Below are 72,089 nucleotides of genomic sequence, written 5' to 3'. Positions count from 1 at the left end.
TAACTCACTACTTCGAAAGTAGAGATGGCAGCACTTTGGGGATCAGTTGGAGTTGGCTATTGTATTGACTTGGGTTTGCAATCCCAGAATCAGCCTTTTTTTCAAAGTAAAGGTTGCATATAAATCCTGACTGTATACCAGATATAGGAGAGGACAACCATGGCTCCTATTGGGTCCTGTAAGGCCACCTACAGGGGTGGAAGAACTACAACAGCAGGAAGATGAAGGTGAACTCCAGACCCCTGGAGGATAAAGGAGGAGTTAAAGGTGACCACCCAAAAGGAATTCCTTCAGTCAACTCAAATGATCTGTAGGACAGAGGTCCCCAGCAAATGACTCTAAAGAATCCACAAGAGAGAGTCATCAGGCACACAGAGCAGCGCACATTCAGCTTATACTGCATGCAACCAATTCAAGTAAGATCTTCCCTACCTTAACTTCTTATCATGCTTCATACCCTCCCCACCACACTTCTCATGTCCACCCCAGGTCTCAATCAGAAATGTATTAAAAAAAAAAAAAGACTGTTAGAGAAGACACCAAACTTGTCTTTTGTTTTTTTTTTCCTTTTTATTTTTTCTTATTTTTTGGTAAACATTCAGGTGAAAACAGGTTCAAGAGAGGGAAAAAAGACATAAAAAGATTTGTTTTGACTACATCATGTGCCTGACATCCACATGTCTTAGTCAAGATTGTGTTTGTCAGTTAAAGGGACTGAAGCATCTTGTATTAACTAAGAGTAGGCATACAAACCATGGGCCAAACACCCAAATGGAGCGATGGCAATACAATCATCTTCAAAATCAGAGCCCTCAGCCTGCATCCTCTAAGAGCGCATTGTCTGTTTCATAAAACTGCCATAAAAATTAAATATATGAATACTTGTAAGGAGCTTGGAAATAAGCTTGGCACACAATACATACTCAAAAAATGTTAGTTGTTTTTATTTCACAATAAACTGCTGATTTAATTTCATTTAGACCAAATATTTCTTCCGGTAGAAATGATCAAGTAGTAATTTTCATACGTCAAAATTGGCTTATCTGCAAATATTTATAAATAATGGCTTCTTGTATAATAGTCCATGAAACGTGAAAACAACAGATTATTTAACATACACATTTTAAAAAATAGGTAATGCCTCAGAAATAGATTCAATTATTGCCTCAATAATAATACCTCAGATATCAATCCCAGAAAGCTTTAATTTAATTTTCATTTAAACTACAATATAGTGGGTGGTTTTATCTCTGTTCTTTAATATATATTCCTATGTCTTTTGTCTGAGAATAATATAGTCTTTTCTTTAACTTTGAATATTATTATAATTGGTATCTTTGTTTTCCCTTATCTAATTTTTTTACATTGTATAAAAATGCCTTTAGTATTTTTTGTTATTCTTTAAACAATGAGATGCAAGTCAATGGATATGAAAATGCATTTTTTTAGATTTGCCTAAAACTGTATTTTTCTTGGTTGTCATACAATGACATATTTTAAACTCTTCTAATTTCTGTCATTATACCATAATCTTCAGGCCGTAGAGACTTAATATCATCAGGTCCTTGAATATTGAATATATATATATATATATATATATATATATATATATATATATTTGGTACTGAAGGTGAATATTTTAGACTTCATTACTCTATTAGTTTAAGTACTCCCCCCACCCAATTAGCACAAAGCCTCTTAACTTCCTGAATTGGAAATAAGGAACACCATTTGCACTTGATTTTAGAATGTATGCCAAAAATAATTAGCTTCTGTAACAGAGAATGACTCTGAATTTAAATGTAAGCCATGGCTATAGAATAAAAAAGTACTGCCAAAGCAAAAGGAATTCTAATGTTTCAAGGGCACTAAGTTTTGATTCAGTTCTCAGAGATGAAGTCAGGATATGCTTCATATCATACCAGAATCTGGAGATTTAATATGGTGTTAGACATTCCATAGTAGGGAAGTCAAACAGAAAATTCAACCAGCAATGCCATTACTTTTCAGATGTTGGAGCAGCTATGTGTACTGAAATCTTAATGAGATGTAAGACAGGTTTTATTTTTTTTTATTTTTACTTTTGTAATTCTTAATTTTATTAGTCATGATAAATGGTTTTCTTTTTCTGAGGCACTTGATCTCTGGTCATCTCTACTCTTCACCATCTCTATCTTACTTTTCAATGATGGTCATACTTCTCTACTTTTAAATAAGGTCCTTAACCAACTTTGAAACTTGGAAGCTCTCCATCATCCTATATTACATTTGCATTCATTGCCTATTTCTGAAATTTACTTACTTTATTTTTTACATATGTTCATATTTGCTTCTAAATTACTTCAAGTTCCTTTGAGAAAACTTATTTTTTTCATATGTGCATTTGTCCCAAGAAACTCAGAATCTCTCACAATATGGTAGGCATGTACCTGGGGGAAAGTATTTTCAGACATGTTTGTTTTCATATTGAGAAGTAGGTTCATTGAGGGACTGGATTCATTATTGGAGATCTTACTAGGAAATTCAAGGTTGTTCTGTCATCACCCAGGACATCTGGTGTCCTCAGGTAGTAGCCACTCAGAACCTGAGTTGGTTGACCATTTGTATAAATTCTTTAGATCCAGATCTAAGTATCAGTGACAGCAGTTTTTTATAACTTGTGAAATTGCAATACCTACTGAAGTATTGATTTTTTCGCCCTTCATATCATATTTATTTTTTAATGTATTTATCAATGAATTTAGAATCAGGGAAACTTCACATTTATTCAGTACATTTAATAAACCTGAGAAATATTCACCCACCCATGCACAATACTTAGTAAACTGTACTATCTGTTGATATTCATGCCTAAGCCTGTTAAGAAATCATCTCAGCAACATTTTTGATGTTAAGCTAAGGTCTTTGTCTTGTACTAAAGTGTACATGATAGGGAAAGTATATAGGAGGCAGAAATGCTAGACAGAATGTGAGAAATTCTGGTTTAGGGGTCCAAAATGTTCTCATGATAGTAAGAGACAGGGTGCTATCATTTGTTTCAGGATATCAGGAAAAACAGCAATGTTGTATCGTGCGTGCAGGCTTTGCTAGATGGTACTATAGAAGTGGAATTGTACAAATGGCTTTTATCTCTAAGGAAGTGTCTGAGTAATCACGTGGAGATAAAAACATGAAGATGTGTAAAGGAGACACAAACAATCCTACTATACTGGAGGACAGAATTTGTGTATGGTACAAAATATTAGAGTTCATCTTATGTGTAGAAGTGTTCTAGGAGGTCACTTATATTTCCTTTTTGGCCTATACCTGACATAATATGACCTGTACCCTTTAAATATTAGGTCAGTAGCATATAAGGCCATACTTATTTTTATTTGCCTGAAATCACAGTAAGAGATATACTTTACCACCACCTGCCCCATATATACATATGCATGTCATAAAAAAAGATACCATAAAATTACTTATACACACTTATAAGGGATTTTTTTTACTTGTGTTGTATTTTATTTTTATTCTCTCCAATATTTTCTGTTCTGTTCTCTTTCAAAAATACTGTTTATGGCCCACTAGCCTCATTGTAAGGCCCTAACCTGGGTTATAACCAGGAATTTGAAAACCACTGGCTTGGGGCACATAAATATTAGAACAACTGAGTTTTTAGACAGGAGGGATAGATGGAGAAAAACTATATTAGTTCCCAAAACCAAACTTATCTATGCATGACTGGTAAAATCAAAGAATGCATCCATGGGAGAGATTTGGGAAGGGGTATCTATGAGTCTTGCACATGAAGGAGATTTGTGAAAATAAGGAAAATGAAGATAGAATAATCCCAAAATTGTAAAGATAGGTGATTAGCAAGTTTAGGGAGAATAGCTGATTGAGTGAGAGAAAAATGTTGCTTACTTCACAGTCTATAGTAGTATTCTGGTCAGGCTGGTATCTTGAGAAAGCAATTTAGGGACTAATGCTTTAACTTGTGGCTCCTTCATCTTTAACATATGGTTTTATTGTCCTGGAGGTGTTCTTCATTCTAGCCAACCAGAATTAAAAAAATAACAGAGATTGCCTGTGGACATTTTTATGGACCAGGCCTGAAAAAGATGTAGATTGCTTTCACTCATATTTCCACTGACCAGAAGAGTCATTTAATTATGAGGGGGGCTGGAAACATCATCTAGATGTGCACCCAAAAGGAAGAAGAAACAGAATTTGATGACGATCTGCTAGTGATTGAGATATTCTATTAGTTTGCTAGAACTGCTTTGATGACATAACACAAATTAAGTGTCTTAAACAACAGAAATTTACTGTCACATAGGTCTGGAGGCTAGATGTCCAAGATCAAAGTTTCAGTAGGACTAGTCCTTTCTAAGGGCTGTAAGAATCTGTCCCATGCCTCTTGCCTAACTTCCAGTGGTTTCCTGGCAATCTCTGGAATTCCTCGCCTTATACAATCATCACCTTAATCTCTGAATTCACCTTCACATCGTGTTCTCACCATATATATGTTCAAATTTCTCCTTTTTATAATGACAGCACTCATATTGAATTCATAGCCCACACTTCTTTAGCATAACCTCATCTTAACTAATTATATCTGTAACCATCCTATTCTCAAGTAAGGTCATAGTCTGAGGCATGAGGGACTAGGACTTCAACAACTGAATTTTGGGGAAGACATCATTCAATCCACAACACATATAAAGAGCAATTTGCAGTACTAACACAGATTTCACCTGAATGGAAATGATAGATCAATTTCATCAAAGGAGACTTTGGGGTAGAGAAAAAAAGAGTCCTGTGGCTAGGGCTTCTGAAGTTTATGGTAGGAGGGTAAGCAGGAATACAATTTAGGGCAGAACAGATTTCTTCAGGAGTGCCAGGGGTGAGGGTCAGATGAGGATAATCCAAATGAGAATGATACAGAGTCACAAAATCAAAGAAGGAGAGTGTTGTGTCTGAGGACATTGTTTCCTAAAGGAAGAAGTCACCAATGCCAATATTTGCAGCTGTAATGCAGCTCTCAGTCAGGTGTGTGTTCATTCTCTTTGCATAATGAGGTTGTTCTCATATGGAGAACAATAGCTTGCCCAACGTCTTTTAATGAGTTACTGTCAGGATTGGGGTTGGCAATGAGAGCTCGCAAGTCAGAAATAAGCCAAGTTCCTGGCTCTGTAATCTATAGATACCACCTGTCTGTTTTCACTGGAAGAAACAGTGAGAGAACACACATTTGTCTCCATAGGATTTTAACTTGTGAAATGTTTTGGATTGCTTATTCAATCTTTCTGTTATATTTTAGAGCCAAAAAGTTTTCTGGAGCTATTTCATGGCAAATCAGGATCTACATATTAATGCAGTATGATCCTGTTATGATACTAGTGTCTAGGGAAGTAGCATGGCATGTGGAAAGACTGCCAGCCTGGACATTATTATGCATCTCAGGTTCTAATTCTCACTCCAAGTGTATGAACTTGAAGAGTCTCAAGCCCTCTGAATTTCTGTCTTTTCATGTTTTAAGTCCATGTTAAACTACAAAAACACTTAAGATCTAGGACCACCCTCACTGTAAGTACCCTTCCTTATAGTTCATGGCTGGATTACATAAGCATGGACTGAAAGGATACCTGGCAGAAAAGACACTATTCTAGACATGCTCACATACATTAATTATTTAATAATCTGTTTAATTTGAGCGCTGTAAGAGTGACAGATTACCCTCTACAACTATATTCATGGAATATAATTTAAAATTGATAGACTGGTGTGAACTTTAACCACAATATGTTTCTGAGTCATCCCACCTCTGTCATAAAAGCAGAGTGCACAACAAACACAGAGAAGCAAACCTTAGTAAGCCAGTATTCATGGATAGGTAAGAACTGCATAACTTCTCTCTACTCTTGGCACTAGAAATCTTCAGATATTATTCACCTGGTTTAGGTTTCCTTATATATCAATATCTACGAGTCATTACCTGTGAACTTGAAGCAAATGTCCAAATAATCTGTGAAGGGTAATTGTAACTATATTCTCAAATGAGAAATATATATATATATATATATATATATATATATATATATTTACTATATATTAAGATATGTGTATATATATGCATTCATATTATTATGTGTAATTTTGTGCATATTTTTCATATCTATCTACCTATATATGTGTAAATATAAATAATATCCAGAAACGCTGTGAAAGGGGTTTTTATGTAAACATTTGTGACAGGACAATAGGTTGATCAAATATTTAATTTTTACTTTGGATAGTCAAAGTTATTCTCAGAAAAAAATATAACTGGCAAGAATAATCTGTATTGCAACTTTAGTATTCAGTCACATTAAATAACTTCTAATATACCATTTTATTTACTCATAAGTAGCATAATCCAATTTGTATTTGCTCCTGCTCTAAAAGCAGAGAATTTTGGTGTCACAGAGTGGAAAGGGAATGGATGAAGGTTTTGGGAAGCAAGAGATAGAGACACAATTCCTAGAGCCTAGGAAGGGGACAGAATTTCTGTATGCCCTGCTCCATGGCTGTATCCCCGGGGAAGTAGCCAACCTCAAGGAAATGAATGTTGGGCATGCTGGGTAGTGAGTACTGGGTGTGTCCCCATGACAAGTATTTTCACATGCTAAATATGGGACAAAAGCAACAGATCTCTAGATTAAAGGGACCATGAAGATCCTCAAATTGGGTATGATGGGTGTAGCTAGTGAACACTGAGCGCCAATGGTTGAAAGGTCCTCTCCAGGGCCTGGGTATTAAGTCATATTTCTGGACTTTGTATAACTCTTGGGCAAAGTCTCAAGAATAAACATGCACAGTAGATTAGGGTTTTGGATTATGTTGATAGTGGAAAACATATATATGTGTGTGTGTGTGTGTGTGTGTGTATACGCACACACACACACACACACACACACACACACATAAACAATTTATTAGTTCTTGAATTGGAAGAAATCACTTAGCCAGGGACTAAGGGAATAATATACATTCTTTTCTGGTTTAAATTCTCCTCTTACAGCTCATACTAATCCTCTTCTGTTTATCTTATGGCATTATTGTTTAATTATGTCTGTGTAAGAATCATTTACTGTCTTTATGTTCCTTACTGCTATTTTCAAAAAGTTACTATTTACATCCACAAATGCTCATATTTCACTTTAAATACTGAGCTGTTGTCAATTGATTTTCAGAGCAGCTTGATTCCTCCAATACTCCCTGTGAAGGGAGGGTGCCTGGATTGGCTTATAACAGGAGGGTGACTTTCATGAGTTTGGTTGGCTCTGCCATAACTTCCTATAACTTGAGTAAAGGGGTCACAACTCATTTACACTCCAATCTAACGTGTAAAGAAAACACTGATTTTTAATTCACTGTAACTGATTTAATTCTCCTCCCACCTTCAACCCACTCATCTAGTTCACCTAGGGGAAAACAAACCCTACACTTGTCAGGTTGTGGTATTATATTATTGCCCCTTTCAGTAAGGTCTTTCAATTCCTTTCTTGTCTTTGGTCTTTTGTCTTGGTCTTTCGATTCCTTTCCTGTCTTAGGTCTTTTGGCTTGGTCTTTCAATTATTTTCTTGTCTGCCAAATTAAGCTTCTCTCAAAGCAGGTTACCTAGGTAAAAGAACTGTCAAAGAGAAATTGCACTGGATGCTTGTTGAAAATGGCTAGGAAGAATTTGTTCAAGACTATTGCAATGCGGGAAAGAAATTAAACTCAACTCTGCTTAAATAAAAGTCAGAAGGAATTTCAAACGCTGGGGAAAATTCCGCATGGAAAAGTATTGGAGAACATTAGGGGAAGGTTAGTCAATGTGATTAGGTCATTTGATAAAATTTTAATAAAATGATATGTAGGTATTTATAGAACAAACAGCAACATAAAAATAAAATTATAATTTTGTCTTTTTTTATATTATGGAGAGAATGATCTTATATTAACCATATTTATAAAATATTTTTCTTATCTTTTTATATCTGTTTTTTAGAACAGATTAGACCCATTGCATTTGAATACATGTAATTCTGAAACACCAGATTTTTGTAGATGCCAATTCTTCATCTGGGTTTTTTTTTTTTTTTTTTGAGAATTACATATGTAGGAGTTGAAAACAGGTGCATATATAAAACAAAGGAAAAAAATTCATTGGAATTGCAAAACACTTTACAAATTTTGGCATGAATTTCTATGTAACACTTGGAAAGAATCAGAAAGAAAAAAATTAAGAGATTTTTTTGAATATTATAAAGTATCTTCTTAATAAGAATTAATCATAATTTTCAGTTATTTTAAAACAGACATTATTTTAACATTATTTCAGTAATCCCACTTTCTATTGGGAAAAATATCAGTAAAAATTTAAGAGACACTTTTTGAGAATTGTGTACTGCTTTCATTAAAAGAATGTAGTAGTCAACATTTAAATTATTTACAAGCAAAAATATTTTAACATTTTTTTAATATTTCATTTTTCCTCTTTTATTTCTTTATGCACATGTTTCAGAATAAAATGCCTACTATATGGCAAGCATTTTTCTAGGTAATAGTACATAAAGGAGACAAAGTTCCTGATTTTTTGAGACCAAAAAAAAAAATTACAAAATATATACAGACTAAAATATGCAATAGAATAAGAGTGAAGTCAGGGTGCCTGGGTGTCTCAACTAGTTAAGCATCAGACTCAATTCCAGCTTGAGTCATGATCTCACCATTTGTGAGATCGAGCCCTGAGTCAGGTTTGAAACCTGCTTAGGATTTTCTCTCTGCCTCCCCCCAACTCTTTCTCTCTCTCAAAAATAAATAAATAAATTTTAGGAGAAAAAAAAAGAGTGAAGGGTATTTTAGAATGAGTGTCTCAAAAGGCTAAGGACATACCATGCAAGCTAAGACTACAGAATGTTAAGCAGTCAAAGGATGATGTGTGGGAGGTATGCTTCAATAAGATAAACTGATATGAATGGATTTAGGAGAAAAGGACTTGGAGTGTTAGATTAACAGAATGGAGGCTGAGTAAGGGAAGTGAGACAGGGAATTCTAGGAGCTAAGTGTAACCTGGTTGATGTATTATTACTGTTCACTGTGATGTTGAGAATGTATTTAAATTACTCCATAATATTGCTCTCTTGGCATCCATATTGTGTGGTCATGTGGCTTGCCTTGAACTGACACTAGCCCCTCCCTCCAGCCCTAGGTAACAGCCTTCAAAGTCACAAGTAAAAGTAAATGTAAATTCCTGATATGACTCCCCCCAAAATCCTGTGATAAGCAGTCTCCCCAGTGCCTTCCCCTAATGCAACCCTTAGATAAGCCTCCTCCCCTCTTGAAGCTTACCAGAACTCCTCTTGGTTTGAATTGACCAGTCCATCCTTAGCTTGGGAACTCCAAAGCACTCCACTTTTGGATGTTAATAAAAGCTTGTGCCCCAGGTCCTCCCATGCTCTATCTGTACCCTGCTTTGACTTCCTCACGTGGCTCCTCTAGGTGGGCTGTGTACCTATTCCAGGATCTGTGAGTCAAAAACTCTATTTCACTTGCCCTTGTGGTCTTTTGTTGAACTGTGGCTCACCATATGCACCCTGGGGGTCTACTTAACAAATGTTAATTTAACAAAGTTCCAGTATATAGGATGTTGGGGAGAGTCCAAGGGATGTCCCTGGGTCTGCGGGAGATCTAGTAAATGAGGTTATTTCAGTCTTGAAAGCACAGAGTTATGAGCTGTTACCAGCCTTCAAAAAGAGCAGATCTCTCTGTCCCTCCCCTGCTTGTACTCTCTCTGTCTCTCTCTGTCTCTCTCTCTCTCTCTCGCTCTCTCTCTCAAAAATAAATAAACATTAAGAAAAAAAAAAAAAAACTATGAGCGGACTTCACAGGGTAAACAGATGAGAGATAAGGCCAGGGACATAATGCTACACATATTTTCCCTTCCCCTCCTGAATGTTGAGTTTGGAATGTTAAATATTGAAACCCAAATCCCAAAGTAATGGTATTTGGAAGTGCCATCATTGGGAGAGCGAAGGCCTCATGAATGGAATTAGTGCCCTTACTATAAGAGGCCAGAGATCTAGCTGGCTTTCTTTCTACCATGTGAGGATACAGAAAGAAGTCAGGCCTCTATAAACCAGAAAAAGGCTCTCACCAGAACCTGACTACGCAAACACCGTCATCTTGGACATCCAAGTTCTAAAACTACGAGAAATAAATATTGTTGTTTGAGCTGCCTAACCTGTGGCCATTTGTTATAGCAGCCTGAACTAAGACAAGGGCTGTTTTTTTTCCTATTTTTTATGTGTTGATCAAAATTATTTTATTGTGAGGCTGACAAGTTTTCTTGCAATAAAAATCTACTCAGATTCATTCACAGAGACTAACGTTCATTTTCTTCATAGTTGTGCAATATTCCTGAAGTGCTACAGGTCCTACGAAGGGAATGTTGACAGCAGTACCGCTCCTCAGCCCTCTTGCGCTTAAAGGAATACGTTAATCAATAAGTAGTCATGAGACATCCACTTTATATAAGACATTCTATAAGAAGCAAAATAGGAAGACAGTCTCTATTCTGCAGGAAAATTTTTTTTCTACTTGGGGAGTACCGATGCAGGCCAATAGGAAATATAATTAATGAGTTAACACAACATCATTATGATATTCATCCAGTTCGTTTTAATAGCAAAACAAAATTTACTGAGCATTTACAATGCCTGGAAGTATTTGTTTCTAAGCACAGATCCCATCATCCAATCTTTATATTAATTCTATGAGGTATGTTGCTGACATTATACCCATTTTGCCAATGAGGAGACAGGGAGACAGAAAGACCAAGGAAATTGGAGGACCCACAACAATAAGTGTAATAGAAATTCAGAGAGAAGACAGAGTGCTGTAAGCTTAGGGAGAGGTGGAAGAAGTTGATGTGAGGCTTGAGGTACAAGTGAATTTCTGAAGAAGGGTGGAATGGGGAAGGGAAAGGAGAAGAGAAGGGGAGGGGTGCATTCTAGGCTGCAGGAGTAGGTTGGGGAAAACTTAGTGGTGATTTCAAGGTGATTACAGGGTTATTGAATATACCTGAATAGCTATAGAGAAAGGATCATGGAGGACAGTATGTTGAGAGATACTGAGTGTTCATCTTTGTAATTTACGTCATGGGGCCATGTTGGTGAGTTAAAGAGTTAGGAAATTATTGCAGTGGCTCAGAGGTGGAATGATAAGGACAGAATTAGTGCAGAGCCACTGGGTCTGGAAATGAGGCAGCAGATGTGAGGGGATCTTTGCAGGGAGTAATCAATAGGCTTTCAAAACTAATTAGATGTGAGAGCTGTGCAGTGTCTGGTTTTGAAGGATTGAAGTGCTTGAAGAGTGGCCACAGGATGGAGCTCTCCATTAACCAGCAGGAAATGACAGCATTGGTCTTTAGTGACAGGGATTAGAGATAAAACACAGGAGAGAATTCCACAGAGGCCTATGGAAATAAGGGCCTTTAACAGCAATAAATAAGAAATGATAATAATAAGATGTTAACAAACACAAATTTCTGCATTTCTACCTCCATAGCACATCTCCTAAAACAAATCAAGAACTAGTACGTGCGTAGAAATTTATTTGTACTTGGACATTAAACATCATAAATATAAAAAATTGTCTAGTCAAGGTTATATAAATAATAAAGTAAATGTATCACAAATAAAATAAAACTTCAGTGATAGCCATGACTGTGTGTGTGCACATATATTTGATATGTTTTTATAGTATTATCTTAATATTAAAACAAAATACAAAAACGATGCCTAAGTTGCCAAGAGAGAAAATTGTTTGACTTAATGATACAAAAAGATATAATTAAAATCATGTTTTCAAGGATATTTAATGTGATACACCATATCTATGAGGTATTATTCAATTGAAAAAATAATGTATTTAGAAATATATACAGTATGATGTATGTCTAAAATGTTTATTTTACATTTTAAAGATGCATATACATTTATACATGTATATACCCATACATATTTATTTGTCAATAAGATTTGAAGTCTGTCTATAAACCACATTTTTGAATATATTATCTCTGGATTTCTAGATTTCTGGTTTATAGGCAAGCTTTTAGTTTTAGTTTGTTATAAATTTTGTGCCATAGGAAATCTCTAAAATGAAGCATGCTTAAAAAGTAAACTGCATTTTGTATCAATGGTAAAGTAATTCTATACTGCAGTTTAAAATTTTGCTTACAAATGGTAAATTTTAACTGCAGGTACAACCACTGTTTGGCTCTCCTGAGCTTCCGGGGATGACGGGAAGATAGCTGTCTAGCTGTACCATCGCAAGTGAGCCTTGACTTGAAATGCTAACACTGGACGGTGTACTCGACATTATCCAAATAGGAGTCTTTCCTGCCATTTGTGGTAGTAAAACAAGAATGTTCTAAACAACTGCTACATACTAAGTTCAGTGATAAAATTAGCTCAAAACTGTTTTGTTTTGTTTTGTTTTGTTTTGTTCTGTTTTGTAAAGGAAGTTGGGGACCTAGGAGGTTAGGAAGCAGAAAATTATCTAATTATGTTTTTATGTCTGTCAATTTCAGATTTGATGTGATGATAGAAATAGAGTGATGATAAATAATTCCCATTGATCTACTATTAAATTTCAAGTTTACCTTAGACGTAAGGATTATAGCCTTCCTGATACTATATCTGGCTTTAGTCCCAAATAGCTGCCGTTTTTTGCATATTCACTGTGCCAAGTATATATGCGTATATAGTCAATTTTTTATTTATTCCATTTTTATTCTGGGCAAATGCAGTCACCTCATTTTTGCAAAAGAATGATAGCTCAGAATTGGTAAACAACTTGCTCAAAATCACACTACAACTAGGTGAAAAGAGGAGCTCTGATTGTGTTCATGCTTGTCTGTCTGCAAAGCCTCTTCCCTCACAGTCAGGCTTCTTTCTAAATCCTCTGGACAGTCTTCCCCAAGACTTCTTCATTAGTCCTCCTTTCTCCTCCCCAATTGTAAGCATTTCTGGACAGTATTTCTTCTTTTTCTATGCTCCTTATTGAGCCAAGCTGGTGAAGTTACTTTGATAATCATTCAGGAGGGTAACTCCTTGCAAGTTACAATGTTGCTGTCCTTCTACACTTAACTCTACACTTAATCAGTTACATCTTTTTAAGTCAAACATTATGGTGAACAGTTGCTCTCTTGGCCTCCTGCTATTTACACATTTGTGTAATCTCCTCTTTAGTGCCCATTCGACCTTGTGACACATAGCCTTGGCAATGAAAACTGTGCATAACTTTATATTAGAAAACTATTCCAGCAGCTATATCTGGGATTTTATTTCTAGGTGCTGTGATTTCACAAAAGCTCATACGTTTTATTTTCTACTACGTAAAGTATTTATGCTGAAGTTTCTGGGTGGTGCAGACGAAGGTTTTAAAGGATTTCTATAACCTCTCTCTTGGCTTTCTACTGTAAGGGAGAGCCTCGCTGTGGGTAGCCTGAGCACGCCCCCCTTGTCATAACAGCTGCAGAGTGGAGGCCTCTGCATGGACCATCCCTCAGCCTCTTCTCTCTTTGTATCTTTTGAGCCTATTTCAGCCAACATTACCTACATAAAACTTAGGTGTCACTGTCAATATTTTTCTAATATTTTAAAAACTATTTTTCTAATCTTGTCTCTTGCAGGAACAATTAAACAATAGAGGAGAGTATAAGACTTTTTATTTCCCTTTTGGGGAGCTTGCCATGTGAGAAGTGCCATGGTTGAATGTTGGATAATCTTTTCCCAGCCAAATGAGAAACGCGATCATGAACATCTCTAGGTAAAAAAGGCTGGTGAAAATCTATAACCTCGAAAAGACTTCAGAGTAGCCTGTTAGCAAGACATGGGTGATTTCCTCACAGAGCAGGATGAGTCAAAAAGCAAGAATAATGCAGAGGCCTCAGGGCCCCCAGAATGCTGACATCCTATCCCTTAGGTTTCTAGGCTTGGAAGACAGCTAGACATTGTAAGATTCTCATCTCACCATCACAGATTGCGTTTAATTTTTCATTACTGATAATTAAACTGACTTCCTCATGTTGAGGTTAAAATTGCTTATGCATGCAAGGATCTAGTCCACATATTGCCCTAAATCACTTAGAGTCTCTTGGACTACAGAAAGGCTAGGCCTATCTGACTACAAATCTGTTTCTTTTTATTAAATAAGGTAACACAGTAATTTCTCTCAAGGTGAATTTGAATTCCAGGAGAAAAAAAAATATTTTCCACAATATACTTTGAATAAGAAATTGTAAACCATAACAAAAAAGCAAAGCAAAACAAACTAATCACATAAACAAATTAACATAATGAAATTGAGAAAGACAAACAAAGGGAGTTAATGATGAGTCTAGAGGAAGACAATGGATCTTGCAGGTAGGACCATAGACAGAGTGATATTTTTATTGTGATTTGAACATGGGCAAGATTTGGACATAAGGTTTAGAGAAGAGGCATGGCAGTGAAGACGCTGGGAGAACATTCTACAAGTAGAGATATTTTATTAGAAGGAACAGATAAGAGAAGTATAAATAATATTCAGGGAAAAGGAGATGCCCTGGGGAATAGGGTAGATGAACAAAAACAAATAAGGAATAAGATTGGAATGTGGGCTTTATTTTCTAGGCATGAGAGAGATTTTGCAGGCTTCTTAAAATCAGAATGACATATCAAAGAAGAAAATTGGGTGATTGGGCTGCAAAAATAAGGGTGAATGTAGATGGGAAGATCTGTTGTAAGAGTAAAATACTCTCAAAGTTAATAAGGAGGCATCTCATTTTAGTTTTGATTTGTGTTTCCCTGATGATGAGTGATATTGAGCATCTTTTCATGTGTCTGTTAGCCATCTGGATGTATTCTTTGGAAAAATGTCTATTCATGTCATCTGCCTATTTTTTAACTGGATTATGTGAAATTTGGATGTTGAGTTTGATGAGTTCTTTATAGATTTTGGATACTAACCCCCTATCATATATGCAATTTGCAAATATCTTCTCTCATTCCAAAGGTTGTCTTTTTATTTCATTGATTGTTTCCTACACTGTGCAGAAGCTTCTTGAAGAAGTCCTAATAGTTCATTTTTACTTTGCTTCCCTGGCCTCTGGAGACATGTCTAGTAAGAACTTGGTCCAGCCAATGTCAAAGAGGTTGCTGCCTCTGTTCTCCTCTAGAATTTAGATGGTTTCCTGTCTTACATTTAGGTCTTTCATCCATTTTGAATTTATTTTTGTGCATGGTGTAAGAAATGTGGTCCATTTTCATTCTTCTGCACGCTGCTGTCCAGTTTTCCCCACACCATTTGTTGAAGAGACTGTCTTTGTTTCCCATTGGATACTCTTTCCTGCTTTGTTGAGATTGGCTGACCATATAGTTATGGGTCCATTTCTGGGTTTTCTATTATGTTCCATTGATCTATGTGTCTGTTTTTGTGCCAGGACCATGTTATCCTGAAGACTACAGCTTTGTAATATAGCTTGAAGTCCAGAATTCTGATGCCTCCAGCTTTGCTTTTCTTTTTCAGGATTGTTTTGGCTATTCAGGATCATTTGTGGTTCCATACAAATTTTAGGATTGTTTGTGCTAGCTCTGTGAAAAATGCTGGTGGTATTTTGATAGGGGTTGCATTAAATGTATAGATTGCTTTGGGTAGTATTGACATTTCGACAATATTTGCTCTTCCAATCCATGAGCATCCCATGGGATGTCTTTCCATTTCCTTGTGTCATCTTCAAGTTCTTTCATAAGCGGTCTACAGTTTTCAGAGTACAGATCTTTTACCTCTTTTTATTCCTAGGTATCTTATGGTTTTCAGTGTAATGGCAAATGTGATTGATTCCTTGACTTCTCTTTCTGCTGCTTCATTATTGGTATATAGATATGCAACAGATTTCTTGTATCCTGTGACTTTGCTCAATTCGTGTTTCAGTTCTAGCAATTTTTTGGTGGAGTCTTTCCGATATTAAGGAGAGCACTTGTTGCGATGGACACTGGGTATTATATGTAAGTGGTAAATCACTAAATTCTACTCCTGAAACTAGAATTACACTATATGTTAACTGACTAGAATTTAAATAAAAACTTGAAACATTAAGTAGAATAAATTAAATAAGAATAAAGTTAATGAGGAAATCTATTAGGGAATTTAGAATAAATTTAGAAAAAAGAAGAATTAGAATTTAGAATTTAGAATAAAGAAGAAGAAATGTTTGGGCAGGTGAAACTAAAAACCCCAGGATGTTAGGAGTTTCAAGGCAGATGAGCATTGATGAAGGTAAGGGACTCAGCTTGTTTAGCCTATTTTGAGTAGATGATATTAGAAGTAGGAAAGTGAGTAGGAAAAGGAAACCTTGAATGGTTTGGACAATATTCAGATAACTTCATTTTTAGAGATGTTAATTCTGAAGAAACGATGACAGGCAAATTTTCCAACTGCATCCAAAAAGAGACATCATCAGTGTGGCTATCGGTAATCGGGCCATGTACAAAGAAGTGTGCCATCATGCAAAGGCCAAAAGCATCAATGTGCTAAGTGGATCACTATATTTACAGCTTGTGGTGAGATTCACAATACAATTATCCAACTATGAACATTTGTAAAATGAAAAGAATGGTACTTAAAAATCAAGTTTAACAGTTTCTTGGAGCCCTTTCCACAGGACATGGATGGTAATATTTTTCACCTAAAACAATGTGGTTTACTGAGAAATGAATAGATAACTTCTTTTTCCATGACCAAAATCGGAAAGTTAAAATGGACGAATCGATGGAAAAAAGTCTGGACAACAGAGTATTATACACTATACGTGAGGAGGACAAAGGGAGGGAAGGGAGGCCACCCAATATCCTGGGATAGGAAAGGCAGCAAAGGAAGCATCCCCATGTATACCTCCCAGTGCATGAGGCATACAGAAGAAATGAAAGAGACAAAGGAGAATGAGAAAATACAAACACAGTTATGAGGTTCTATGACAAGGGTAGCAAACCCTAGGGATGATGGAAATATCATGCTAGCACACTTGGTGAGGGAGTCGGCAGTCCCTCTTGAAATGAGGATGGAGGCCCTGTGAGACGATGATCAACTCATGTATCAACTGATGGTATCAATAAGGACTAAGCAACTTCAGAAAATGAAAGACCAAGAGCATGAGGACAGATAGTAAATGGAATAAAACAGTTGTAGCCTTGTAGTCTTGCAAGTTATTATCAACCCTTAAGAAGGATATTAATCGTAGACTCTAATATATAGTATACTGCTCTCTTGGAGATATTCATGATTCATTGTCTGTAATTTAATGATTTATTAAATGTAGTCATTTTTTTAAATTTAATAAGAATTCCTCTTTCAGTTATTCCCAAATAAAAGGTGCAGGGCCCTGTATTTTCTAGTGACTGCTATATCCCCAGCACCTAGCACAAATTCAGACTATAGGGAACAATAAATATTTTTGAAGTAATAAATGAGTAGGTGAGTAAGTGACTAAACTCAGTCCCAAATTTACTGTGGCACAGAAGTCATGTAAGAGAACTTCTTGGATTCAAGTAGACTCTAATGAACATCTTGTCTTCACAATAGAGTCAAAGTAGGAGATAAACCATCCCACCTCAGCTTCTACCAACATGGTAAAAGTCTGTCTCTGACAGTTACAGATTCAAGTACAATTCTCTCTTAAAATGTTTGCTGCTGAAGAGAGAAGTAGGACAGTGATTTAAAATGGTAGTAGTTTGGAGATATGTTTTGAAAAATCATCATTCAACATTGTCCTATGTACCTGGTGAAATGTAAAACTCTGCAACACATTAAAATGCTTTCAATGTGTACTCTCAATAGGTACTAAATAATTTAATTTAAAATAATTAAACATGTTAATACACGTATAGGTTTATAACCAGTGTTAGAAACCATTGCCCCTATCCTCCTCACAAGGTACATTTTCTGTGAGCAGAAAAATAATTATTTGCTATTATGTAGCATGTAAGATTTAACTAACTCTACTACACTGTCTAAAAGATACTAGATGAATAGTGACCACATACATTTCAGTGATGGTGTATGGTAATAAACTGATATTACTTTCACATCAATCATTTTGTCTCTTCTAACATATTTTTCTAAAGCCCTGTATTTTCTTTTTCTCAACTACATGCCCAAAATACAGTCCTTAATATTAATAGACACTTATTTTTTTATTGAATATTCTATAAGGGCTCTTAATGTACTAGAGTTTTTGGCTCTCCATTTTGGTTCTTTATACTTAAGCCAGCTGTACAAGGTTCCATTTTTGTACATACAACTACTTTTAGCACAGTAGACTGCCAAATTTCACGGACTTTTTTTTTTTCATGCTGCCTGTGCTATATTTATTATTCTCCTCAGAGTTTTCAAATTTAACAAATTCACAGATGCTTTCTCTGTCTAGGCTCATTTATGTAGATTTTTTAACAGTAAATATGTCTACTGACCCACTCAACACTTCTCTTCTTGCAGCTCTGGTAAATTCTTGGTGTTTTAATCATCCCTTCTCCTCAGAAACTTGCCTTAGTATAATCATTTCATTATGTGATGTTTGAAAACTGTTCTTAACCATGATAGCATGGAGGTTAATAGGACTTAGAATATTGTTTGCACAGAATTTTATGATCTCCACACACCCATTTGTTTTTTATTAAAAGACATTTTAACCCCACCCCACCCCCATTGAGGAGAGATCAATACAACTTTATGTTTTATGTTCAAGAGTTCTTGGCAGGACACCTCATTGATTTCAGAGACAAATTTGAACATATTCTTGATGATGCTGGAAACTAATATCTTAGCAGTGAAATCTTTTTTTTTTTTTTTTTGACCATGTCCAACGAAATTTCCAGAAAATTTAGTTATTATGTAACAAGAAGAAATAAGCTATATTTTCCTTTGGTAAATTTCATATTCTCCTCCCTACATATCCTAGGCATTTAAATTGTAAGGAAAAAATATAATTAGAAAAAAACTGTTAACTATTCTCTTAAAGTATAGAGATAAGAATGACCTTTAATCTTATTAGTAGCTTGAGTTTAATATGATGATCTAATATCTTTGTTTTAATTCTAAAATTATAGCTTTCCACATCTTTCTGTTGACCTGATGCTTAGGACATTAGAGAATGCCTGTATAATTGAAATATTAGCATTTTTAATGATACTGGATTTGAAAGACTTTATTCTTAGGATCAGTGAGTCACATGGTAAATTCCATTTTAGTTGTTCATGATGATGACACCATTTCTTTATACTACAATTTCCATGTGTGCATGAATGATGTTATTTGATCTGTGTTAAAAAATAAACACTCATTAAATCTCTTGTCAATCTCTAGTCTAGCACAGTTAATTCCACTCAGTTGTTACTGTTGACGATAATAAATTGAGAGAACGAATTAGCCACAGCATTTCTGATGCAAATTTTGCATTTGGTTAAAAACGATAAATGTTGAGGATCTAAGTGATACTGAGATTATCAATTTCCCTGCATTTGATGAAAGTCTGTTTTGTTTATTTTCTCATGGACTTATATTACAATGTTCTGCCTATCATAACTGATGCTTCTGTAACAGCCACTTTTTTAAAGATCTTCATTCTTTTATATACCTAATCGAGAAGTTATCCTGAGATTTAATGACTCTTAATAGACATAATAGACACTTAACTAATGTTATCTCTTTTGCTCTTCTGTTAGCACCCAGAAATTAAACCTACAATACCAATCAGAACTGAAATCTCAGACTGAGAATAGACTGATGAAAAAAAAAATCTGTAATTATAGCTCCAAGAGAAATTACTGGGATAAAGTTAAACACTGTTTGTCCATGGCTCTCAAAATGCAAATTTTGGTATGAATTTCTATTTTAATAATATATAAGGACATTTCAGTTAACTTCCAAAGAAAATTAAAATGTTGTCAATAATTTCATATATTCTGTTTTCCTTTTATGCCATTGGAGTCCATTTTTCAATACTTGGTAGGCATATTTTTTAATGTATTACTATTACAGAGTGAAATCCCATTTGACATACCAGAAATTATGAACCTGCTTTAGTCTAAGGATAATTGTGTTAATTTTTCCCTTAGATTAATTTCTATAAATGGCTTTCCTTCTTTCAAATGGACATTGGATTCTCATAAAACTAAATTATTTTGTGGATTTTAAAATATCATATTTAAAGTATGCAGAATCCATTGGAACAATAGACAAATTCTCTAAAGTTATTCTCTTTAGGGATCGTATTTTTCATAAACATTCTTTTAATAGATATCAGACTGAAATTCAATCTAGAACATATGAACTGAAAACATAGAAGAAATATAGCTAGTTAGTATTTAAAGAGAAGATTAATGGGGAGGAAAAAAGGTATGCCCCTGGCCAAATGAAACAGTGAAATTGTTTTATTTTAAACTCATAGATGAATGATTCATATAAAATACTGCACATGTAAAAATAAAGAATTTTAGAAGAGTTATCAAACAATAATTTAAGCATAATATGTTGTCATACTTGGCAATATGGAAAATAAAGTAGACTATACTTGCCCTAAAAATATTCAACCAGACCATACTAAAAATGATCAACGTAGCCATAATACTGATTAAAAAGGATGGTTTTATTTTGTATGCTTCGTTAAAAGTAAAACTATGGAGAGAATATAGAGGCTTAAGAGCAACCAAGTTAAAAACTAGAATTGTTCATCTGTAAACTGACCAGAACTTTACCAGAATACCTGGTAAAAGAATAGTAAGAGACAGATCTAAATAACACTAAACAATCAGAATAGTATTTAGTTTAGAATTGGACATCTTAGCTATATACTAATGATGGCAATATGGCAAAACTGATTTCACAGCCACAGAATTTTATTGACAGCACAAAACACATAAATCTCTAATTGGATTATTTAATAATATGCATTATCATTTAAATATATTTTTACACATTAAAAAATATTCTACATTTAATGTAATCCCTACCAAATACCACCGGCATTCTTCACAGAACTAGAAAAAATAATCCTAAAACTTGTATGGAACCACAATAGACCCCAAATAGCCAAAGCAACCTTAAAAAAGAAAAGAAGGCATCACAATTCCAGACTTCAAGTTATATTAAAAGCTGTACTAATTAAAACAGTATGGTACTGGCACAAAATAGACATGTAGGTCAATAGAACCGAATAGAAAACCCAGAAATGAACTCACAGCTATTATGGTCAATTAATCTTCAACAAAGCAGTAAAGAATATCCAATGGGCTAAAGAAAGTCTCTTCAGCAAATGGTTTTGGGAACACTGGACAGCAACATGCAGAGGAATAAAAGTGGACCACCTTCTTACACTGTATACAAACATAAATTCAAAATGGATGACAGACCTAAGTGTGAGACCAGAAACCATAAAAGTTCTAGAAAAGCACACAGACAGTAACTTCTTTGACATCAGTCATAGCAATTTCTTTCCAGATATGTAACCTAAAGCAAGGGAAACAAAAGAAAAAATAAACTATTGGGACTACAGTAAAATAAAAATTTTCTGCACAGTGAAGGAAATGATCAACAAAACTAAAAGACAACCTATGGATTAAGAGAAGATATTTGCAAAGGACATGTCTGGTAAGGGGTTAGTATCTAAAATATATAAAGAACTTATGAAAGTCAACCACCAAAAAATAAGTAATCTGATCAAAAATAGGCAGAAGATAGGAATAGACATTTTTCCAAAGAAGACATACAAATGACCAACAGACCCATGAAAAGATGCTGAACATCACTCATCATCAGGGAAATGTAAATAAAAAAGACAATGATATATCACCTCACACCTGTCAGAATGGCTAAAATCAACAATACAAGAAACAGGTGTTGGGGAGGATGTGGAGAAAGGGAACCCTCTTGCAATATTGATGAGACTGAGAACCGGTAAAGCCACTCTGGCAAACAGTATGAAGTTTCCTCAAAAAGTTAAAAATAGAACTACCCCAGGATCCAGTAATTACACTAGTAGGTATTTACCCAAAAAATACAAAAATACTAATTCAAAGGAAAATATGATCTCCCAATGTTTATAGCAGCATTATCTACAATAGCTAAATTATGGAAACATCTCAAGTGTCCATCAACTGATGACTAGATAAGGAAGAGGTGATATATGTATCTGATGGAATATTATTCAGCCATAAAAAAAGAATGAAATCTTGCCATTTGCAACAACACGGATGGAGTAAGAGAGTATTATGCTAAGTGAAATAAGTCAGTCAGAGAAAGACAAATACGATAGGATTTCACCCAGATGTATACTTTAAGAAACAAAACAAATGAGCAAAGGGCAAGAAAAGAGAGAGAGGGCAAACCAAGAAACAGACTCTTAACTATAGAGAACAAACTGATGGTTACCTGAATGGAGGTGGGTGAGGGGATGGGTTAAAGAGGTGATGGGGATTAATGGGTGCACTTGTGATGAGCACTGGGTGTTGTATGGAGGTGTTAAATCACTATATTGTACATCTAAAATTAATATTATATTGTATGTTCACTAACTGCAATTTAAATAAAAACTTTAAAAAGTAGTTATTCTAATTGATATAATTCACAATTACATCAGAATCTCAAAACAATTCACTGTTTACTTACAGCTTCTGAAGAACTTAGAACAGTACCTAGTATACAACAAGCTATACATGTTTTATTAATGCTATATATTATGTTGTATTATATAAATATTTATAACCACTCTATATATTATTGCTATTCATTCTCAAAGACGTTTTAAAATTTATATAACCCTTAAATGGTAGCTGTAGATATGAAATCAACTGCTCTTACTAGGGAAAATTTAAAAATCAATGCCTTCAGTTAAAATTCAGAGGGTTATAAAAGTGAATAGAGAGTTCAGTTTTATATAATACATATACAGAGTGCCTAATCTACATATAATTTATACAAATGTTTCCACAGTTGGAGACTTTACTCCTGAGAAGTTTTAAAGGATATTCTGTGTAGGCAGGAAACATTTACCATGATTCCAAATGTTTTCGAGAAGCTTTTTTTTTTTTTTTTAATGTTACTCACAGGGGTGGGTTGGGACTAGTCTGACCTCCATTGCCCACAGAGTCCCATGTCTTTGGCAGAATTCTCAATGATAGAAGGGGATGACTTGGTTTCTTTCCAAAGAGCACTAAATGAATAGGCTGCTTTCCTTCTGATTTTACAGATGATAAGTCCTTTAGAATGTCCTTAACAATTGGGCTTCTTTGGAAATAAGTGAATTTCAGAATTTAGCATCTTCTAACACTAGCTGAGGCCTCCTGTGCTCTTACACAAGAGAACAGACCCCTCAAGAGTGACACAGCTCCTTTCCCAGCTACAAATGGTGCCATAGAAACCAGAACAGCTTTGAGAATATAACCACTGGATTGCTGTGTTTAGATTAGTGGCAGTATTAACCATCAATCCTATTTAATCTTTGGACTGTCCTCAGTGATTGGTGGAAATTATAAAGCATGTGCTGGAATGCTTCTGTTTCAGTGTTGGGGGCATAGGGACCCTAGCATGAGAGCCTGATCAGGAACATTCAGGACAATTAGGCCATCTAAAAGCATAAAATATCATGAAGACTTCGGTTTTTCCATTTCATTTTCTTTTAAAATGGAATTTATTTTCATCTGGTCCATTATTTAAAAAGTCTAATGACTTAGCGGATATATATTTTTAATGTTTTATTTACTTTTGAGAGAGAGTGTGTGAGCAGGATAGGGGCAGAGAGGAAGACAGAAGATCCAAAGCAAGTTCTGTGCTGACAGCAGCAAGACCAATGTGGGGCTTGAATTTGCAGACCGTGAGATCATGACCTGAGCTGAAGTTGGACACTCAACTGACTGAACCACCCAGGTGCCCGTGACTTAGCTGATGTTTTTTAATAAAAAATAAACTTTACCATATTTATAAGATAATTGAGCTTCAACAAATTATTTTTATTTCTGAATGTCTGTTTTCCCCTTCGTAAAATAGTGATATTAATAATAACAATACCTGCCCCCATAGAATTGTTGAAGGAATTAAATGAGGTAATACACAGAACAGTACATTTTCTGAAACACAATATATTCTCCATAAGTGCAATAATGATGATCAGCAATTTTTCTCAAAGAGCATTTACTAGTAATAGTAAAACAATAATTTACATGTATCAAATGCTGACAATACACCAGACACTTTTCCAAGTATCTTGTAAGATTATTAAATTTCATTTTTTTAATTCATTCAACCTACTTATCGAGTGCCTAATTCGTGCAGGTTATGTTCTTAGTGCCATATAAACAGACAAAAACACACCCTACAGTGATATTTTTACTCTACAGGACTGAAAAGAACCTTAACAAATACTTGGACTTTTAATGTATTAATGACATGGAGAAGCCGAAAGCAGGGTCGATGGAAGGTTTATCGGAATTTCTGTCACGGAGGGCAGTCTAGAGAGGCTGTCTCTGAGAAAGTGGTATTTATGGAAAGACTTGGAGGAAATGAGGAGTAAACACAGGGATGCTGAGGAGGAATGCTCCTGGCAAAGGGGGCGGAGCGTTCAAATCCCTGAAGAAGGAGTAGCCTCGGCATGCTTGGTGAAGCTCCAGGGAGGCCAAGGTGGCTGGCCTTGCAGGGTCAAGATGGAAGCAAGGGAGGATGCTACCCAGAATCTCAGAGGGGGGCTTGGCCCTGCGGGCACCCTGACTTCATACTCAGTCTCACGAACTGTGAGACAATGAATTTCTATTTTTGTCAGCCATTCATTCTGTGGCACTGTTACAGCCGTCCTGGGGAGCTGACACACTCCGTGCTCCGTGTTCTGACTTCCGAGAGAAATACAGAAGGGTAAACTATACTACTCCAATACTTTCAGAGTGCCCTCTTTACAATAAGAAAGCAGATTTCTTCTCTTAAGCAAAGGTGTGGACAACAAAGCATATCTTGAGTGACGTGATGAATTATCAAATGTAACTATAGCAGCTAAGGCTTGAGTGTTTAAGTTTTTGTTTTTTTGTTTTTTGTGGGTTTTTTTGGCTGACATCTATTGAGTTTACTGCACAACACACACCATGCTATGTTCATTAGCCTGTACTGCTGTCAGAGCAATTCTATGAGTTAAGGGACATTTATAGCTCTCCATTTTTTCAAAGGAGAGGTAGAGTGACTTTGGAAGTTTGGTGGCAGTTTGAACCTAGACCATCTGACCTCTCACTGCTGTGCATAACCTATGCTCCCTGCTGCATTCTGTCTCAGAACCACTACTGCATTGGCTACATTTTTAAAAAGACAAGGCGGTTTCTTTAGTTATTAATTTAAAACTTCCGTCACCTTGTTTTCCTGAGCCTTTTGTTTGTTTGCTACTGGTCTTTAATTTCTTTGCCTGTAGTTTGCTTTCAGTTCCATCAGCTACTTTGATGTCTGTTTAATATTGAATTAGCATTCCAGCAATCTCTCTGCCAGCACTAAATTGGCTCATTTTCTCTTCAACAGTTCGGTGCACTGACCATGCACAGCAGCCTCTGTGATTTGCTAAATTGAGTCACTTGTGCTGTTATTTATGCTTACTATGAACTATTATTTACATGGCAAGCTGTAATCTTGATTTATAATGATAACATTAATTGACTGCATTTGACTGTGCACCTTAACTCTACATAATTTGCCTATAAATTTTCAGAATTTTGTGTTGTTTAGCATGGGAGGCTCATGACCATTTTTGCAAGGCTGCCCTATCGAAGTTGTTCTCGCTAATTGGCTGGAGGTGGTGTAGAGCTTAACCTTAGAGAAAGGTTTACGGTTTTCTGCCAGAACAAAATTCCCCTTTATCCCACCTTAGCAATGTTTTCCTCTCCTACTGCTTTCTAAATCACAAGGCCATGAGACCACTGGTTTCCACCTGTGACCAGATAAATTCACCATTCAGTCACAAACATGAATTCCCATGAAAATCCAACTGAAGCTAATAGAAAAGGCAGAGATCAGTAGGAAGTTACAATGGCTTTTCCATTAAGCTCTCTGCATCTGTTGGTTTTAATAACTGGCATTACCTACTTTAGTCTCCACACCAGTGTTCTGCACCTAGGCTTTGTGTCAGAACCACCTGTGGAATTTTTTAAATGGTACGTGGGGTGAAAAACTTTTTATTTCATTGTCTTTCTCAGGGGGTGGAGGGGGCAGGGAAGGATGCTGGCAAATCTGTTTGTAAATCACAGCACATCTAATGCACCGCCCAATTGAGAAGTTTCTCTCTCCACAGTCAGAAGGTAAATGAGGAACAGGATGCGAAAATACACTTTCAGAGCCCCACTCCATTCTGGGAAACTGGTGAACAGACCATATTTAGAGAGGTTCCAAGTCTGGTTTGAATCACTTTGGGTCACTTATCCTTTCTCACTCTGCCGTTTCCGTAAGACAAACCTTTGTGTTTAACCTCAAATGACTTAGTAAAATAGCTCAGGGAGGAAAGGGAACCAATAATGCTGAAGGCAAAATGAGAAGCCCCACAGTTTCATGAAGTCAATGGTTCACCTATAGAGTTAATTGGGAACTACCTCACTTTCTTCACCAACTGCCTCTCTGGGCCCTCCCAAAGGCCTGGTCACCACAGGGCAATTTCTCTTCTTTGTCCTAATCTGGAGATGGCAATAAATAGGTACTGTTATGCTTTCAAGATAAACTGCATTCCACTTAAAATATTTAATATCCCCAGTAATACTTCACACACATTGTAGATCAATTCATTTGTCTATTATCTGGTTTTGAACAGAAGATAAAATAATCACTTTATAGAGTAAAAATAAACAAAATGCAAGTCTATCTAATGTTACAATTATTCCAATTTGATGACCTGCCCCCTGTGCAGCTTTACGCATTGATAATGCGTGGTGCTTTGCTATGAGTGACAGAGCCCTGGTATCTAAAAAGCAGAACTGTTAGCAAATTAATGGATTGGAAGATTCAAGGAAGTAAATATGATAATTCTCCCCAAATTCATATAGGTTTGAAGCAATTTCTGTCAAGATCAGAACATAGATTTTGGTAGACATAAAGACGTTTATTATTATTTTTACATGCAAGGGCATGGGACCTCGAAAAAGAAGAATAGGGGCACCTGGATGGCTCAGTTAGTCAAGTGTCCAACTCCTGATTTTGGCTTAGGTCATGATCCCAGGGTCATGGGTTCAAGCTCTTCATCGGGCTCCGTGCTGAGCGTGGAGCCTGCATGAGATTCTCTTGTCTCTGTCTCTGCCCCTGCCCTGCTCTCTCTCTTTCTCTAAAATAAAGTTAATTTAAAAAATAAAATACACATAAAAAGTAAAGTGGAAGGAATCACTCCACCCAATTTTAATATTTACTATATAGTAAGCATAATTAAGACACTGGTATTACTGGCAGAATAGATATATAGAATTTGTCTGATTTAATTTTTCTATCTACAACCAAGGAAAGAATATCCTGTTCTTTGAATAGCTTCGTTTTGGCATTTGTGACCAGCATCGTTTAGGAGTGATGCATGGACAAAAATGTTCAGCCATTAGGACCTATTATATCATTCAGTAAACTTCCTTTTTCTTTTTTAAATTTTTTTAAGTTTATTTATTGACTTTGAAAGAATGAGCAAGCTGAGGAGGGGCAGAGTGAAGGAGAGAGAGAGTCCCAAGCAGGTTCCACACTGCCAGAGTGAAGCCATATGCAGGGTTCAAACCCACAAGAACATGACCTGAGCCAAAATCAAGAGTCAGAGGTTTAATGGACTGAACCACCCAGGCACCCCAGTAACCTTTCTTTTTCTTTCAGCATTTTAAATATTCAAGTGATTGTTTCAATATGACAGTACTTTTGTACCTATATGTAATTGTTACTAATTGTTATTCTTTGATGATGTACATATAATTGTAACAAATTACAGAAATATACTTTTTTAAATTTAATTTTAGGGGCGCCTGGGAGGCTCAGTGGGTTGAGTGCTCAACTTTGGCTCAGGTCGTGATCTCACTGTTCGTAGGTTCAAACCCCACGTTGGTCTCTGTGCTGACAGCTCAGAGCCTAGAGCCTGCTTCAGAAAATGTGTCTCCCTCTCTCTCTGCCCCTCCCCCACTCATGCTCGCTTGCTCTCTCAAAAATAAATAAACATTAAAAAACATTTTTAATAATAATAAAATTTGAAGACAAAATTTGAAACTCATTGGCCATATTTAATTTGAAATTATAATGGGGAATGTGGAAAATTCTATTACACGAAGCCACAAATGTAATTTTATAAATTTCTCCCTTGGTAAAATTTGCCAATATATATTTCAGTTAATAAAATCCTAAATTGAGGGCGCCTGGGTAGCTCAGCTGTTAAGCATGTGACTTTGGCTCAGGTCATGATCTCATGGTTCGTGAGTTTGAGTACCACATCAGGTGAGCTAGTCCCTTGCTTTAGGTGAGCCCCACTTCCCACTTGTCTCTCTCTCTCTCTCTCTACCCCTCCCGAGATTCCTTCTTTCTTTCTCTCTCTCTCTGCCCATGCTCACTTGCACTCTAAATAAATAAATAAATAAATAAATAAATAAATAAATAAATAAATTCCTAGATTGACAAGTTTCAAATGTTTATCTTGCCCCATTCTCTCCACTCCAAAAAGAGATGAGACCGCTTATCTTAGGTCAAAATAATCTGTGAATTTAACCAAGTATGATCACCTCTCCATCCTGTATTTTTTCTATTTTGCTTAACTGCTACAAGTTAGATTTTGGATAAAAGAACAATTCTGATCCTGTTTTTTAACCTTCGTTTTTGAAATTGTGAGATATGGTCACTTTGCAAGCCAACTGCATGGAAAAGTTTCTTCAGTGCAGATTTCCAGGACCCACTTCAGACCTACTGAATCCAAATCTCTGCACGTCGGCCCCAAATCTGTGTTTTTAAAAGTTCTCCATATGATTCTTAACCTGCCATAAATTTTTAGTCTTACTCCACAGAATGTTTTTCTCTAGACTCCAAAATATTTTCTTCTCTGTAGACTCTATAGCACATATTAGTAAAATTATGCATCCTAAAACCACTTTGACAATCACTATTGTTATTTCCTTTCCTTTGTTGAAACAGTGGTTCATTTGTAACACCCACATGCATTTATTTTGACAAAAATCATACCATGAACATGAGATGAATTAGACATGATTTCATCTGCAAATGCCCATTTGCTTTTATTATTCATTTGTATTAATTCAATCCAGACCAACCTATTTTCCTAAAATAACATGAGAAGCATTAAACCCAGAGAAAGCAGTGAAAGAACTGAGATTATTTTGCTTGAAGCCTAGTCTGCTATAAAGCAGGCACAATGTATCTATGTTAGGAGATCCACGTTCTACTCCTTTCTCACCAAGCATTTTCATTTTCCCCTGTGATCTTCAGTTTTTGTGCAGATTTATTATTATACAGATACTTAACAGAGGAAGTAGAATTCTTAGAAGCATAAGGCTTTCATGGCCACTCCATACATTGTGCCTTGTGCGCGCGTGCACACACACTTAAATACAGGCTCAACAATAACCCATTAGTCTCCAACTTTAAAGGACAGGATATCAACAAATTGGTGTGAAACTGCGGCAGAAGATTTTCATAGCTATGCTCTGAAATGGTGTAGCAATAGGCAGGATTATTTTACAATTGGATTAAAAAATTTATTATTTAAAGATCAGTGACCCTGCCCTCCCAGATACTATGCCACCTCCTGTTACCACAGACTCAGTCCTTCCACAATTGGTCATGATCTTGATGCCTCTTTTTAAACTTGTTTCTTTCAATATTTACTTCTCCACTCTGCGTTTTCAGTGTTTCCCTCCATTAAAATCATTCCTGCATTCAAATATGCCCTGCTATACTTCTATATTAAATAATAATAATAATAATAATAATAATAATAATAATAAGTAAAAACCCCTCTCTGACAAACCTTACATCTAACATATAAAACCCTTCTGGTTTTCTTCATGTAAGTTTCTCAAAAAAGCCATTTAGGATGACTGTTTTCATTTAATCCAATTTCCTTTCACTCCAAAATGTACTCCAATCTGGCTTCTACTCAAATTGCTACAAGAAAACTGCTCCCTCATCAGTCCTTAATGGCTAATGGATTTAAATGACCCCACATTTTAATCTCTAGCTATGAACCTGCTAACAAGATGCAAATTTATGTATGCACCTACCCAACTGACACATTCACCAGAACGCTTCCCGATGATAAACTTTTATGTTCCAAAATTTACTTTTTGCTCTTTTCGATCAGATTTTGCTTAATTTCTTGCTTTGTTTTTTCTTGTTTTTTTTTAAATGGCACCTCCATGATGCAGATACTCAAAATAGATATTTTTAAATCGTTCTTGTCACTTCTCTCATTCTCTGCTCTTGCTCAGTCTGTTCTCAATCTCTGTAATTCTTGACTTGTAGTTGTTTGCATTTCTATTGGCATCACTAACTCATGACACTATCATTTTTTACTACAATAGACTCCTGTTTTGTGTGCTTGCTTTATTCTTGCCCTCAAATATGTCATTATTCATAAATTTCAAAATGCTATTTTGCAACTGGACACTTAATCATGTTATCACCCTACTAAAAACAAAATTCAATGGCATTCAATGAGTTATTCCAGGAAGTAAAACTGACCCTATAGGATCTTGGTTTGAATACCTCCCCAACTTCATCTCTAGACATTTTCTCCTTAACTCACTGTGTCAGTAACACTGTCCTCCTTCCAATTCCTTGAATTTACTGACTTCCTACACCAGGCATTCGCACATGCTATCAATTCTATGAAATGTCCTTCACTTGTCTACAATTTCGTCAAAGTCCAGATCTTAATTTAAATTCCATGTCCTCAGACTCTGCCTTAATTCCCTTAAACTTATAAAATGTGCTTCTTTGGGATAGGTGATTTTTCAAAAAAAAAATGTGCTCTTGTATTCATTTCTTTATTTTCAGTTTGTGTTTCCTACTAAAGTGTAAGTTTCATGAGAGCATACCTTGTATTTTTTTAACACGTATACCTGACACTTGTCATAGAACGTGGAAATATAAGGTATTCAATAATTATTTGTTGAATAAATGGATTAAATGATAAACAACTGTGATAAACTTTACTTCTTTCTTTCAAGATCTCAAACTAGCATATGATGATGCATCTATGACATGTGTTACATGATATAAAGCCAAATAATATACAACATTTAGGGATTCTGAATTTGTTTTAGCAAATTAATGTAACCTCATTATAAATTGCTTGGAGCTATCCATTTACAAAATAATGCTACAAATGTGTAAAATGAAAGCATTGAAAAATGATTCCAATTTTAGAAAAGAACATTTTGAATGAGAACATTAACATTTGCAAAAACATTTATTTTCAATTTTTAGCAAGATGACTAAATGGCAATATGTGCTTCTGCTTTCTGCACGAAGGTGTAGTTGGTTGATTTTACGTATATGCTGGAGTATATTACATACTAAAACAACATGTTGAATCCAATTGCTCTCATTTCTCAATTTCAGCCCAGGATATGTTGTAATAGAGTCACGATCTGCTTAATGACACTATGACTTCTGCTTAATATGAGTTATAAATTTTCATTCTGGCATCTGTGTAAGGTGGTGCACCCTACCTGGTAAGTGACAATTCTCTAAGGACAAAATGATTAAAAGGATTTTTCAAGGTGCCAAGTTCAAGGGTTGGCTTTCACGGGCATCTGATTCCAATTCACATACTCCGGTCCACTAAGCCATTCTGCCTTTTCTTATAAGGATCACTGAAACCATATATACTTAAGTCCTGAACTCAAGTGAAACGTCGTAAGGACTTTTCTGGGCTTTATACGTTAACCTTTTTATGTTTTCAAGCTTAAATTATCAACCTTGGTTTTCTCTGTCAAAAGAGGCCAAGTGAGTACTTGTGAAGCTTTACAATTTTTTTTTTTTTGGTAGATAACAAGAAGCCCAGTGGCAGGGAGCATTTTGGAGATTTTTTATTAGGTCTTTGTTATTCAAACAAGCCCTCTACTAAATAGAAATTTCAGGAATTTGGCAAAACTTGGAAGCCTAGCTATCTTGAAGGTATGAAATCAGGAAGCCAAATTAAAAGTTAAGAATTTACAAAAGCCTGTTAATGATTGTCTTCATATCTTAGAAGAATATAGGGTGCCTCCTGTAAAATTGGAAGCATATTACCTTTCATGATCTTTCCTATTTCTTCTTTCTTGGGTGTCTGTGGTTTATTCCCTATCAAGCAAAAAGAGGGCTGAGAGAGAAAGATTGCTTAAAGCAAAAAGGGGACTAAGAGAGAAAGATTGCTTACTAAAGACCTATGTCAATTACTTACAAGGGTGGTTGGAAATCTGCATTGTCTCTTTCTAATTTCATTCTACTTGCATGGATTTGATGTACAGCCAAGAAAAAAATATTTTCTCAATTGTGGCAGATTTGATCATGGATTGACAAAGTGATGTCTGTTATGTAACAGGAATAGAAGCATTATTTGACCAACTAACAAACTAAAAGCGCTCTATTGGTATTTTGAGATTCATCTACAATCAAATGCCCCACTTATTAATAATGAAGTATTTTTTTCTTCCATTGTAACTGCTAGACTACTGATAAAGTGGTGAAATAAAAAACATAAATGCCCACTTATGTATTTATGTATTTTTAGTGCTTAAAATTTTCAGTCTGGTATAATTGAGAAAATTATAAGATCTTTAAAGTGTACAACATGATGATTTCATATACATAAACATTGTGAAAAGACTCCCCCATTGAGTTAATCAACACACCATCACTTCATATATTTTACCTTTTTTTTTATGGTGAGAACATTTAAGTTCTATTTTGTTAGCAAATTTCAACTGTACAATACAGTGTAAATAACCATGTTTTATGTTAGATTCTCAGACCTTATAAATCCTTTTTTTTTCTTTCTTTTTTTTTTTTTTTTAGATTCCACATATAAGTGATACATTGCAGTATTTGTCTTATCTTTCACTGTCTGGCTTATCTCCCTTAGCATTATGCTCTCCAGGTTGTTCTATATTGATGCGTATGGCAGGATTTTCTTCTCTTTTTAAGGCTAATATTCCATATTGTATACATTACATTTTACTCATCCATTCATCTATAGATAGACACTTAGGTTGTTTCCATACATTGGCTATGGTAAATAATGGTTCAATGAATATGGGAGTGCGGACATCTCTTTGAAATAATGCTTTTGTTTGCTTTGAATATTTGGTTCATTTTAAAATGGACTTTTGTCTTCTTTACTGAATTTAAAAGTTTGTTTTAGTTATCACAAATTGATCTTTGAGTCACATATGACCAAAACAATTGTCTCCATAAACCTGATTTTTGGCAGTAGAAAATGATGAACTATTTCATCTGCCATAAAGCTCTCATGACTTGAAGGAGGGTTAGAGGTGAGTGATGAGCAGACAGCATGAGGAGTTGAGGAACTTTTAAATTGTCATTTTACTTCCTTCTGGTTCAAATCTACCTAAAGAATTTTGAAGGAAACTACTTCCAATATATTTCTAAATTTTACTCATTTCCAGTATTGATCTCTGGAAGCTTTTCTTTTCTTTTCTTTTCTTTTTTTAAGATTGGAAGCTTTTCTTAAGGGAAAATGCCATAAAAGTGCAAGCGCTTCCATGAGATTGTTTTAAGTAGTCTTAATTGTTTTGGTGATGGTGGGAGAGAAAAATCAAAGGAGATGGAATTTGGAAATGTGTTTATGAGTATGACAGAGCTACCAACCTTATATAGAATGTTATAAAAAAGGTTTATCTGACCTGGATTGAGACACTGGATACAAAGTTGAAAGATACTCTTAGCCATCATAAGGTCAATAAAGTGTCCCTATGCTTGTTTTGTATTTTCTACTTTATACTAATCAATACCACTACCACTTATCCCCTCTCTATTACCACTAGGATTGCTACTATCAAATTAACAATAATTATGTTATTTTTACCATCATAGCAAGTGAAGAAAGTCACAAGTCTCAATATTCTATATACAGTTTTTTTTCTCATTTCTCTCATATATTGTATAGGTGGGCATTTTCATTGTGTGTCTATTTTAGATACAGTAATGCAGATAATTAATTTTTCCACCAAATTTTTCCACCAAAAACTAAACCCTCATAGGAGTCCAAAAGTGGCGTTTCATGTCATCTTTCCTTTATCAGATAACTCAAAATTCAAATAGAAAGTCATAAGATTTTACTCAAAAATCTAACATGTTTAGCTCTTAGAACCTCACATGGAATAGACCCTCCAGACTGACTACCAATAGTCACCATTTTGTGAATTTGATGGATCTGGTAGGTTATCTTTTACATGTTTATATGTTCTTAAAAGAGTATGCTCACTGCATAAACATTCAAATAGTTTATAAAACAATTAGCAAGCATTGTGATGTAGAATACATTCTATTTTTAAGTGATAAATATAGATTTTGTTTAAAGTTTAGCGATAAAAATAAAATAAAAAAAAATAAAATAAAAATAAAGTTTAGCGATTACACTAAGGATCAGTGTTGGAATTTAGATGAACAGAGGCTTCATGGAGGTGACTGCGTTTGATCTTTTTATTTTTTTCAAGTGTGTGGGATTTGTTATGGGAAAGGAATAATTTTTTTTGAGGCCTTGAGTAAATATTTATTTTACTCAAGTATTTATTTCTTTATTTTATTTTTTTAACTTTTTTTTAAATTTACATCCAAATTAGTTAGCATATAGTGAAACAATGATTTCATGAGTAGGTTCCTTAATGCCCCTTGCCCATTTAGCCCATCCCCCCTCCCACAACCCTTCCAGCAACCCTCAGTTTGTTCTCCATATTTATGAGTCTCTTCTGTTTTGTCCCATTCCCTGTTTTTATATTATTTTTGTTTCCCTTCCCTTATGTTCATCTGTTTTGTCTCTTAAAGTTCTCATATGAGTGAAGTCATCTGATATTTGTCTTTCTCTGACTGACTAATTTCACTTAGCATAATACCCTCCAGTTCCATCCATGTAGTTGCAAATGGCAAGATTTCATTCTTTTTGATTGCCGAGTAATACTCCATTGTATATATATACCACATCTTCTTCATCCATTCATCCATTGATGGACATTTGGGCTCTTTCCATACTTTGGCTATTGTTGATAGTGCTGCTATAAACATAGGATGCATGTGTCCCTTCAAAACAGCACACCTCTAGCTCTTGGATAAATACCTACTAGCGCAATTTCTGGGTCGTAGAGTAGTTCTATGTTTAATGTTTTTAGGAAACTCCATACTGCTTTCCAGAGTGGCTGCACCAGCTTGCACTGCAGCCAACAATGCAAAAGAGATCCTCTTTCTCCGCATATTCGCCAACATGTGTTGTTGCCTGAGTTGTTAATGTTAGCCATTCTGACACGTGTAAGGTGGTATCTCATTGTGGTTTTGATTTGTATTTCCCTGATGATGAGTGATGTGGAGCATTTTTTCCTTTGTCGGTTGGCCACCTGGATGTCTTCTTTGGAGGAGTGTCTATTCATGTCTTTTGCCCATTTCTTCACTGGATTATTTGTTTTTTGGGTGTTGAGTTTGATAAGTTCTTTATAGATTTTGGATACTAACCCTTTATCTGATATGTTGTTTGCAAATATCTTCTCCCATTCTGTTGGTTGCCTTTTAGTTTTGCTGATTGTTTCCTTCGCTGTACAGAAGCTTTTTATTTTGATGAGGTCCCAGTAGTTCATTCTTGCCTTTGTTTCCCTTGCCTTCGGAGATGTGTTGAGTAAGAAGTTGCTGCAGCCAAGGTCAAAGAGGTTTTTGCCTGATTTCTCCTTGAGGATTTTGATGGCTTCCTGTCTTACATTTAAGTCTTTCATCCATTTTGAGTTTATTTTTGTGTACGGTGTAAGATAGTGGTCCAGTTTTCCCAGCACCACTTGCTGAAGAGACTGTCTTTATTCCATTTGATATTCTTTAGGAAAGGAATAAATTTTAAAGGAGGTAGGCAAAGATGAGGAAGCATCATGAAAGAAATATTAAGTTATATGAAGACCAATTCTTCTATAGCAAAGACACACAGATACCCAACCCCAATATGAAAGGATATTAGAGGAGACATGCTGTTGATGTTTTTAAGACATTTTTGTAGAAAATTACTATGTATCTGCATTAATATAGTATTGTTTATTATTTTTAAATTTTTACACTAATGTTTATTATGTAAGTATCATTCATTTTTTAAAAATTATTTATTTATTGAGAGAGAGGGAGGGAGAGAGAGAGAATCCTAAACAGGTTCCCTGTGGTCAGCACAGAGCCTGATGCGGGGCTTGCACTTATGAACTGGAAGACCATGACCTGAGTGGAAATCAAGAGGCAGACAATTAACTGACTGAGCCCCCTAGATACCCACTATCATTCAATTTGAAGTGCAACTTCATTTTTCAAACATTTTTGTGTTTAGTATTTACCTACAGTAATAAATTTAAATAAAATTCATTTTAATATTTTATAAGTATCCCATGCCTAATTTATCTCCATGTTAGCAGGCATTTGCCTTATTTACAATTGTTTTGCTATAATGGGCTACAATATATATCTTGTCATATATGCCAAACTTTTAGATCTATAAAAAGTTGAGAATATGGGATAAAAAGTATGAACCTTACTAGATATTTACCAAATGGATTTTAAAACTCTTTTAACAATTTGTAGTGTCATCAGCAATGTGTATCTCTTCCTATGATTCAATACCTTTCCAAAAACTAGTATCATCATTCTTTAAAAAGATCCAAACTAAGTCAGAGGTTTGGTACTATCTGACATTAAGACTTACTATAAAGCTGTGGAAATCAAGACAGTGTGGTATTGATGGAAAGAATAGACAAATAGATCAATAGAACAGAGAGCACAGAAACAGATTTTACATATATATATATATATATATATATATATATATATATATATATATATATATACTGATCACTGACAAAGGAGCAAAGGCAATAGAATAGAACAAAGATAATCTTCTCAACAATGGTGATGGAACAACTGGACATCATATGCATAAATATATATATGTATATATATAATATACAGAACCCTTCATAAAAATTAACTCAAGATAGATCATAGACCTGAATGTAAAACACACAATTATAAAATGCTTATGATAAAATGTAGAAGAAAATTGATCTTGGGCATGGTAATGGCTTTTTAGACACAACACCAAAGGCACAACCTATGAAAGAAATAATTGATAACCTAGATTTCATCACAAGTAACAACTTTTGCTCTGCAAAAGACAATAAGAATGAAAAGGGAAGCCACAGGGTGGGAAATAATATTTGCAAAAGACACAACTGATAAAGCGCTATTCAAAATATATAAAGAACACTTAAACTCAGCAATAAGAAAACAACCTCATCAGTAAATTTGTCAAAAGACCTGAATACACACCTTAAAAATTAAAATAGATAACAAGCACATGAAAAGATTCTTAACATGTCATAAGAGAACTGCAAAGTAAAACAAAAAGAGATGCCGCTACACACCTATTGCAATGGCAAAAACTCAAAACACAATAGCAAATGCTGGCAAGGATGTAAAGCAATAAGAACTCTCATACGTCATCTGTGGGAATGTAAAATGGTCAAGCTACTTGGGAAGACTGACAATTTCTTATCAAACTAAACTTACTCTTACCATATATGATCCAACAATTTTGCTTCTTGGTATTTCCCCAAATAAGTTGAAAGCTTATGTCCACACAAAAACTTGCACGCAGATGTTTTTAGCAGCTTTCTTCATAATTCCCAAACATGCAGGCAACCAAGATGTCTTTTAGTGTGTAATAGACAAACTGTGCTAGAACCAGACAAAGGAATATCATTCAGCACTAAAAAGAAATGAATTATCAAGTCATGAAAAGACTTAAATGAATATGACTGACTACAAGAAGCCACTCTAAAAAGGCCCCATATTGTATGACACTATTTGATATTCTGGAAAAGGTGAAATTATGGAGACAGTAGATGGATCAGTGGTTGCCAGGGGTTGTAGAGAGGGATGGATAGGCAGAACACAGAGGATTTTTAAGGCAGTGGAATTATTCTGTATGATACTGTCATGGGGGGTACACGCCATCATATGTTTGTCAAAACCCATGGATTATACAATACCAAGAATGGATGCTACTATAAACTCTGGATTTAGTGTATAATGATGACTCAATGTAGGCTTATCAATTTTAACAAAAGCCTGTTAAAATATCTCAAGTGGGAGAGGCTGTGTCTGAAGAAGAGCCCAGAATGTAATTTCTGTTTAATTTTGCTGTGAACCTAAATCTGCTTTAGAAAATTACAGTCCAATATAAAAATCAAAAACAAAGATTGCCATCACACCTAAATATAAGAATGCTTCCTTAACAGTGTAAAATACTGTGTTCAAATATTCACTTGTCTCATAAAATTTATATATTTTTCTTTTTGTAGATTGCTTGTTGAACAGGATATAATTAACTGTCTTTTATACTGCAGACTCTCTTGCTTTCTTTCTCTGCAAAATTTTATTTGGTTACAATTGGTCATTGAAGCAATTTGGTTCTTTGTCCACCAGTTTCCCACATTTTGGAATTTGTTGACTACATAACAATGGCATTATTCAATATGTTTTTCTTTTTTTATGTCCTATGAATAAAGATAAAACTTAGAAGCTTGGTTAGATTTAGTTTTCATGTGCATGAGTGTGTGTGTGTGTGTGTGTGTGTGTGTGTGTGTGTGTGTGATTTGTGTTATTTGTTTTGCTTTTTTTGGCATGGCTACTATTCATGTGGTGTTCTGTTTCTCCCTCAGGATGCACATAATGTTTGGTTGTCTCTATCGATATTAGCAGTTATATATGATAACAGCATAGATCCATTAATTCAGACCAAAAAAGTGCTATTTAAAAAATTTTTTTAACGTTTATTTATTTTTGAGACAGAGAGAGACAGAGCATGAACGGGGGAGGGTCAGAGAGAGAGGGAGACACAGAATCTGAACCAGGCTCTGGGCTCTGAGCAGTCAGCACAGAGCCCGATGCGGGGCTCAAACTCATGGACAGTGAGATCGTGACCTGAGCCAAAGTCGGATGCTTAACCAACTGAGCCACTCAGGCGCCCCAAAAAAGTGCTATTCTAATTAGATCATGTCTTCTTTGTATCTTAGGCAGAATACTTCCCTAAAGAGAAGGTTCCTTTGTCTAGTTATCTAGTGCTTGGTTACCCAGTAGAATAGTTAGTGGGGGAAAGATGAGATAAATGTGTGATTATTTCCTTTTTTATCAGCTTCAAAATAATGGAAAACATCTTTCAACCATAACCAATTGGTGGATGGTAGTTCTTTTTTGTTTTGTGCTTTGGTCTCATTGTAATTTCATGGTTTTAAATATATTTTGTACATTTTTATCTATTGCAAGTAATACTGATATTCAAACTTTTCATATTTTGTCCAAGTGGGATCCTTTCTAAGATGACTCCTGCATCATTTTGACACAGCACTCAACATCTTTGAAACACTCTGTACTGTGTGTCATGACAATATGGTCCATTTCATCTTGATCCCTCCTGCTTGTCTTTTCTGTAAGAAGTTCTAGTTCCTTCTGATGAGAGAGAAAAAAAATGATAGATAGATAGATGATAGATAAATAGAGATAGATACATATGAAACACCTATATAATTTAAGACCAAATTTTATTCATTGTTAACGGTTGGTTATTGTTTCTAAGCTTTTTTCTAGAAACATATAGGAAATGTGTTTATTTTTTCTTAAAGATATTTTTATTAAAATTTCTCATGAACTCATAATGATGCATCCAATTCAAATTTAAGGCCTCCAAGGTTTTTATTTAATCTCTTTTGCATTATATATGTTTCTCTCATATCTATACTGAGAATTCCAGTTCTCAATAACACTGAGAATGTAGAATTAGACAAAGAAAACATTACTCATTTGCTTTATCCCACAGTACACGTACAAATATATCAGTATAAAAATACAAACACTAAAACAAAAATGATTGCTTAAATGTTTAAGATTTTCTTTTGCAGTTTATTTTTGTCAAATTACTATGACTTAAAGTCACTTTTTAAAAATTTCCTCTCTTTATACTATGAACTAAATACACATTTAGTTTTGCATGCTTCTTGTTTTGCTTCTTTTAAAAATTTAATTCTAAAGGTAAATGTAAAATGTTTGTAGATTTCTAAAGTCATATCTATAAAACAAGGAAGTCCAGGATCTGGGTTTGCCCCTCTATGCTATTCTCTCTCTCTTCTTAGAGCCAACAGTGGTCCCCCTTAATGTTTAGTCTTCTATCGTGTACTTATTTTTGTGTTTTAAAGTAAACAGATACCTCTTTCAAACTTCTGGTATGTAGGAAGGTTTCTAGTGGTTGCCTTCATACACAGTACCTTTCCACAGCATTCCTAATCCTTTTTTTGAGGGGTGGGGGTATGATCTAATGGTTCCTTATTATAAGTAATAATAAATTAGTTACTAAATTCTGCTTCCTCCTGTCCTCTCTTCCCCAGCATCTAATTTGAACCATTCAGTTTAATTCACAGTTAATAACTATAAGGTCATCAGCAAGCACATTCTATTCCCTATTCTCTTTAGAGTTTGGTAATGTTTTTCACATTTGATTAAGCCTCAATTTTGAATCAATCCCATCTCTACATATTCTCCAATTTTCTTCATTTCCTAGAAATCATAAGTTCAGAATATTTTAAAATATTATCTTCTGAATATACCATATGTTACACTTTGAATCATATTTATTGAATATATTATCTAATTTCAGTTTCATACTTTAATGAAATGAAATGCTTAAATGAATTTGTTATAACTTAACATTTCACCCCCATCCTGTTTTTCAACTTCCGGGATCTTTGAAATTCATTGTAGAATCTAGGGGGTTTTACTATCAACGTATCAAAGGAATAGAGCTCAATTTCAGGTCAAAATAAGATTCACAGCAGATGAGAACTGAAATATTGTCTACGTTATGAGAGAATGGATATGCTGGGAACTTGAAGATCTGATGGATTCCAAGGTCACTTACCAATCTTAAAAAATCTTCTCAGCTTCCAGATATATTTTTTAAACTCTTATATAGACACGATGTTGGATGGATTCTCTACTTACTCTTAATAATGTCATACAAGTAAATAGTAGAAAACATTTGCAAAGTTTTCTTATATCAGGTGTACTTTAGTTACATAAGGCCTTTACCTCCATATTTATTTAAATACCTGTACACAGGTATAGGTATATTTTAATACATATTTTATATAGAATAGGATTCATTTATTCCTTTAACAAACATTTATTGAACTGCCTTTTGATACACTAGGCATTAACTTAGACTCGCCCAGAAGAGTAAAACAAGACCAACCGAAATTGAAATATCCCTGAGTTTGAAACAAAATATGTATAAAATCTTAACGGGTTATAATTACTCCATAGGCTGCAGAAAGCAGAAGCTGCCATGACCCGAGCCACAGCCTTTCTAATTCTGATAAAAGTAAGCAGCATTTATATCATCCTTAAAATTGACAAAACGGATAATGGAGGGAACAAAATGGAAATGGTTTCCTGTTGGCTACCAGGAACCCTAAGGAAAGATATGTTCTTTCCCTCACCCTATTTCATTAAGCATATCATACTATCAATATTTTCAGTTGACGGTAAGGGTGCAGCCTGAAACTTCAGCTCTGTGAAGTTTTTCAATACTACATACTCTTCATTCTGTCAGTCGCATGAGAAAATGTATTTATAGAAACCTATTTTTGTGTGCCTCTTATGGACCCTTCACTGGTGTTGGGGCTTGACTTAAAACAATAAGTCAGGTACAGTGCAAGCCTTATGCTATTTTACAGTCTAGGAGCAGAGGCATACAAACAAGCACTTCTAAATGCAGAGTGGAATGTGACAAGTGAACCTTCCTTATAGAATATCTAATTGTAAGCAATCAAATGGATGGGGAATAAAATTCCAGGCACCTGGCTGGGCTTTAGTATTCCTATATTGTAATTTGATTTTATGGCACGGAATCTATTCTGAAACCCAAAATACGGGGTCACCCTTACTTGGCAATTGTGCGCAGGGAGTGTAATATTGTGTTGGCAAGGAGAAAAATAAGAGATCTCATTCCACCTTTAACAATGTTGTAGTTCTGGCCAACAATTTAAAGAGGTTATGACGCCAGTGACCTAGAAATCATAATGCAAACATAGCTCCAGCAATCGCAAATGCATATACTTGCTTTTAGAACGTTTATAATTTGTATAAGTACATTTTTAATATTCTTTACATTTTCAGTGAGTTGTGAATTAGATTTGTTTGCAATGTGCAAGGGTTTAGAAAGCAGAATATCTTGTTGTTAAATAAGATTCGTATCATTATAAAAATGCACTCAAAGAAACATTTTAGTATATTAGCATAGATCATGGCACACTTCACCATTTTGTTAAGTCACAAAAGCAATTAGGAACTTTGATTTTCCACCTGTATGAGGAACTGACTGAATATCATTTCATGATATTGGTGAGGAGTTTGAAAATCTCTGTCTGTATTTGCCTGGAATCATTTTTACGGCCAATTAAATCTATTTAAAAGTATGCTAAATAAATGACAAAGATCCTTTCTTGAGGATGAAATAAAGGTGTAAATAAATCATGTATTTTGAAAACTAAAACTGAAAAAGAAACCAACAGTAACAAAAATCAATGCCATAATTATAACTCCAACTATATAATTCAGTAAATTATATCTATATGTATATATCACATCAAAGCATTTGCCTATGTTATTTGTAAGTTTAAGAGCTGTCTAACGCATGTGCTGTATAGATTAGGAACCCTGTCTTATTCATAAAATAACAAGGTTAGAGAGGATCAATCATAATTTTTGCGAGGTAGCATAGGCATTTTGGCATTTGATAGATATTGCACAATGAAGCAGATGACATTTTTCTGCATTTGTTTGCATCAGAGTATATTTTGGTAGTAAGAGAAGGAGTAATTTCTGGAGGGTGAATATGGTAGGCGTGAATCTAGTGGTTTAATAATGGTACGATAGAACACAGCACAGACCACACTTGTAATTAAATTTCATCTGCTTCATAAGATAGTCATCAGTACATATGTTTGAAACACAGATCTGAATGTTCTTAGATTTTAGAGAGGTTGTAGCTTTACTTGAGGATACAAGGTGGTGCTGTTTCATTTTACAAACAAAAACTACTGTTACCAAGACCTGGCCAAGCTAGAATGAGGACATCATCTCTTACAAAGAGAGCAAGCATACAGAAGAAGCCAATTCCATACTGCTACATGCCAGTTATGATTTCGTTTATGGAAAAATAGATAAGTTATATCTATATACACTGCGCAATGTAAATACAGAGCCAATAACAATATTCACCCAAGGATGAAATGTTCATTTCTCAGTAGTTTACAGGGTTCTATGGCCTGCGATAGATATTTGCAGTGGCTGCAGAGGCCCTGGCCTTAAGGGAATAAAAAATATGTGCTTTATGAAACATGAGTGAAAAGTTAAGGTGTATTCCTAGTTCTTAGTGGCTCTTTGTACTGACAACCAACTATTTCACTGGTTTTGTAAATGAAAATCTAAGCTCATCTTTTAATTCCAAATCTACTGACCTGTACCATTAATGAAGACCAAGACTCCACTGCGGTCTATCTATTCAAATGCTAATCACCATTTGCCAACTTACTATATGTATTTAAATACTACAAAAAGTGAGGCTTTTTTTCATATCAGCCTTTCTCTGTATTTATCATTACTCCGCGTAGAGAATCTAAATGATAATGTGGGCTCCTCTTCCAATGTCAGATTTCCTGTGTGACATCAGTAAAATTAAATAACCTTTCTGGGCCTGATTTTTAATTCAATTATGGATACTTTAATACTAACATTTTTACGGCAGTTCTTGAGATGTTTGTAATGTTTGTAAAACAAATTGAGAGGTTATTATTATTTTTAATCATTGACATGTTTGTTTACTGAAAATCAGTAGAGAAATTTGGCTGTTTTGTGTATGTTGATATCCTTGGAAGATTTTTGATTGACATCTATAACAATTTTATCAGATGTTTCTTTATACTTCAATCTATTTATCTGTTTGGTTGTTTTGTGCATGTTGATATCCTTGGCAGATTTTGGATTGGCACCTATAACAATTTTCTGAGATGCTTCTTTATACCTCAGTCTATTTATCTTATTAGAGGTTTTGGCTACTAAAAAGAAAAAATAACCCAGAACCTCTGCTGAGGACTTGTGAAATGTAATTATACCCTTTACTGATTTTTTTTTCCACTCAGTCTTTTTACCCTGACATATCACTTATTTAAATGTCAGCATTAATGTTAATTTACTTTTCTTTTTATATTTTTGCATTTTCTTTACTAGAAGCTGACTCGTATTTTCAAATAATAGGGAAGAAAGAATTGCACTTTTCACTTATTTTGGCATAAAATAGACTTATTTAAATAATGCTTTATCCTCAGTTTTATGGACAGAATAAATAGTAGACTCATTTATTGATGATAGATATATTACATAGCATTATTTATTCTATAGAGTACAGAAATATCATTTATATAACCTTGAGAACAAGTTCATGCCAGCATAATTTAAGTCAATGAGGGCAAAGAAAGCCAGGTAGTTCATTTTGGGAAAAAACTCAAATAACAAAAATGTTTAATAGATAGTAACAAACTAGGCTTAATCTGATGAAAGGAGATCACATAACCTCTGGTGTTTCCCTAAAACTTAATGTCTAGATAGTATGGCATGACTATTAGAGATTTCTTCTTTTGAACAGCATCTGACACTTTAGGGGGCACTAATATGTAGTAATATAAATTATGTTATTGAATCACATGCAAGCCTGGATTTGAAGTATAGTTCTGCCACTTGCTATAGTATGGTCTTAAGCAAATAGCCACTTTTTGAGTCTATCCCTTATGTGTCTGTAAAATAGGGATAATACTTACTTCCCTCATGGTTAGATGAATGTTTGTATGAGATAATTCACATATAGTGCTTAGCGTTTAGTGTTGAGTAAACACTCAATAAGAATTAACTAGTTAGCTAATTAGTTACTAGTTTCTCTTTCTAACAAACATTTAATTTTTAAAAAAAACTCCCCAAATCTCCTCAAAATACTTAATTATTAACCTTGACACACTTTGTTTCCTGTCATATACATATGAAAGAAAGAAATGGTTAAAAACTACTTCACTGATTCTAAAGAGTACAGTATTAAAGAAGGAAGGGGGCAGCATATGTTATTGTTTACAGAGAAACCTGATAAACACTACCTTACGCGATCAGGGTTTGTTTCAACAGTGGTGTCATTTTGAGGATATGGATCCTTGATGTGATCTGATGAAACATCACCTTACCTCTGTGATCCTCACCACAGAAACCCATAACCTCAGTCTAACCAGCAGATAAGCATCAGACAAATATCAATTGAAGAAGAGTCAACAAAATTTCTGATGATTACTCCTCAAAACTCTCAAGACCATCAAAAACAAGCCTGAGGAAATGTTACAGCGAAGGGGAGCCTTAAGGAGACATGGTAACTAATGGCATAGAAGTAAAAAGACATGAATCTGAGTCACACTCTAATAAATTTTCTAACTTGGGAGACAGTGCTTGGACATCATTGCTACAACGCTCACAGTCACCATTAACATCAGGTGATGCCATTTCGGATACCTCCACATTCTATGCAGGCATAGCGATTAAATAATGGATAGAGTGAACATTCAAGTCATTTGACTAAAATGGGATAATACATAAACTGTGTTAGCAAACACTCAATTTTATTTGAATTGAACAGCGGGAAAAGAAACAGGAAAAAACAAAGAATCTGATGATCATGAGAAAAATGTTTCTTTGTCATAGAAGAACTTATTTGCAAAAGATCAAGCTAAGGTCAAGGATTTATGAAACTTTACAGCCCCAAGTCAAGTAATGTACTTACATCAGGCTGTGTAAGCCTGCAGGGGGTGACAAATGGAATCTGGGTAGATGTTGTGTATATGAAACCTTACCTTGTTACAGTATTTTGTATTATGTAAATTCTAAAACTGATGAGAAGCACTTAGTCCAGAAGAGATAGTCCTGGCACATATCAACTAGCTTGAATGAAGACTATTCCAGGTTTAGGTATATAAGCCAATGTATACAAGGCAGAGGGCTAAGAGGGGGACTGAAAACGTCTGAAGTGACTCACACACAATTAGAAAATTACTACTGGCAACACTTTGTGAAGATTTTGGGGTGCAGAATTTTGTCTTTCCATTGGCTGTGGAACATGTTGATTTCTCCTTTGTGTAACTCTGATTTTGCTTACCTTGACATTCTTTGGATAACCCTGGCTGTTGATCTCGTTTGTGTGCGAGGTATTTTCATCATTGTGTTCCTAGTTCTGATAGTCTAATAAAGTGGAAATACATCATAATATTCACACTTTCTTCCTTCTCATAAAGCTGTACCAATTACATTATATTTTATTGTTATGGTTTATGGGATTCATCTCCACTTTTTAAACATAACAATGCTTACTTTTGGTTCCCCTTGTTAGCATCTTCATTAATTTTATATTTTGGTTCATTTGTTGACTTACTGGGCCTGGTGTTCAGGAATTTATTTTTCACAAAGGGACTATAGGTATTCCATTACCTGAGTAATTTTATGTTTGATAAAATCTCTTGCTTTTGTAACTGAGTAATATCTGTTCAGTGTCCAAGGAATCTTGGGCGCCTTTTAATTTCTCTCAGAAATTTGTTCACATGGACTTTTTTCTAGTGTTGAATGTTATGAAAGGAAGTCTCAAGTCATTTTTTTCTTCCTGTAAGGGTCTTTATTTATCTTCCAGGATGACTAAAAATCCTTTCTTCATGCTGGGTATTCAATAATATAATTAGGATACAAGTCATTGTTAGCCATACATATCAAGCTTTTCCTGGAAAGTGGTGTATCACTTGGCCTGTAGATAATTTCTTCCTGCATTTCAGACATTTTTTTCCTGAACTGCATTATTGAATAATTTCTGATTCTATGTGTTGAGTTCTTTGTTTCAGGAACATAAACTATCTTGATAAAGGAATATCTGAATTGTACAACTATTATCTTTTCGCATTGTGATTATTTCAGGATCTATCTCTGCATCAGAATTTCCCTTTCATTTTTTTTCTGTACGGTTCCTCAGTTTCTGAATCTTTCCACATCTTTTTCCTTTTCTTCCCGCCCCCCCTTTTTTTTGTTGTTTTTTGTTTTTGGCACTCTACCTATTTGTTTAGCTTTGTAATCTTTAAAATCACATTTTCTTCATCTCCTTCTCCTTCCTTCTCCTTCTTGTAGATAGAGTGTGCGGGTATGAGTAGGGAAGGGGCAGAGGAAGAGAGAGAGAAATAGAGAGAGAGAAAGAGTCTCAAGCAGGCTCCACTCTCATTGCAGAACCCGATGTGGGGCTCAGTCTCATGAAGGGTGAGATCCAGACCTGCGCCGAAATCAAGAGTCTCATGCTTAACTGACTGAGCCACCCTGAGACCCCTTATTTTCTTTTTTAAACTCTAATGCTGTGTGTCTTTTTGTTTTTTAACTGATTGCATGCTCTTACTTAGCTGTTCTATACACCACGCTCTCCCTCACACCAAGATCAAAATTTTCATGTGACTCATTTAGGGCTCTACTAGATTTAATAATAAAGAAACCCCCAAAATACAAGTGCTCAAACCAGAGAGACTTTTTATTTCCCATTTAGCTAACAGCTCTGGGTGGATGTTCCAGGTTAGTGGGTGGCTCTCCCTATGGGTATTCATGGACTGGGGCTAATGGAGACTCTGGGTCTTCAACACACAGCTTTCAAGCTCACTGTAGTCACTGTCATCTTATCAGACAAAAGTGGAAAACATAAATACCCAGGGCCGGAGTTTCCCTTAAGCAAGAAAGACACATATTCTAAATTTTCTTTTTAATGTTTGTTCATTTTTGAGAGAGAGAGAGAGAGAGAGAGACAGAGACAGAGAGAGAGAGAGAGAGAATGCAAGCAGGGGAGAGGCAGAGAGAGAGCAAGACACAGAATCCGAAGCAGGCTCCAGGCACTGAGCTGTCAGTACAGAGCCCAACACAGGGCTCGAACTCACAAACCGCGAGATCATGACATGAGTGGAAATAGGATGCTTAACCAACTGAGCCACCCAGACACCCCACGTATTCTAACAGTAGCAGTCAATCATACCTTTTATTCCTTGGCTTTCCTTTTTTTCTAGATTGAATAGTTATAATTTTTTTATTCTACGGTGTATTTGTATATTTCATACATCATTTTATTTGAATGATACTTGGAGAACTTTGCCCTGATTTTCTCCTTGTGCTGATACATTTTGTTCAGTTTCCCCTTGACTTTCTTCTGAGACCTGTTCAGTATCCTCTCTGAACTAACTTTTGGGGACACATTTTATATTCCAACCACATTTCTTAGACACTATGTCTTTAAGCAAGGGGGCCTGGAAGGAAGTTAGAAACAATACCATGAAGCTCTAATCTTTTTTTTTTTTTTCCTTTGTCATCGTCTTTTGAGGTTTGTAGTATCAGACTGTTCCCTTTACTTTTTTTGATAACTGCAAATATTTTAACTTTTTTATTATATGTATATTTCACTGAGGAAAAGTAGTATTTATTAGGCTTTGATAAATTACCATGATCATTACCAGAAGTATTACTATAACTAATTTTTACTGTGTTTTCCTATTTTTGTATAGGATATGAGATTCACACTGTTAACTTCTTTGCAATTGTAGTGCAAACAATGTGTATAACAGTGTCTGAATAGTAAACTGTCATTGCTGTATACCTCAACCAATGGGTGATACGTGAATAGTCATCAACTTGCAGATATAAGTTCCAGTTTGGTGTCTTAAGGGAACTAAATGCCCATGCATTAAGTGAAGTATGCCTGAGGCCTGTCTTCCAAATGATAGTTTAAGGAAATTCTCTACCAATCATCCGGCCTTCCAGTGGAAATCAACAACCTCTAGATGAATTTTATTTCCCACACTGGAAAAACAGCTGGAAATAATTTCTACCTTTTGTGGCATTTATTATTTGTTCTACAAATGTAGGTAAAGTCCCGTAAAGGGAAATATAATTTATTTTATGACTTTGAATTCTCAAACTTCTAAAAGCAAAGAATTATTTTAGTGAATGAATGCACTGTTCCTAACTCTACATACAAAGATTCATTAAACAGAAAAAAAAAAACTTACCTAGTTTTCTCCAAAATTTTGATACTATCTGCTTCTAGGCCTAAGCTTACCTTTAAATATCAAAGTACAAATACAACATAAAAATATTACTGTTAGACACACTCATAAACATCAAAATAAAAGGAGGAAACTTATAAAAATAGTTTCCTGTGGACTACAACAAACAGGAAATCTTTAATTGAGAAAGTGAAGTCTCTAAGAAAGGACCCATAATGAAACTGAAGCTTTAGTTACACATAGAGCAACAATGCTGCGTCTAGAATACAAGTTCCAAACTTGGATTTATGATTGCCGTGTGCAATGTATTCCTTATATACTATTTTTTTTTCTTTTGCTCTGGTTTCATTTTTATAGACTGTCATGTACTATATATGAACTCATTTTTACACTAATCCCTTTGGCAAACTTACCTCAGTATTTAAGGAATTGCCTGTCTATTTGAGAACTTGGCTTGAAACAACAAAGGGGCAAATGGTAGAAAGATGGCAAAAATCTGCTTTCTAGATCAACAGCCAATGAGCAGAAAATAGACATGTACACACAAGTTAGGCTGAGTATCTAAAATAAGTTATGCTTAATTATAAACTCTGTAAATCTCTCATTTGCATTGAACCATAGGTTTTGTCAAGCTTTTGAGTCTGCGAGGCAAGAGGGGGGTGGGGCTGTCCCCCACTCAGGAAGGCCCAAACCTCAGGACTGACTCTTCCTTTAGGAACTTTACCCATGACTTGCGCATCCTTGATCATTTGCTCCTTTTTTGAAAGTGACTTTTTCAAAATGTTGTTATTTTGGTCTCAGTGGTTTACAAAATTGGGTTAACTTCTCTCTGAATTCCTTAGATTACAATCATACATGTGGGTGCTTACATGATAGACATATTTCTATCACTGGAAAGCTAGTTTTCATAATAACATAATGCACTTGTTACAAATATAACTTCACATATGTAAAACTACCTATGGCACTCCTGTAGATACATTCCTCCCGTACATATCTTCATCTCAAATGATGGCAATTGTTCGTTCTAAGATCACTTTTAATCCATCCAAAAATACTGATGGCTCTATTTTCAACGTATATCCAGAATCTGAACACTTATTACCACCCCAATATTGCCACCCTGGGCCAGACCAACAAGAGCTCCCGCCTGGATTATCACACAGCGTCCTCTCTGGTCTCACTGCTCCCATGTACAGTACAGCATCCTGTTACGTTTGAAAACATGGTTACACTGTGTCACTCAGAAGGCCCTCTCACAAAGTAAAGGAATATAAGCTCCTTTTAGCTGTGTATTATGATCATTAAAGACTTTGATCCAGTAAGGAAAGGTTTAGCTATTTGTCTAGTAGATATACAGAGCACCAAACAAAACATATGTTCCGTGTTTAAAAGCACTGGCTAAAGAGACAGACCAATCTGAATCCAAATTCAATTTCCACTACCAACTATCATCAATTATGACTTAAGAAATCTGATTAATGTCTCCAAATATCAATATTCTGATACATAAAATGGGATCAAAACAATGTCATAACATTTTATATGACTATAACAATGTATAGGATTGGTACATCAAAGTCTAACCAGGAAGAAAGAAAACACCTAAAATGTTTATAACAGGGTATTTGAAATTTTTTTTTACATTTATTTATTTTTTAGAGATAGAGTGAGACAGAGTGCGAGCGGGAAAGGGTCAGAGAGAGACTGAGAGAAGGAGAATCTGAAGCAGGCTCCAGGCTCTGAGCAAGAGTTCAGCACAGAGACAGATGTGGGGCTCGAACCCACAAACCGTGAGATTGTGACCTGAGCCAAAGTCAGATGCTCAACCAACTGAGCCATACAGGTGCCCCTGTAACAGGTTATTTAATTCTGGGAATTAGTTACAAAGGTGTTGTGGATTTGGGGAGGCCATAAAAGTGATTATGACCTAACCCAGAGATTAGCAAAAGTGGGAGGTTACTGTCACCCTTAACCTGGAGGACTAAATGTTGGTACTAGTCAGAATCATTCTTTCAAAGCTCGAACCACAGTGGGCCAGATATAAGCTTAAACAGAAAATACTGCCCAACAAAGATGAAGGTGAAAATAACCTGGCATTTCCGTTCTCACTACACTCTAAAAATCCCACCAGTGTCTCCACTGTCCAATGCAGCTAGAAGCCAACTGACAGTGGTCCTGGGAAATGTACCTGGGGAATGGATGAAGAGGTGAGCCCCTCTCATAAAGAATGGAAAATGGGAAGAGGGATGAGTTTGGGAACAATTGGTCCCAAGGCTAGCATGGTCTATCACCAAAGATCTGAAAATTGGCTATGTAGTCTAGAGGATACTTAAATGTTCATGCAAAGCAGCAACTTTAAATTGCCGTGGCACGGAGGGTACATTACCTAGGAGGATAGAGGAAGTTTGTTTTTATGGGCTGGGGTTCATAGATGCCGAAATTAACACTGACTTGAATGTCAAGGTAAATACTTCTACTGGATCTCTGATATTGTTCTTCTTATTGAGAATAAAGAGTACATATAATTAATTGTCATCCAAGAAAGGATATTAGTAGTCAGATTTTGGGAAAAAATAATTGCACATTATTTGACGTGATTTATTGACTTAAAAATGGGAAGAAGCCATTGAGACATCTGAGTTATAGACATGAGAAAAATCTAAAGAAGACAACCTAAATCCTTATCCAGAAATGAAGAACAAAGCTACTCACTGATGTAGATACACTTCACCCTTTAATGGCTTTTGTTCATGATCAATGGGGGAAATAAATCCTGTAGGATTCTGAATTCATATTTATTCTGTTGATGAATATATATTTTTATACGTTAATGAACATAAACTTGAAATGTTAAGCATATCTTGGAAACATTTTTGCTAATTACACATTGCCTTGCATCAGGGTATTGTTGACTTTCCATTAAATAATTTGAAAATTTGGGTACTACATTTGAAATGCTTAACATATTTAGTTAGGAAGTAAGTTCAGCCTTGTAATATTATAATGACTTAGCTTTGCAGGTATCTCAGTTAAAAAAGATCAGTGAATCAGAATTCTTTCTTACTGTGTTGACACAAAGTCCGAGTCACGTACATATATCCAAGACAATTCTGAGAAAAATATATCCATTCCCCAGAAACTCAGTGTCAGTGAAATTAAGAACCAAATGTTTGTATGCCTACAAAGAAATTTTTGCTTTGACCCATTTTCTACCTATAATGAGACAAAATCAGGTGGACCTCAAATGTTTTAGGTTGGTTTGGATAACTCAGCATATATATCCTGCTATTGTAGTTAGCAGCAGTGGTTTAAAGTTTACAGAAGCAAAAACATGAAACTAAAGCTCTGGGTTAGAAATTAGGTTAAGAATAAAAGAGGAAATAAATATTTAATTAATGCAGAATCAAAGCTCTGGCAGTGAGATGGGGTCTTTATTATTACAGATGAAGCTTTCTAAAAGTAAGGCTACATAAAATGTATGAATCCTATTTAATTTTGTTAACATGAGGTTAAATATCTTTGAGATTATAATAGGGTATCTTGTCTTCTGTGCTTGCATTCTAAAGTATCAACAAAAATATGGCTGTATTTCTTCCTAGAATAGTTGATTTGAAGCCCTCTGTTTTTGTGAAAGAACTTGCAAATGAACTCTACAAAACTGTAAAGTGGAAGATACTATTAAGAGGAAATACTTATCGTTGCTCATTTATTTTCAGTGAATATGCCCACATATGTCTCCTTCAGGATGACATACAAACAACATTGACAAGTAGGTAACATTTTCTTTTAACCTAAATTCTAAGCCACGATTGTTGCTGACCTTTCTTTCATTTTTCTTTCTTGAAAATTATAAAACCGAATTTGAATATTTTAGTACATTTAGTGTTGCCTGAATGAGAACATCATTCAGTAAGGTCTGAGGAAAGTTCCAAAACATCAATCAGTTTATAGTCTTCAGGCAAATTCTGTCACATTTTCTGTTAATGTCTTTCTAAACCTGTTCCCATTCAGAGTATGTAATGTGAAGTGAAATAGCTTATTACAAAGTGCCACTAATTATATGCCACCATAACTGTATTATTTTAAGTTATTGTATTCCTTAGATTTAAATGATCTCTAATGTGTTTAAAGTTAATATTTGATGAAAACTTGTTAATATTTAAATAGTTTGCCTACTGCAATAGATTCTACGGAAAATGGGAGTATATCATATGATCATCTTTGAATGAATAAAGAGAAAATCTCAAATGATCTTTCCTGTGTTCAGTCATACTTCACTATTTTTAAGACTTGAGATTTTTCAGTTCACAAATTTACTAGATGTGAATTTGAATACATTTATAATGTTCATGTTTCCATTTTGAATGTGATTTGTTATTGTATTTTGGTTATCTTTTAGAAATTTCAAAATTTACTGTCAGTGTGCATTTTTTATAGTAGGAAACTACTTCTTAAGAGCTTGCCAATAAAATATTGATGAAAAATTGATGATTTTTTTTCTTTTCATTTATCTGGAATCCATTTATTCATCAAGGTGGTAACTTCACCAATAACTCATTGGAATAGTCTACGATTTTTAGGGAAGAATTATGATTTTAACAGGAAACCACAGGGGAAATTTAAATTATTTGTCTTTTAAAAAGTAGAACATTGTGATTTAGGGCAGTTAAAGAGTTCTGGGAGTGAGAACATCAAATATAGTGCTAGAAGTGTAGTTACATGGTTCAAGAGAATGACTTGAGCAAAATAAAGCCTGAATCTCCTTGGATTCTGATTTGTTTACACAGATATTCTTTCAACTCATGCTTAATAATGTGTTGTTAAAAATAAGTTGGCTATTAAAAAAGTAAGTTGACTATATTTTTATCATCAAATGGCAAAATTTCTTAGCTTCATCTCTTACCCCATGCACAGGCTGGGGAGGAAATAGGTAACAATTGCCTTCTAAGTCCTTTTTCTTTTGGAGAACTTAAGTTTTTGGAAGGAAAAATAATAAATAATCTAAGGGGCATCCTTGTCTCTTTGTAACTAACTGGGGCCTGAAACAGGACAGCAAATACCTTTCTGACTTTCAAGTCTCAATTCTCTGATGTCTCCTTAGAATTGGGATGCTCTTGTAATGAGCAGTGATGCATCAGCAATACATTTAGATTTTCTATTTCTCAAGAACTTTCACTCAAAAACCTATATCAATATCTTAAATACACATGAAGAGCTTGACAAAAAAAGCCTGCGATTTTGAATAGTAATTTTCAAAGTGCTTTTTTGTACATTATTCCATTTGTTACTCAAACTTATAGAGCTTCTCATGAATATAGATTAGAAAAGCTGTACTTTACAGAGAGAGAAATTGAAAACTCAGAAAAATGGTTTTCCAAAATAAATGAAGTGCTCTTAGAAATGTGTTGTTTTGATTTTGGATTGAAGACACTGCACCAGATACCTCACTAGGCCATGGTTAGCAGAAATCCCAGTGAAACGGATACTGCTTGCCAATAATGGGAATTCCCTCTCCATAGAATATTTCTGTCACCTGTGGAAACACTAGCTTTCCTCTAAAATTCCACAACTGGGAATAATCTCTCCTTTTCCCATTGTATTCTTTCATCATGGAAATTTTTGTTTTCTCTTTCAGGACATAAGAATTACTTATATACCTACTTCCCCCGGACTGTAAAGTCTGGGACCAGGATTGATGTATCTTTTTGTCTCTCATAACATCTAACAAAGTGTTTTTCATATGGTAATGCTTAAAATGTGTTTGTTTATTGAATAAAACATGTCAGTACGATTTTGAACATCTATAAGAAAAGAAAGTAATGTGAGACAAAGTAATGTGGATAAAACAAACGTAGCAAAATATTAGGAAACTATCAGAAATGCAGCAATAATGTTTTACCAATTCCTCCAACAAGCTATGCAAATAAGTCAGTCATTTAAACTGAATGACATTTGTGGAAGTATAAAACCAATGAAAGAGTCTTTATTTAAGGACTTACTTAAGTTCTCATTAAAGGCTAGATGGAAACTTTATTTATTTAGTTAGTTATTTTTTAATTTTTTTAACGTTTATTTTTGAAGGAGAGAGAGAGAGAGAGAGAGAGAGAGAGAGAGAGAGAGAGAGCGAGCGAGCATGAGTGGGAGAGGGGCAGAGAGAGGAAGACCTAGAATCCAAAGCAGGCTCCAGGCTCTGAGCTGTCATCACAGAGCCTGACATGGAGCTCAAACTCACAAGCCATGTGAAATCATGACCTGAGCCAAAGTCAGACACTTAACCTACTGAGCCACTCAGGCGCCCCTGGAAAATTTATTTTAACTGTGCAATGGATGATAAGAGGTGGGATATTTTGTGGAAGTTGGGCAACTTTATTTGAACTGTGCACACTACAGAGAATAGAAATACTCCTGTAATGTGTTCAGTTCATTAAGAACTTGGAGCAAAAAAATGGCTGTACATTACATACTGAGATCTTCTTAGGGCAAAACTGCATGCTAGAATTAGTCTGAAATCCTCCTAATGTAGGTACTTTTGGTGACGAGAGTTTGGAGTAAAGTAGCATTTGTTAACATTTACTTATGGCTTGTAAGAGGTTTTAGAAAATTCCATACCTGTAAAGCAGAAATACTTTCTTGGTTCATAAAATAACCGGCAGGCAACCTTCTAACCTTGAGGATATTCCTGTCTATAGCAAGAAGATAAAAAGGCTGGTACTACTGCTTTTGCCACAGTAATACATATTCCTAAGATTTCTTAATCATAACCTTATGGTTTATACAAATTACATATGTGAAAATGTTTCTGAACGTTTCAGTTTCGCTCTGGATGACTGCATAATGATTGAGTTACAGCATTACGTAGTAATCTCGTCTTATTTAAATCAAGTAAGTCAAAGAAATTATCCACGTCTTATGCAAAGTCAAACACACCTCCAAAAGTCTAAAATGATTTCAAGTTTAGCCCTATAGATATTCACACAGTGATAATTCAAATTTTTTTCTATCTAGTCCTTCAAATAGATTCCTTTGTTCCAGTGATGCTAAGTGGTTAGTATATTTTTGAATTTTCAATAAAATCTAGGGATTTAAAAATACTTAGAGTAGTTAGAAAAAAACACTATCTTTTTATAGAAACTTTATAATATGCTGTAGTTGTGAAATGTTAAACTTTGCTGTTTATTTGATGCCACAAACATCAGTACATTCAAGAGTACATATATTTATTATAATCAGAGAGATTAGAACCCTTTAAGTTCCTTTTTGCAGATATGTATCCCTCTCCTTCCTTCCCCTTCTCTCTCTCTATTTCAGGAGTTTTTAATCCATTTCAGTATTCATATGATATTATTATAATAGTTCTTAAATATTTCACAAAAGAATATTGATAACATTGAGAGGCATCTGGTCATAGGCATATGTATTTTAAGTAACTTGATTCATGTGCTGAGAAACTTCCGAGAAGGCCAACATGTGATTCATATCTAAAGGCTCTCTTTCCTAAATATCTAGTAGAAATTGACATGAATATTACAATTTATATTAAACAAGTGTTTACTATTTTAAGCATTATAGTTGACATGCTATTTAGAAAGCATCGTAGGGGCACCCTGGTGGCTCAGTCAGTTAAGCATCCAACTTCAGCTCAGATCATGATCTCACAATTTGTGAGTTCAAGCCCTGTTTTGGGCCTCTGTGCTGACAGCTCAGAGTCTGGAACTTGCTTTGGATGCTGTGCTTCCCTCTCTCTCTGCCCCTCTCCTGCTCACATTCCGTCTCTCTCTCTAATAAACAAACACTAAAAAAAAAAAAAAAACTGAAAAATCATGGTAGAACAAAAGCATTTAAAAACCTGTTAGCATTTTATAACTAATTGGCATTAACTCAAGATAGTATTTTTAGTGGTTTGGTATTCATTCATGTCAGTTATTTCAAAAGATGTTTAATTCATAGTTTATACATAATTTAATTCACTTGAATTAATTTCCAATCACTGGCATTGAGTAAAAATAGTATACATTGACTTAAATATATATATATTAGTAATACAGTTATTTACATACATATACAATTATGATTTTAAGTATTTGATATGGGTTCCTCATCTGTTAAATTACTTAATTTATTAATATTCAAAGTTATGTGTATGAACAACAAAGTTTTAAATAAGGTATTGAAAAGTCATAGACTTTTGAATTTTCTGTGGGGGGGATTGTTAGTACAAAAAAGTAGGGCAGATATCTTTATAACACAGAAGACTGCTAAACACATACCAGTGTTTGCTGGAATACCAACAAATGACACAGAAATCTCACTATCTCATAATGCACTCCACTCCATTATTGAATGGTCCAATATCAGAAAGAGAATCTTCATGTTAAAATGAAATTACAAAATATTTATATGCAGAAGTTACTTGGCCATAAAAATTTTACTTGCATTACTTCTTCTTGATTTTCTTATTCTTAAGTGCCAGGCACCAGGTCAAACAATTACCAAATAGAGACAAGAGTATGGGCCTTTTTACAATGCCCTGATTCCTGTACAAAAGGACCCAAAGCAATGCATGGGAAATCTCCCCAAAAGGAAAATGGCATGCAGCCTTTATTAGAATTTGTCTGACCCAAAACCACTGCCAGAAGATCTTCTTCCACAAAATTAGCAATTGGGGCAATACCAGGGAAGAAGGCCACTCAGTTCCTTGAATCCCTTGTTAATGTCCACTTGCCTCCCCCCTCCCTCAAAATTGGAGATGCATTAGGGACAGTATTGGTATGTGTGGGGTAGATGGCTGTGTAGGCTAACAGCCAACATCAGTCCCAACTGATCAGTTGTTTTAGTAAGTCCTTGTCATGCCTTACTCATTCTTAAATATTTTCCATACTTTGTATAAACATCCTTAATGTCTTAACCCAAGACATCACTTAATTCAAGACAGAAGTAAGGAAGGAGTGTAAAAGAGATGTTTGGAGGATGAAAAAAATAACTCCTAAATGGCTCTCTTCTCTTGTTGCCACATTCAGAAACAAATTAGCCATCTCTTTGTTTTAATAAGGAAAGAACCTATTCTACTTAGAAAAGATTTTATTGGAGGGAGGAGCTATTGTTGAACTAGGACACAAATGTAATAATTTATAATATTAAAATGTTATGAATTTTTTACTGTAAATGTTATGTGTAATTTCTAGAAAGAAAATATGAAGTGAACTAATTAAGTTTACTCAATATTCTATGACCCTTATAATTAGTTTTTATTGACTTACTAAGAATTACGCTTTAACAGATTTTATGATAAAATGCTTATTTCATTTTAAAACAGAAACTGAATGCTGTCACAATTATTATTTATCAAAGTAGATAAAAATGAACTGACCCTGTAAAGGTTTATTTTGTGAATGTGCATTTGTAATTATTTGGTTTAAAAAGTTCATTCCAGCAAGCAAAGTAGAGAGTTAATGGCTCCCATTTGTAAATAGGTGACATAACTTATTGTAATGCTCAATTATCTCTGGTCCATGAATTGTTCAATTATGCAAGCACTCATCTGCCAAAATAAATACTCATTAAGGTGAGCATCTATGCCAAAAATACAAATTTTCTGCATTTTGACTATGTATGTATACTGTAAACTCTAGAGAAATAGATTTACAGCACCAATTAAAAACCATGGAGTCTAGATATAATTTGAAAAATTTAGATGTCCATTAAAGAGCAATGAAATGGGTTTGTTTAAAAATGCCTAAAATTATCTTGTTAGATACGTTCCCTGATTGGAGAAAAATAAATGAAACCTCACATTGACATTCAAATCCTATTTTCTTTAAAAAGGAAAAATGGTCAAGGGTGAACGAAATAAGAATATCACTCAAGTCCTACGTTAGAATAATAAATAGCACACACACTCGCCCTGTAAGTTCTTCAAACTGCAGAAAAAAGAAGAGTTCATGCATCTCATTCAAACTTCAAAGCTACTTTCTCCTTTTTATGTTTAAACCAAAGCTTTCAAGAATGGAGGCCAGGTTTCCCTTACAACTTAAAATTCAAAGAGCACCACTTTGAAATTTAATAGAGCAGTGTTTGCTAAAGTAAACATTTTAGTCACAGTGCCGGCAGATGCCTCCATGTATCCGCAGCCTTTTCTGTAGGTATTAAAGCCCTGCTTCGAACTATTGGAATGTCTCTTCCCCAACAGTCATTGAAAAGATAGAGATTTCACGGAGTGCAGCATCCCACTTCGCCAAACAAAATGCACCTTTGGCGTTAAAGCAATTTTGAGACTTAGAAACTTCTGATGGCACTTTAAAAGTTGTGCTGCCGAAAAATCAAACAGGAACATTGAAAACGAGGATCCCAGATTCCTGTGAAAGGTTTTCACTACCCACCACCCCCGCCCCCCATCCACAACCATGGGCCTGGAGAAAAAGGCCCCTGAAGGAAGAGAGAGAAGTGAGTTAGACAAGCATTTATGGTGATCAACACGTGGTGTGAGAAGCCTTTTGTATTATTATAAAATGGGTTACTAACACTGCTCAGTGAAAGGCGCTGTTTCTTTTACAATGCATACCAAATCCAATTACGGAGAAAGAATGGTGGAAATTCTTTTCTTATTGAGAGCTAAACCAGCTTACTAAACCATGTAATTTTTTCCAGTAAGCCTAGAATATAAACATGTATATATATTAAAAGGACTTTTCTCTATGCATTGGCTACTGTGTTATCAAACATCTTTTTTATTCTTGCAGAATATTTTCCTCTTGTTTTAAATTTCAATTATATTTCATCTAGAATCGATTTACACGGATCAAGAAATTGCAAAATTAATGATAGAACAACATGTAAATCCAGTGGTCTTACAAATGCATTAGAAAAATATTGTTATCCTAACTTAAATTAGTTTGTCTTTGTCCATATAAACATATATTTCCAAATCAATATATTAATTTACAAAACTGTTAATAGTCAGATTTTTCCAAACAATAATTAGAATTCATTTCTCTACTTTTTAAGCCAAAATATATTTTGATAATGACCAATAAAAATACTATGTTTAGAAATATATATCAGTATAAAATCCATGTATTTATTGAGAGTTAATAAGTAGGAATAGGTAAATCTCTTTCAAATTTAAATTCAATTTTAATAAGGGAAATAAAAATAAGGTACATCACCCTTACTTCTCAGTTACAAACATACATTGATCTCTAGAACTGTTAACTCCTTACAATCTATGGTATGTTTACATACATTGTATGTAATGACTCATATGAACTTTTTTCCAAATGAAATTCAATTAAAATAGAAAAAAAAAAAGGAGACCTATTTCTAAACATGCAAGAGGCAAATTCAAATGCATTCTTCTGTTTGTTGTGTTATGAGTTGACTATGTTTTCCCCCCCTGGCACAAAAATCCTAGCATTGCAGTTTTCTGGCAACAAATGGCTGCTGGGGGTCACCAAATGTCTCTGATTTGCTACAGCATTTAATCTTCCACAAAAGCTGTTTACTGCTTCATGTACACCGAACGCCAGGAATGTTATCCTTTAAATCATGCTTAGCTGCTAATTAATGGATGTATAAATGTCTAACAGCCAAGTCTTTAAAGCAGAGCCATGAGTGAGTACAGCAGACATTTTGCACATAACTAAAATAGAATTCTGATAAGCCCACAAACTCTGATTTTTCGACATAGCTATTGTTATGCTTTGTATCTAAACAAATTTAAGTGCATTTGAGAAATTTGCTTTAAAGCCATCTGAATCTGAAAATGTGTTAGGAGTGGTACAGGGTTCAGCAGTGCATTATTAGGTTACAGGGCTATATTTCTTTCTTGTGTTTCTCTTGGATGCATGCATTTTGGAAGCAAAACAAAGGCTGAGAATTCTGAATTTAATGCCCAGATTTGACATTATGTCACTGTGAGATTGTTGTCACCAAAATCCCTTAAACTTCCTTTTCTGAAACCAATAAAAATTACTTTCAAAATATGTCTTTAATGTCTTTTTTCTTGATGTGGTCGGGCATCATTTGATAGAACACAAAATTTAACACAATCATCTGGGAAATTATACTGTATTTTACATGGATTGAGCACGTCTGGCATTATATGATAATATATGAGATGTATAGTACATGTCTGGTCCCAGAGTAAACTCTTTTATACTCATAATTTCTCATAGTCCTACTAACCATGCTCCCTACTATAAGAGAGGCATTAGTATCTTTATACCCAGATGAGAATAAGTGGGTTAGAAACTAAGAAACTTGCTCTGGGTTTCACAGCTTGCAAAGAGCTAAGCAATCAGAACTAGACTCAAACTGAACACTGGCTGACACCAAGTCCTTAGGCCATTAACTACTATAATATGTTACTCTCCCATTAGTCTTGACTTTACATAAATGTTAATATTTTAGCAAGTTTTTGTATCACAAGAAAACTTCTAGGGAATAAAGAAAAACTAATCCCAGGATAGCAAAGGAAGGGACAAAATATGATTAAGCAGACAATAAAGAATGACAGAAAAAAACAGTTGAAGGGGACGACTCCCAACTTTCCAAAGTAATGCCAGAAATCTTGATTACCCCCCTATTTTAAGAATGCTCTTCAAATCCAGGGAAAGCAACAGACAAAATACAGAGGGTCACTCTCTATCCACGTGTGAAGGGAGAACAGACTCTGATCGTGAACATCGACTGACATTCCACCTGTAACATTTCTTAATTCTGTAGTCTGTAGGAATGCTCATTTCCTTCTCAGAGCTTTCATCTCCTTAATCTTCAAACAAGGCTTATAAAATTATTGTGGAAATTCCCTAGCATACATCTGCTAAATAAATGAAAACTAATGGTTTAGAATCAAAAATTCTGATTTCAAGTCTAGCTATGCCATGGATTAGTGATGTGATCTTAAGCAAGTTATTTAAGTGCTCTTTCTGAACTACAGAAAGGCTTAATAATATTCATTTTATAGGTTGCTGTTAGGATTCAGTGACATAAGGTTTACAAAATATTCCATAACACAGAAAGGTCTTTAACCATTATTGTTCCTTGTTCTTTGATCTTCTCCCCCTCACCATCCCACATGTCTTCCTGGTCTTCTAAGTTACCAGGCATCCCACAGCTGGCCTTCACAAAGTGCCCTGTTTTCCAAAATTATATATATGATAATTCTCAGGTCCTTAATGTAATGAGTGTAACCTAATTATGCAAAGAACTTTTGTTTTTTTTACCTCGAATTTATTAAGGAAAACTTCAGCCAGGGGTGCAAACAAAATGAAAACAAAATGAAGAAGCTGAGAGAAGGGGGCTGTAGTGAAAGCAAGCGTGTTCTGCAAGAACATGAAATGCGCCAGCTTGTTAGGTCAGTGAGAGACAAAGAGCCTCCATCCCCCATGCAGTCCTCACTCATTCTCTGCATCTCACTGTGTCTCAAACCAAGAAAGAAGTCTGATAAATGACAGTGAGAAAGGACCCACATCTGAAGATAGCACTTAGCAGAGGCACTTCTAGCTGTAACAATGTGTGAACTGGTGTGTGTGTGTGTGTTGTGAGTTTGTGTGTATGTATATGTGTGTGGTGAGTCTGTGCTATGTTGGAACAAGATTAGCTTTATCTGTGTGAGTTCATTTGGCCATAACAGCAGTCTTTTTACATATACGCAGTTTATAAGGGGGTGTTTCATTTGAAATCAACACATTAAATCTGAATAGGAACTTCGAAAGTTTTTTGAAAAATATGCAGCAAACAACCACAAACAAATTTACATGATTAAAATAGGAACTTTGGAACAGATAGTGGCTTAGAAATCATCTAGTACAAGGCACGTCCAGGTAAGGACAGGTAATCTTCCATGAGTTGTGCTTAAAATCTCCAGGAATGGGGAATTTGTGATTTCATCACAAGATTAGTTCCAATGTACAAGTCAACTGACAATTATTTATCCTGAGATAAATTTTGCCTCCCCAGAATATGAGTTTGATTTCAGTTATCTCTGAAACAACTCAGGGATGAATCCCTTTCTTGTTCCTGATAATGTTTCATACATTTTAGGACAGATGCCACTCTCCATTTAACCTTTTTTTTCTAAGCATTTCTTTCAACAATTTATTAAGTGGGCATTCCTAAAATTATTTACATATACTGTTACTGATACTCTAGACACAGTTCTAGCTTATAAATATATACATGTATGGGGGAATAGAATCAACATAACATTTACTATTTGGACTCATCAGTGCAGCTGCCAGAGGTACCATTCTAGCCCGTAATGGGGCACCAGACTTCTATGAATCCAGGGTAAAATTTCTTAAGCTTCATCACCAGACAAATAACACTCTTGAGTTGTATGGATTTTGTCATCAGATAAACACCTCAGTTGTTTTTCACATGAACTGGGGCTTGCTAGGACTCCCATATCTAGTTTTTGTGCAACCGAAATTTGTATGGAATCCCAAACTTATCTTGAAAAAGAAGAAACAACAAAAAGAACAAAGCTGGAGGTATCACAATTCCTGATTTCAAGATGTACTAAAAGGCTATAATAATTAACACAGTATGGTACTGGCACAAAAACAGACACAGAGATCAATAAAACAGAAGAGAACTCAAATATAAAACCACACTCATATGGTCAATTAATCTATGACAAAGGAGGCAAGAATATACAATTGGGAAAAGAAAGTCTCTTCAACAAATGGTGCTGGGAAAACTGGACAGCTACATGTAAAAGAATGAAACTGAACCACTTTCTTACATCATACACAAAAATAAACTCAGGGGCGCCTGGGTGGCGCAGTCGGTTAAGCGTCCGACTTCAGCCAGGTCACGATCTCGCGGTCCGTGAGTTCGAGCCCCGCGTCAGGCTCTGGGCTGATGGCTCGGAGCCTGGAGCCTGTTTCCGATTCTGTGTCTCCCTCTCTCTCTGCCCCTCCCCCGTTCATGCTCTGTCTCTCTCTGTCCCAAAAATAAATAAAAAACGTTGGAAAAAAAAAAATTTTAAAAAAAAAAATAAAATAAAATAAAAAAATAAATAAACTCAAAATGGATTAAAGATTTAAATGTGAGACCTGAAGCCATAAAATTCTTAGAGGACAACATAGGCAGTAATCTCTTAGACATCAGCCTTAGCAACATATTTATGAATACGTCTTCTCAGGCAGGAGAAACAAAAGCAAAAATAAAGTAGCAAGACTATGGCAAGATAAAAAAGTTTTGCACAGGGAAAAAAATCAACAAAATGAAAAGCAATCTACTGAATGGGAGAAGATACTTTCAAATGATATATTCAGTAAGGAGTCAATATCCAAGATGTATAAAGAACTTACACAACTCAACACCAAAAAAACAAAAAACAAAAAACAAAAAACCCTACACATAATCTGATTTTAAAATGGGCAGAAGAGGGGCGCCTGGGTGGCGCAGTCGGTTAAGCGTCCGACTTCAGCCAGGTCACGATCTCACGGCCTGTGAGTTCGAGCCCCGCGTCAGGCTCTGTGCTGACAGCTCAGAGCCTGGAGCCTGTTTCCGATTCCGTGTCTCCCTCTCTCTCTGCCCCTCCCCTGTTCATGCTCTGTCTCTCTCTGTCCCAAAGATAAATAAAAAGCGTTGGAAAAAAAAAATTAAAAAAAAAAATAAATAAAATAAAATGGGCAGAAGATCTTGGAGCACCTAGGTGGTTTACTCGGTTAAGTGTCTGACTCTTGATTTTGGCTCAGGTCATGATATCACAGTTTGTGAGTTCAAGCCCCGCACTGGGCTCTGAGCTAACAGTGTAGTACTTGCTTGGAATTCTCGCTCTCCCTCTTTCTGCCCCTCCACTAGTTGTGCTCTAGCTGTCTCTTTTCTCTTCTCTTCTCTGTCTCTCAAAATACATAAACATTTTTAAAAAGTGAAATAAAAATGGGCAGAAGATCTGAATAGACGTTTTTCTCAAGAAGACATACAGATGGCCAAGAGACACATGAAAAAAAATGTTCGACATCACTAATCAGAGAAACGCAAAACAAGACGAAATAATACTTAAATAAAAATGTCATTTGTTCTTTTAAAAAATAGTTCTCTAACATTCAGCTAGTTATTTAAGCTACAATCATAGTTTTCAAAAGATTATCCTTAAGGGATTTTAAATTTTATTCCTGCAATGAATCAATAGCATCATAACTTTTAAACATATCTATCATCAATAATAGGATTGTTTACATTCTCCACTTTAGATGAGGTCTTATGGTCTTTGCTCAATAACATGGCACATGGAAAACGACTGAGTCTCTTAACATTTAAATAACATGTCAGTTGCTTTTTAGTTCCCCAAAATAGAAAATTGAAGAAACATTACTTACAATGATAAACTGTGATAACTTTACAAAAATTTATAGGTCCCCCATTCTGTCTCTGTACCTGGTAGGATGGCACCTTCCCCTTCCCTTGAAGTTCGGTATAGTCACATACTGGGCTCTGGCTGATAAATGATAATGGAAGTGATTTCATTTCTAGGCAGAAGTCTTTAATTAAGAGCCAAGGTGCATTCCCCCACCTATCCAGTAATGCTCTAAATGTTGGATACATCATCAACCTGGATAATTGAGAAACATCCCCAGGCAAGCCATGATGGACCTGTGTACAAATAAATCTTATCATTTTGTACCATATTGTTTTTAATATTATTCATTACCTTAGCATGACCTAGCGTATTCTAAAACATAAATAATTACATCCTGAGTATTTGGGGGGAAAAAAGTTTCTTCTTGCCTCCCTTCAGCAGCCTCCACTCTCAGTGGTTGTCCCTGGTTCTCACCACACTGTTACAGAGATTAGATGTGGTATGACAACAGAGTTTTGTAAAGATATTAAGTTTGCCCTTAAGAATATCTGCTTGTTGGGGTTCCTGGGTGGCTCAGTTAGTTAATCATCCCACTTTGGTTCAGGTCATGATCTCATGGTTTGTGAGTTTGAACCCTGCATCGGGCTCTGTGCTGACAGCTTGGCGCCTGGAGCCTGCTTCGGATTCTGTGTCTCCCTTTCTTTTTGGCCCTCCCCTACTCATGCTCTGTCTCTCTCTCTCTCAAGAATAAATAAACATAAAAAAAACTTTTTTAAATATCTCCTTGTTCATTTTAGATAAGTGGAGCATACTTTTTATTGGAAAGGCTCTTCCAGATCAGTTGCAAACTGAGGTGAGTGTTCAGAGAAGGGACTACATTTCTACATATTAGATAATATACATTAAATTAATCCAAAAAGCCTCATTTCAAACACCAGAGAAGTTCAACTTCTCTTTCATCTCAGAGTTTCTCTGGTATCAGAACTTAGGCCTGAAGACAAGGCTGGAGAGGTAGTTGGCCACATATTCTACATTAAAAACTCTCTGGTATGCTTTTCATTGTGGATTCTGATGTCTTCCCTATTCATGCCAGATGGTGCCTTATTTCATGATTACACATCGAAGCAAAAGTCATGTGTCAGTCACTGTATAAGTACTGTGCTTTGAGTTGTTTTTGCTATTTTGATGACATGTATGCACTGACCAACCCATGTTGGACTGTCTCATTTCTCCTAATCAGGCATAAAATTGCACAAATAATAAATCTTCCAAGTTGAAAAGTTACTGGACCGAAGAGACCTATGTTTTCTGCCCTCTTAAGATGTAGCCTGTGGATGCATTTTTTAGCAGAAAGAGTATTAAAATGTTCTTTTTTATGCTTGTTTCTTGTTTATTACATCCGCTTCCACTGTAATTTTGATGCACTTTCTTCACCTCTATCTTCTGTATGTTCGTTTACTTCTGAGACTTTGCCCTGTTTGAAATAAATGTGTGTGTGTATATCTGGTGTCTATGTATTCCCTGGATCTGGGCAATTTTTTATGCACATGTCTTTAGTTCTGATCTCAACCTCTTCCTTGACATACTCAGTTCTGGAGCAAAGTTGGGATGTTATTTTAAAATATATGAGAACCTACTTTGTGCCAACCACTGAGCTAGACTCTGGCATCCAGATACGAGTAACACAATAACCTTAGTAAGAGAGGAACAATTCAACATATAGTTACATTGAGATTTTGTTATGATCAGCATGTGGCATTAAAATAATTATGTTCACTGTTCTGAGAGAGCACAGTACTGTCAAAGGGGCAGGATAGCAATTGAATATGTGTCCTATAGGATAGAAAGTACTTGGCCTGGTTACCTAAAGTGCTGAGTTAAAAAAAATGTATATAGACATATACACATATGGTATATATATATTATACACATATACTGCATATATGTATATACAATACACACACACACACACACACACACACACGTTTTTAATGGAGCCATAGGCCTGGCAAATGTCTAAGTGCAATTTATTTCATAATTACCACTAAGCACTTACCAATATACAGAAGATAATGCAAAATTTATGATTATGAGTAGCAAAAATTAGTTTGGACAGATTAATTATCTATGCATCTATATTCTCTTTCTCATCTATCCATCCTTCCAGAAACATATTAGTCACCATTCACACAATAGGACATCAATTATTCCTTTTGTGGGGCTTTTCTTAATGCTATACAAATAAAATTTGGAAAAAAGAAAATAATATACCTGGTAAACATATCAAGCTTTCACCTTTCGCATTTTTTTCCTAAAAATTTTTAGGCGACTTAGTAATTTTGTTCTAATTCAAATATGTATTATTTTCCTAAAATATGCATATAGATAAGTTGTCTTTAAAGTAGAGAACATTTAACTGTAGGATATTTATGGAAATGTCAGAACAATTTCCTGATGAGTAGCTGGGCTTTGACAAAAAAGGACTTTCCTCACATTGCAGAATCCAAAAGTGTGAATGATTTGGAGCCTTGATATGGAGGCTATCTTTTATCTAATAAATGTATTCCATGAAAATACACAAAACAAATACCTACCAAAATAATACTTTCAATAGTAGCATCATTTGATATAAAATTTCCGACTCTGATCTCAAAATTCTAATATACTGAGAAAAAAATGTGTATGCTCTAAAAAAACAAATCATTTAAATTATTCTGTTAATATTATGTCATGATAATTATTAGAATTTATAATAAAAACATAATATATAAACTAGTGTATTCATACTTAGGTGGCACATAGAATATTTGTTAATATCTTTTGCTTAAAATAATTTCATTATTTTAACTTAGCAGACTGATCAATTTCTCTATTCTCAAACACATGTATTTAATATCTGAAAACAGGTGAAAGAATATTCATGGATATTCAGTTTCCATACCAGGAATGAAATCTAACTATTTTTTCATTATACTCAAGGGACTGCATGCTAATAAACTTATTGAAGAAATAAATCTTCAGAGGCAAATGACTTTAATTTGCTGAACATACTGAATTTGCTAATATTTTACAGTATAGAATCTTGATGAAATTTAGCCAAAGTTTTCCATTTTCACTGGCCTTCTTTCTCATAGTAAAAAAAAAGATCATTAAAGTTATGTTTCAGATTCTGTAAATCTTAACTGCTTCCTCAAATAGAGCTCCAATAAACCTACTCAGATTAATCTCCTGTTGTTATTTGACGAATAACAATGTGTATTTTTTATTTCTCTATGATTAATAGAATATTAGCAAACATCATCAATCTTACACTTTCTAGTATTTATAAGATAAAGCCACAGCGAAATATTATGGCCTTTAAAAATCAATTTGCCTCTTTGTTCTGGGTGTAGTTACTTTATGCAATTAAATCATAGAAAATTTATTATTAAAGGACAGTCGATTTGTCAGTTATTTTCGGTCTGGTCTGTACACTGTTGTTTTGTATTTTTATGTAATGGTGGTAACTCATTTCTGTTTTCTCTTTCTTATTATAAAAATCTTATTGTGGGGGCGCCTGGGTGGCGCAGTCGGTTAAGCGTCCGACTTCAGCCAGGTCACGATCTCGCGGTCTGTGAGTTCGAGCCCCGCGTCAGGCTCTGGGCTGATGGCTCGGAGCCTGGAGCCTGTTTCCGATTCTGTGTCTCCCTCTCTCTCTGCCCCTCCCCCGTTCATGCTCTGTCTCTCTCTGTCCCAAAAATGAATAAAAAAAAAAAAAAAAAATCTTATTGTGGTTAAGAATCCTACTGTATACAACCTTCATGTATTTGATATGTCTGTTATTTCTTCCCAGCAGAAGACATTTTCACTAAAATTTAAATGCTGACTGACCCTCCTTCCCTCCTTCCCTCTTTCCTTTAAGTAGACTTCACATCCAACATGGGGTTTGAACTGATGACCCAGATATCAAAAGTCAGATGCTCTACTGACTGAACCAGCCAGGTGCCCCAAGGCTGATTTTTCTTAAAGTTAGGCTCTGTTAAGAAGAAACACATATTTAGGCATTGGATACTGCTATTTCTTTCTTTCTTTCACAATATAATATGCTTTTAAATAAGATCAAGCTTCAGAATGCTTCATGTTTCCCAGAATAGATATGTTGTTCCCAGTTGTTAAGGATGCAACGTTATTATGTAAGTATTTGTTGTTATTGTGTACATTAAGTGGATATTCATATTTAACTTCAATATTGCCCTTCCTAAAGTAGGAGGAAAATGGGTCTACTGTGATTGATAGGATTATGATTTGGAAATGCACAGAAGAAATGAAAGCAAGTGTTTAGCTTGTGAGAGACGTGTAATAGATTAATTGAAGAAAGGTATCAAAATATGGACAAAAACAAATTTGTATTTTTTAAGTGGTTTAGTTCTTTGCTGGAGCACAATATAGGCAGAAAGTTTAGTGTTTTGTATTAGCTTGAGATTGTTTGAACTTTTGGGAGTCTTAGGAAAGAGTAAGCTCAGTAGATATAAAGCGCTGGGTAAAAAAATGTATACTGAAAAAGAGAAGTAACACATAAAGTACTATAATAACATTCACCATTTACTGAGTATCTTCTCTGTGCCAGGCACTGCGGGGCATTCTGCATGCTATCTCTAATCTTCTTAACACCTTGAAATGACAATTAGCTCCATTTTACAGATGAGGAGAATAAATTTAAAGACGCTAAATAACTGACTATGTGATCGAGTTGATGAGCTTTAGTAGTTAGGTCTAACTGACTCTAAAAATTTGTTCCTTTGGTAACAGTAAGCTGGAGAATTACAAACACCTGCCGAGGCTGAAGACAACGGCGGCAGCACATGTGTCTATTCACTCAGTATCCTGCCTGCACCTCCTGGGATCACTGAAACAATATTAACTTATAACATTCCTCCATTAGTTTCATATTTATTTGTTAAATCATGAGTCTCAATTTTAGGTTTACAATATAATGGAAATCGAATGCTACCAATTCACTTTCTTTATTACCTGCTGAATTACATTGTATGGAAATAGATAATAATGCCTCCGGATCCCATAAGACGTAAGAACATTCCTTTGATTACCAACTGTAGCAGACTAAAAATGCCCCCACAAAAAACTTTCTTCCCTCAATAAGAGAATCCTGACATTTTAGCTGGAGAGACAGTCACACAGAACTTACTCCCCTACAACTGTTAGAGCCATTTCCAGCCAATGGCAAGTGGCAAAACATAATGAGTTCAATTTCGATATTTTGCTCATTCAAGAAGGGGACTGGCCCTATTCAATTTCTGTTTCTCACTACATGGAATGAAATTACAGTGAGCCATCTCAGATCACGTAGACCTAGGCAACATTTTAGCAATGTTAGTACATCAGTATCTTGCCCTGTGGAAAATGGAGTTGGTATTAAACAAAAGACAGGTATTGGGTATTTTGAATAAACTCAAAAGTATGCAGAGCTAGTGGTTGACCACGAACATGAATTTGTGAAAGGATGGAAATATCCAGAACAAAGTGTGTAAATAAATTATGAGGTGAAAGTGTTGGGTAGACACAATTATCATACAGAATATTTGGTAGATTTAGAAGGAAATAGGAACCAAATGTAAATACCAATGGAAGTGATATAAAATTATTAATACCAGCAATGTGGAGGAACAAAAAATTATTTGGCTAAGAATATAAGCATTTCTTAGAAGTAGGGGCTTTTACTAAAGACTGGATGTGCAACAATTTCAAAATATCAGGGAAGAACTGAAAACATAACCATTCCATCTACTAATATCCTCAAATATATACTGTTGAAAATAAACTACCTCTTCCCCCACCCCCATGAGGAAGAAAGTAAAATTGCAATATCAAGCCAGGAGAATTTGAGGATATGATTTAAGAGCAAAAGATGAGAAGGAGGGGAAGGCTTTGAGTGAAGAGTGGAATGTTAGAATAATGGAAATTTGCTCTGACGGGCTAAAAGAAAATGGTAATTACTCTTAGAAAAAGATAATGTTAAAGATCAGGATGAGAATTTATGAAAGACCAAGGATTGTTATTTGAAGATGTGCACCAGAATCTGAAGATTAAGAACATCAACAATTTTCCCCTTACTCCTGTGGACTGAATTGTGCCTCCCAAATTCATATATTGAAGCCCTAACCTCTAATGTAATGGTGTTTGGAAGTGGAGTCTTTGAGAGATAATTCAGTTTAGATGAGGTCTTGAAGATGGGGTCTTCATGATGGCATTATTCCCCTCGTAAGAAGAGACTCCAGAGAGTTTACTTTTTTCCCCACCATGTG

General features: G+C 35.0%; 1 long non-coding RNA gene across 1 annotated transcript; it reads left to right on the top strand.

The window, feature by feature from the left end:
- The first annotated feature begins 16,266 nt into the window (after positions 1 to 16,266).
- Positions 16,267 to 55,269, top strand: LOC131513479 (uncharacterized). Its single transcript, XR_009262602.1, has 3 exons — positions 16,267 to 16,338; positions 53,195 to 53,247; positions 55,114 to 55,269. It is a non-coding gene; the product is annotated as an uncharacterized LOC131513479 (long non-coding RNA).
- Positions 55,270 to 72,089: the final 16,820 nt, after the last annotated feature.

The sequence above is a fragment of the Neofelis nebulosa genome, chromosome 6 (genome assembly GCF_028018385.1).
Source record: "Neofelis nebulosa isolate mNeoNeb1 chromosome 6, mNeoNeb1.pri, whole genome shotgun sequence".
Lineage (NCBI taxonomy): Eukaryota > Metazoa > Chordata > Mammalia > Carnivora > Felidae > Neofelis > Neofelis nebulosa.
This window is presented reverse-complemented; position numbering and strand designations above follow the sequence as displayed.